This window comes from Clytia hemisphaerica, unplaced genomic scaffold (genome assembly GCF_902728285.1).
Source record: "Clytia hemisphaerica strain Z4C2 unplaced genomic scaffold, Clytia hemisphaerica genome assembly, whole genome shotgun sequence".
Lineage (NCBI taxonomy): Eukaryota > Metazoa > Cnidaria > Hydrozoa > Leptothecata > Clytiidae > Clytia > Clytia hemisphaerica.
The window spans coordinates 3,726-56,174 of NW_027104462.1; the positions used below are offsets into that span (position 1 = coordinate 3,726).

The 52,449-nt window shown below is 35.0% G+C and overlaps 4 protein-coding genes and 1 pseudogene across 5 annotated transcripts in view; 3 read left to right on the forward strand and 2 right to left on the reverse strand.

The window, feature by feature from the left end:
* Nucleotides 1-1,047: 1,047 nt before the first annotated feature.
* LOC136821101 (phosducin-like protein 3) lies at nt 1,048-6,505 on the forward strand. The gene is made up of 5 exons (XM_067077327.1): nt 1,048-1,266; nt 1,686-1,759; nt 2,427-2,570; nt 4,125-4,333; nt 5,065-6,505. The coding sequence occupies exons 1-5, from the start codon at nt 1,111-1,113 to the stop codon at nt 5,217-5,219; spliced, it is 738 nt and encodes a 245-aa protein (XP_066933428.1). The 5' UTR covers nt 1,048-1,110; the 3' UTR covers nt 5,220-6,505.
* Nucleotides 6,506-9,657: 3,152 nt separating this feature from the next.
* On the forward strand, nt 9,658-27,229 carry LOC136821102 (MFS-type transporter SLC18B1-like). 2 transcript variants are annotated; one of them, XM_067077328.1, is made up of 16 exons: nt 9,658-9,990; nt 12,840-12,935; nt 17,386-17,459; nt 18,512-18,707; nt 19,529-19,597; nt 20,374-20,470; nt 20,945-21,025; nt 22,385-22,461; nt 23,186-23,284; nt 23,568-23,668; nt 24,263-24,361; nt 24,779-24,853; nt 25,235-25,301; nt 25,835-25,861; nt 26,396-26,451; nt 27,106-27,229. In XM_067077328.1, the coding sequence occupies exons 1-16, from the start codon at nt 9,688-9,690 to the stop codon at nt 27,176-27,178; spliced, it is 1,590 nt and encodes a 529-aa protein (XP_066933429.1). In that variant the 5' UTR covers nt 9,658-9,687; the 3' UTR covers nt 27,179-27,229. The 2 variants fall into 2 exon arrangements, with proteins under 2 accessions (XP_066933429.1, XP_066933430.1); XM_067077329.1 differs by lacking the exons at nt 9,658-9,990; nt 12,840-12,935 and adding an exon at nt 16,069-16,657.
* Nucleotides 27,230-35,270: 8,041 nt separating this feature from the next.
* On the forward strand, nt 35,271-38,587 carry LOC136821100 (marginal zone B- and B1-cell-specific protein-like). Its single transcript, XM_067077326.1, has 4 exons — nt 35,271-35,600; nt 36,612-36,715; nt 37,465-37,569; nt 37,980-38,587. Exons 1-4 carry the CDS (start codon nt 35,361-35,363, stop codon nt 38,152-38,154), a joined length of 624 nt encoding a protein of 207 aa, XP_066933427.1. The 5' UTR covers nt 35,271-35,360; the 3' UTR covers nt 38,155-38,587.
* Nucleotides 38,588-41,572: 2,985 nt separating this feature from the next.
* LOC136821114 (melanocortin receptor 5-like) lies at nt 41,573-43,037 on the reverse strand (annotated as a pseudogene).
* Nucleotides 43,038-48,765: 5,728 nt separating this feature from the next.
* Nucleotides 48,766-52,449, reverse strand: part of LOC136821108 (Golgi-associated plant pathogenesis-related protein 1-like) — a 5,621-nt gene continuing 1,937 nt past the window's right edge. The window contains exons 4-7 of the mRNA XM_067077334.1: nt 52,192-52,273; nt 51,355-51,430; nt 50,227-50,416; nt 48,766-49,049 (exon numbers count right to left, since the gene is read on the reverse strand). Of these exons, the coding sequence (XP_066933435.1) occupies nt 48,805-49,049; nt 50,227-50,416; nt 51,355-51,430; nt 52,192-52,273 (593 nt within the window). The 3' untranslated portion in view covers nt 48,766-48,804. The remainder of the gene's footprint in view (nt 49,050-50,226; nt 50,417-51,354; nt 51,431-52,191; nt 52,274-52,449) is intronic.

The window sequence follows — 52,449 nt, forward strand, 5'->3', positions numbered from 1 at the left end:
GTAATGCCCAAATGTTTTTTATCTGCTTTTAAATACTTAGGTTTAGCTAAACTATCTAACAGAGAAATCAGTTTTTCCTATTCAATTTTTTCCCCTACTGTACAAAATTTGCATGTTTTGAAAATTTGGTGTGTGCGTACCACCCAGGTACCACCGTCCTGGTGGAATTTTTTAATAGCATCTAAACAGAATCTGGCATGTATTTAGAAAAATTTTAAAGGGTTTTTAATACTGTGGGTACTGTGGGTTCCGTCTCCCCCGTAGATCTTTTTATTGAGAAGTTGATCTTCAACGCAAACCAAAGGGCCAGGGGGCCGTCGACAAACGATTTCCTTTTTCTTAACGGCTTCTGGTCGTAAGGGGCGGGAGGGGGTCACTGCAGTGCTATTAAAAAAGTTTTAAAAAAATGGAAAGTCTCACTTGCAAATTTTATCAGTCCAAAAATAGGGAGGTCGAATTCGCGCATATTTTCGGCGCGAAAAAAAGAAAAAAAGGAAAAAGAGTCTTCGAGTGACTTTATTGACCCACAACTTACCCAATACTTTGAGTTTTGCATCCAAACTTTTTTCCAAATAGTAGAGAATTTATCAGAGATGCTAGGGAATAAAAAAAATCACTTTGATATCTTTTTTCTATCGAAAGTTACATTCATTTCCCCATCAGGTGTCACCATCTTGAGAAAGAAAATGTCACGGCACCATGGCATGAACCCCCCCCCCCCCCAGCCCGCAGGGGGGGGCTACAACCAAAATCTTCCTAAAAAAAGGCTGGGGGCTGGATTTTTTTTCAATTTCAGGGGGTACCTATGATCTCTGGGGGTATCTAACTTTTGTGTAGTAAGGTCTGGGGGCTTGGGAACTATATTTTATCTTGCTTTTATCTAACTATCATTATTCTTTTTAATTGTAAAAATATACAATTTTTTTCATTTCTTGACATATACTCAAGTCACAGGGGGTACCAATCACAGGGGGTACCTACTAACGTCTGTTGTTTGGGTTACCTAAAATTCAGGGGATACCTATTTTCTTAGGGGGTACCTAAACTGGTCCATGCCATGATAATTTTGTTGGTAGTAAATAGGCTAAAAAATAAGTTAAAAAATAGAAAATGCAGGACCCAAGTGCTGATACTGAGTGGAATGATGCTTTACGAAGACATGGTATTATACCAGAGAAAAAGAAGGAAGCAGAAATAACTGAAGATGAAATCATCAAAATGGTAGATGCAGCTGTGAAAGCTAAAACAGGAGAAAAAGATGTGAATGTAAGTAAATAGACATTTCCTTTCGATTCTTTTTTATATTTTTTTGATGATAGTTTTTACAAGAAATGGAAAAAAACTTTAGAATTGCCTGACCCAACTATGAAAATGAATAGGTTCAACTATCAAAACTTTTTAAAGTTTATTGAATCTCCTAGTCCTAAACTATGAGATTTCTGGGCCTACCTGACGGAATTTTCTTGAATTTTCTCCTTATTTTTTCCTACTTTCTTGTTTATTTTTCTGTTGATTAGCCAGGTATGTCCTTAAAAGTATCACTTATTACATAATCGCTCAACTCTGACAGGCTCTAATAAACACGATTAGCAACAAACCATTACTTTTCTTAGCTAGAAATTGACTTCCTTTATGTTTTAAATTTCCAAACTTATTTACTTTTATATTCTTTTCATTGATTGCAGGAGATGACTTTGGATGAATTAAACGAAAAAGAGGATGAAGACTGGGACGATGACGGTCTCATTGAACAAATTAGGTGAGAGAATGACCTTTATTTACCCTAGACAACGCTTCTTGACCCTGGTGAAACAAAATCTTTGATCAAAGTTTTCTAAAAGTGGTACCCTATTAGTAGCACTACTCAATGTGGGTGAAAGAACTTTGAAACAAAAAATTTCAGTGAATTATAAATGGACACACATCGTCGAGTAGTGCTGACATTAGGGTAACACATTCAAAATACTTGATCAGAGATGGCTGATATAGCTTGGTCCAAAAGATATATAAAGGTCCAGAAAGGTCAGTTGGTGTGAACGAAATGTCTTAAAAATCAGTTCTATTTGTTGACTTACAATAATTCTTTTAGACAACGAATTATCAAGAAAAGTTATTTTTCAATCCATCAACAAACAAAACTAAAAATTTTAAATTGAGTACATAACTCAGAGTTTCATGTTTCCACGAAAAAGATAACTTTTCTTGATAAGTATATGGCTCTGGTTACCCATCGAGCACTCTGACATCATCGCTTCGTCTAACCTTGATTAGACAACGAAACACTTATTTATACCTGTTTAAACTATTGTCTACAGTATAATGTCTTCTTCCCTTTTTGCTGAGGGTGACTGGAGATTGTCTAAATATAGAAATAAAACACACCAACACAACATTGGTTATGATATCATTTTGGATTTGTTTTACAGGCAACAAAGATTAGCAGAGATGAAAGTATTGCAAGCTAAATCGAAATTTGGTGATGTTCGTGAAATTTCAGCTGTTGATTATGTTGATGAGGTCAATAAAGCTGGAGACGATGTTTGGGTTGTATTGCATTTATATAAATCTGGGTATCCTTTTCAAATGTAGATGCTTTTTTATGAGAACCATGCAATGATCTCTAACTACTTTATTGGGTCAGGCTACCCGTATCTTAGGAAGAGTGTCCAGGTTTAAAGCTGACTAGTCCATCATCTCGTTTTCAATTCTGGCTGTTAAAGGTTTTGTTTTTAAAAATAAGAGTAATATCGTTTGCTTACTCATCAATTTTAATTCACAAGCTTTTTCACATTGACACGGATGTGGAGGAAGATTGATCAGAAAGAGGAAAACAAAAACATTTTTTGCTTATATCAGCATAATATAACAATAAGAAGACACTGTCCTGATATGAAATATGTGTCTGATAAGAAACGGAAACACTTAAAAAGTTAACAGCGTGGTTCGAAAGTTTTAAAATTCGAACGTTCGAAAGTCTAAGGTAAAATAGAAAACAACATAGTGGACTAGCCGACTTCAAACTGGACATACTTCCACAGGGCTCGAAATAACGGTCGGACATCGGACATTGTCCGACCCAATTGCTGAAATGTCCGACCCAAATCGATTCTAGTCGGACATCATGTCCGACCCAATTACTTTCGGTGCCTTCAAAAAATTTGTCAGATGCGTTGTGAAATTTCCAAAAGAAATTATAATTTACATAGAATTAGTAACTTCTTTATTTACACACAAAAACTCTCAAAGTTGCGATCATTAGTGTTAGATATTAATTTTGTGTGATGCTTTTTCTCAACAAATGAAAGCATTCTTCAAGTAAAAATCATGGGCTTCTGACCATTAATTGGCATTTGTTTAGCTTCTTCGTGATCAATGTAAAATTCTATCAGAAGCTTGTATTATACTTGAAATATACCCACATAAAAATCAATCGGACATGTCCGACCCATTTTACTTTAAAAGCCTTAGGACATGTCCGACCCAAATCAATTTTTGATCGGACAATGTGTCCGACCACCTAAATATCGTTATTTCGAGCCCTGCTTCCAAATCTGTGAGCAGTTAGCAGTTCTAGTGTGTGAAAGAATGTGATATCTGTGAAAAGAGCGATTGCAAGTTTTGGCTTGTCTTTGGCCAAACTTTTTTGACAAGTTTTTCAAAATAAAGTTAATACTCAGGCTTCGAAAGGAGGCTTCTTAAAATCAATATCTTGTTAGTTATCAATAGTGAGATAACGCTCCTGGAAATTGCTTTCTTGTTCACTTTGTCAAATTTAGACAAAAAGCCCAGATTTCGGGACCCTGTAACTAGCCATCCGGTTGGAATTTTTCAAAAAAATTTTGACATGTTGCAACAATCATGGTTTTGACCAAAGTATTTGAGAATTAAGCAGTTCTGAGAATATCACTTCCTGACCCTACCCATTCTTGTCTATTTTTCTCAGAAAATGGCTCTTAAGGGCAACAAATTCATTATAAGATTTTTCTCATATAAATTCTGCCCCTCTGTTTTCCAGACGCACTTTTCCAAAACACTGTTGATTAAATTTGCTACGCAGTGTATCAACTGTCATATATTTGTGTTAATATTCTTCTTAACTTTTTATTGCATTAACATTCGAAAAGAATTCCATTATGCGATGTAATTAATCACCATATCCAAGCACTAGCAAGAAAATTTCCGACCACCAAATTCTTGAAAAGTGTATCAACAACATGTATTCCGAACTATCCAGACAAGAATTTGCCAACCATCTTCATTTATTACGAAGGAGACATGAAAGGACAATTAGCTGGTCCATTGACTTTTGGTGGAATGAGCTTGACTCAAAACGGTGAGCATAGTTTTGTTCTAAGGATTTTTAATAAGAATAACTTTTCGTAATGTTCTTTAAAGAGCTCGTATGAACCTATCCTCATTACTTGAAGGTTAAAATCGAATTTTCCTATGACTTGAAATCTGATTCTCAGATTGATCTTAATTTGGTCCTTCTTAAGATTTGGCTTGATTTCAGTCAGCACCATGTACTTATGAAATTGTTCTTATAAAAAAACGACGTTTCGATAAAATAGTTAAAAATAGTCATACCAAAAGATTATTTCTTCTCTTAGTAACACTGATAACTTAAAGCTATGCTTTATTTAAGGGAATAATAGTAAATATAACCCTATTTTTACTACTTTGACCCTAAGATTTTTCCAAAACTTTAAGCTATTTCAAGCTGAACTTTTTTTTCTTAAATTTTCCTTATTTAATTTGCCGTTTTTCAGCCTCGGTGTCCTAATAAAAAGAATACTGTACAGTATTCAAGATATACACTACTAGAGAGCCTTCCAAGAATTTTCAAAAAATTCCACACAATACGTCACTTTTTTTATTCTTTAAGTGACGTATTGGGTGGAAAATTTTAAAAGTTCTCGAGAGACTCTCCAGTGGTACATATCACGAATGCGTTATTTTAGATCCTGAATGTCAATAGTAAGTTATTTCTTTATCTCTAAATATTTCGCTCAAATTTTTTCAAATTTTCTTGAACACTTTGTGATTCTATTTATTTCACTGTAGATCTTGAATGGAAACTATCGAAACTCGGTGCCGTCAAATCAACCATGAAATCAGATCCACGTGGAACGAATGTTGATGACAGTTCGGGATTCTCTATGCTATCTCGTTCATCGCGCACGCGCAAAGAATCCGTGTCTAGTGATGATGATTATTAGAGATTCTTGATATACATGACCTAATCTTTTATACGGAAACACCCGAAAAACACCGGACGTTTGCCTCCAGTTTTGAATTTAAACAATGAACTGGTGGCAAACTTCCGGTGTTTTTCGGGTGTCCCGTATAAAAGATAAAGTCATGAATATCAAGAATTGAAAGAACATTTTTTTGTCAATACATACAACGATGTGATGAGTTTCCATTATATTTATACACTTGAGGACAACAAATGTCAATCTGGAAATCGGAAATCGAGACGAGATTATTAAATCGATCGCTGTTTTATTGGCTGTGTTGTCAAACATTACTGGGTTCAAAGAAGTTTATAACACCTAATTGACACTGATTTTGATTTCATAAAATGAATCATTGCGGGGGATAGGGTTTGCAAATGATGGAAAGTTTGTGCTGCCTCAGTTTTTACAAACCTTTTAACTTTAATGTGCACTTTGGAGAGTTCTTTCATAAATCATCTAGCTAGGCTGTTCTAGTACAGCCAGGTGCAGTACATGATAAAACTCATTTTTCCCAAAAGTACCCCCCTCTCCCTTCAGTGCGTATATGAATATCACCCTTGTAGGTTTGAAATCTGCGTGTAAATGGTTGGAGGAATTGTTATAGATTCGGTTCGGATATTTTAAATCAGCGATCGTCAATTATTTTTTATTTTATGATTAATTTACATTTAGATAGTTTTTATTCCAAATTTATGCGAAATCATTTTTATTATATTTATACCATTCGATTTTTCAACTCGTCATACAGTGCTGAGGCCAAATTTATGAAACTGTAGTCTAGTTTAAAGAAAACACAGTCAATGTCGATCTTTCGGCACCAATGATTGAACTATTTGAATTTGAGACGTTCACGCGCTACGGTTCCGTTTCTCTCCGAAACGAAACGAAGCCATTCTATTGGTTAAATTCAATATTTACGTCACTTCTAACCTATGGAATAGCTTCGTTTCGTTTCGGAGCGAAAACGAACGGTTACGTGCGAACATGGTCTGAGCTCATCGTTAAAAAGCGTTCTCCAAATTTTTCAAAAATAACGTGATAATCAACTGATTATGTTTAAGGTGGCAATTCTGAACATTCTACTGAAAATTGTGAATCAGTTGGAACCTAGTCACGGTGATGAAGTTTCGTTATCACCTGTTAGTTATACCCAACATAATTTATAATTGGATTAACTTTGTATAGTTTTTTGCCTAAGTTTTTTCAAGCATTTCTATAATTCCTTTTTCTCCATGTCAAAATATATATTTTCACTATACCATAAATACGTTTAAATGCATACTGATTTCTTGAGTCTTTGAGACGTGCTAATATGAAATTTTACGTTGAATTTATTTTTGAGAATTTTGCTAAGATACCGTTATGAATTACGTCACCAGCAACGCTAACCTAATTCAAAATATTTCTATGATGAAAATTTTATTGCCAGATTAAGGTAACACTTGAACAATCAAGAAATTTTATCGCCTTAGCTCAATGGTTTCAAAACGAGGCAGTTGTAACACTCGAACTGATTTATGAAAAGGCTTATGTTTCATCTACTCGCAAGCAAGATTATTAATATAATTTCATCTTAGTAAATGCCTTTTGTTAGGTCATTATAAGGTCCTTTGCGGTCAATTAATCTCTAAGTAATGAATCTTTGTTACTCAGTTACCGGCAAACAAACCAATAAAAATCTTTGACGTGACCACGTGACTTTTAGTTGAAAGGACTTCACTAAAACACTAAAACCACACACACGGTATAGTTTTTTCAAACAACTTTCATTTTTGACGATAGTTTCTCATTTACAGTCTTTTCAGATTACTTTGAAAGTCATAAATCCATTTTTTGTAATTTCGTTATATTTGTAGTTAAGCGAGCAGCTTCTTGAAAGTTTCGGTTTACTCTTGGAATTGGTTTACATATATTTCGTGGAACCCTAGGAATGAAATGTTCAAAACAATTTAATACAATACACGGGTTGCAAAATTATATCAATGCAGTCAAAACATGTGATTACTCGAAAAAGTTCACGTGATTTTATTTCCATGTTTCTTGCTTTACAACTTACAGCTGATAACTTTGTTAGTGTCAATAAATTCGAACCAATCAGAAATAAGTGCCATGCAACGAGCACATAAAAATTTTGAGTAAAATTGTGATTTGTCTTCAGGACTTTAATTTTGCAACCTGTGTATTAGCCTCTTCTAAACGAGTGAAACTTTTAGTCCATTTTATATTTGCTATATATTCGAAACAATAAAACTTCAAATGGTTTTTGCCAATAAATAGTTTTTGCGACCGCAGTAGGAGGCGACCCGAAGGCTTTTCTCTGGATAGTCTTTGTTTATTAGTATTTATAGATTCCAGACTTAGAACAGTGACTTCCCTCAAAGATTTTCACGAAATCGTTTTTCGAATTATGAATCACAGATCTTTTAGAGATCTTGTGACAAAATCTGTTCTAAGATCATAACAAATTTCGTGGAAATCCCCTTTGTCACGGTCAGACTTTTTGCTGACATAAACGATAAGATTAGTGTTTGTATGTTAAAGGATATAGAAGCTATGTGAAGGTCAAGTTACATTTTTTATAAGAGCATAAGGCTTAGTATTAGCTAAAACTTCAAGAAAAGAATACTAGTCTCTACACTGACCAGATATCTACGGCTAATTTCAAAATTCATACATTTGTACTACGAAACGATAAACATGAGAAACACTCTGGTACAGAGAAAAAGAATACCAGCCTTGCAGAATTTTTGAAACGAGTTAGAAATTACTGATCTTAAAATACTTCAAGCTAACAAGTGTGAGAAGTAAGGAAGAAAGACTCAGCTTCGCTTCGTCGAATATCATCAAGCTCGACTGAATAATTTTCTATATCCGATTTTTCTTTTCGAATATCTGCTTAATATAAGGCTTCGATGGCCAAAATATTAAGAGAGCATGTTAAGAATATTTTAGGCTTAAAGCTAAAAGCTTGAAAATTTTTGGATGTTCTTATAAAACATATAAACAGTTCAAAACGTTCAGTCACACATCGACACAAACTTCTTACTAACGAAAACAAAGTACCCCTTTTCACTTTATATCATTTTCTTAGATTTAGAAATCTTTCAGTCTTTTCAGTCTTTCAGCAGTATAGAAAATAGTATTAGCAGGAAATGGTCATTTTTATGTGTTTAGACTTGAATTTTCTTGTTGTTGTTGTTGTTTTTTTTTTGTTTATGTTTATGTTGCTCATGTACGAAATACTGTTTTTAATCAAATTTGCTTTTAGCATGATGAGAGTTGGACGTTTTGTTTTGTTTTTGGTATTTCTTTTTTACAAAAATGTGAGAGAAAGAACTTCAGATTAAAGGTTTTGCATAAGTGTACCAATTTCATATCAGACACATATTTCTTATCGCAGGACAGTGTCTGTCTATTGTTATATTATGCTGATCATTTCTGACCAATCTTGCTCAGATGTGGAAAAGCTTGTGAATTAAAATGGATGACTGAGCAAACGATATCACCCACCCTTATTTAAAAACAAAAACTCTGGAGACTGATCACAAAAGTTATGCTGAAAAATAAAGAAGGAAAAAATGAACTTTTTAAGTGCTAGAAACTTCATTCTTGGTACAGAGGTACTTCGAAGCTTCCTGATTTCAGATATACACATAATTACACATATCATATACACGATATTTCACATAAGATTATTGTTTTGAAAGTTATAGGTCCTAGGGCCAGGGCAAACCAGTCCAACATTTCATCCAACATGATTTTCCAATGTTGGATGAAATGTTTGATGGAAAAACTTGCGTTGGATGAAGCGAAAATAAAGGCTGGGGCAAACCGATCCAACTTTTTATCCGACATGACTTGGAACAAAGTGAAAATTCAAAAAATAAAGAAAAAAAGTACCACCGAACCAATCCAACACGAAAAATTACACAATTCAACGAGAGAGCTTCTTTGATCTCACCGCTAATGTTAGATGAAATGTTTGATGGCGATCAAAAATCATCCAACACCGTCCAACACGATGTTTTTCTTCTTTTTTTGAATTTTCATTTTTTTTCAAAAATTTGAACTGACGCAAACCGGTCCAACATTTCATCCAACATCAGAAAAAAGGCATGTTGGATTGGTTTGCCCTGGCCTTTAAAAGGTTGTCCGTTGAAGTAAAAAACTGTAGTTGACTTGGTCTGATTAAAGGTTTTGTGTTTAAATAAGAGTGATATCGTTTGCTTACTCATCAATTTTAATTCGCAAGCATTTGCATATTGGATTAACACGGATGTGGAGCAAGATTGGTCAGAAAGAGGAAAAGAAAAACCATTTTTCGCTTATACCAGCACGGGAACATTTATGTAAAAATAAAACCGTTAAGTGAAGCTGATAATTAAAAATCAAACCAAGTTCAATCTTTTTTTAAGATCTTAAATTTTAGAATTACTGTCAACAAATCATGTACCGGCCTGCAAGTGCCACATTTCCCGTGCCAGCGTCTCCAATTTTCTTCGCTACACCACAACGTTCCAAATCGGCTCTTTCACGCCGACAACGAGATGGTCTTTCAACGCCACTTCTATCCAATGTAGAAGAACAAAACAGAGATTTGATTGAAGATGAAATCGTTGAAACAGAATCAGGAGAAAGTCAAAAATTGATTCGAAATAAAAAAGAATTGCTGATTTTGATTGCCCTTTGTTTATCATACTTCAACGCTTTTTGTGCTTTTTCGATGATCGCACCCATTTTCCCTTATGAGGTAACAGCTCTTAATTTTTAATGACGTCATCTTTTTGTGTTTTTTTATGAATTATTGCCCCCGCAAGGAGCGTAGCGACTGAGGAGGCACTCATAGCTTCACGCAATATATTGGACTGGAATCTCGATTCTTTGCGAATTGTTTTTGTTTTTGCGTCGTAATCGGCTTTCCGGCCAATTAAGTGTTCCGCAAAAATATGGCGGTAATTTATACAGCGGTAAATGTTATACATATTTTCATATTACGTTATATGCTATTACCATTATTGCGTATTACATTTTATTAGTTTTGATTTAGCATTGAAAAGCTGAAGCGGGTGTTATAAATGCAAATTATAGAAAAAGCATAGTGATTACACCATAACACGAATTACAATATTACTTGTGCAAATCAAAACAAACAAAATGGCAGACTGGTTATGATGTTGAGCTGATTCAGTGATTGGAAAAAGTGTTTTGTATGTCAAATTTTGTTTCTTGTCTTTGAAACTGAATACTAAATACTGTAATTTAGTCAGAAGTTCATTTCAGCAATGATTTCAATTCTTTTTCTGGAATCTTTAAAGAAGTTTGCTCAAGTTTTCAAATGTACATTTGATATTTTTGTTCAAACTGTAATTTATCTTTGTCTGTTATTTTATTATATTAATAACTAGCTTTATTGTTTATAGAGCTTCTTAAGCTTTAAAGACCATCATATGCTCGTAACTCGAGAAAGTCCTTCTTAACTTGGTAAAACAAGATACCGGCAAAGTACAAAAAAGTTGAATCCAAAAGTGGTTGAATGTGTTGAATGTCAATCAATGTTTTTTTTTTGGTCTTCAAAATAGATTTACCTCACTTAGAGTGTTTTCACTGTTTGTTCAGTGTGGTAAATCTATTTTAAAAACCTGAAAAAAAGTTTGCTTACATTCGTTTAACTTTGCATGCGCACGTTCCACTTTTTCATGCAGTTGTGATAGCCTAAATAACTTACGCTCTAGGGGTTTGGTGAAATAGCTCCAATTCTAGCTTACCGAGTTAAGGCATTTAACGGTGGTTAGACTAGGCACACAGACAGTCATACAGGAACACCATAAAGTGAGAGTATATATATAGCTAAAAACTCAAAAAGTCTAGTTTCCTGAAGGCCCGTCTCTTCATTGTCTGCGCTGCAATAATATCTTAATGGCTTCAATCCTTTCAGCTTGGACAAAAGATTGCATCATGAAAAAGTACTATGCACTTTAAAAAAAAATTAGGCACATTTCAACTTTTCGACTGTACGTCTGAATGAACCACAATGACAAATGACGTTTCTTTATTTTTCTTTTGACTGCAATCACAGCGTACGCAAGTGGAGCCCGGGCCTTAACTAGGATTGGTCTATTTCAGATGGCGCAGAAATTTTTGATAAATTTTATACGCAGTATCATCTTATCATCTTACTATTGTTTATTAGGCAAAGTAGCAATAGAGAATTGTTGAAATATATAAAAGCCAATGAAAAATAAACAAGCTATTTCTGATTGGTTTCCTTGTTGATTTATTCACCGCTATATATTTTGCCTACAATCTAAGATGTCTGCAGCATTATCGGAAAAGGTCTATTTAGTGAATGATCATTACATATATTGTTGTAAGAAAAAACAAACAAACAAGGAGATGTGACAGGATGTGAAAGTCAGTAACATAATGATACCATGGTTTTCGAAATATGTTTTTGAGAAGCTTTTCCAGCTTTTCCTTGAATTCTATTAAATTGTCAAGCTGCATGAAGGCATGAATTCTTCAAGTATTTTGTTAATGGAATATCATTTTTTTCAATCAATCAATAAATAATTAAATTAATCAATTATTCCTGATAATTTTTTATGCTTTAATTTTGAAAGCATTAAAAGCTTTATAAGTGCATGACATGACCTTTCTGTGGGGGCATTTAGTGAAAGCTATGACTAGTAAAGTAAATCAGTGATAATCTTGAGACTACTTTTGATCGAAAAAAAAAATTTATATTCGTTTTGTCTTCTGAAAATGGTTCTTCGAGAAGTTTTCTTTATTTTTCATCTTCATTTTCCGATTGTTTTGAATCTTTATCAAATATGATAATATTTCACTCTTGAATATCTTTTCAACAAGCACAAACTCAACATTCAATTCTGATTCTATCAAACGTTATATCTTATCGGCCAAAACTTAATCTGCCCTAAGTGACTAAATTTTTGCTTGGTGGCTAAAATTAGGGCCGATTAAAATTTAGGCCAACTAAAAATTTGCGCCAAATTAAAAGTTTATAATTAAGCTTTCTTTATTTTCCAGTATTTTAAGCGTTTTCCTATTTTCCATCGGCTTGTAAATTTAGAAATGGTCCAAATACTTAGTCGGCCCTTAGTGACTAAATTTAGACGAGATGATTAAAATTAGGGCCGACTAATAATTAAGGCCGACTAAGGATTATTTGAGATAGACTTTATTTCTAGTTTAGGAATGTTTTACTTTTATCATGAATATGATATCTTAAATCAGTGGAGCTAGTCTGGTCTTTTCTTCATATCTTGGGATCTCAATAACAATTCTGTGACATTGACTTTCTCCTAATCCGATCTTCGAGGGATCAAGATTCGAATTACGTAGGGTATTTCATGCAGCTCTCCAGAAAGACTTGAATAAGAGAAATTTGACTATATACACTCAACTCTCCCTAACTCGAGCTTCTATTACTCAAATATTTCTGTAATTCGAGCTATTCTTCTGTCCACGTCAAAGAGATGTCTTTGTAAAATGCTTTCTATAATTCGAATCTCTCCGTAAATCGAACTAATAAGATTTCTAGTTCGAATTAGCGAAAGTCAACTGTATTTCTTTTCACAGGCGAAGAAATTTGAGATGAGCACAACACTAAGTGGGTTGGTGTTCTCAATTTATCCACTGGTGGTTTTTCTTATGTCACCTATTGTTGGGAAATACGTAAGAATCGTTTCATTGTTTGGATTAAAAAAAAAATCATACTCTTTCAAAAAACTTTGCTCGCTGGAAAGGTTAATCTCATCAATTTTGTCACCAACACACTTTGTTCAACTCTCATACCGTGAAAACCACAGTTTAGCTATCTCTGAGATTTTAACCTGTGGCGAAGGACTATAAAAATTCCTCGGCACATGTCTCACAAATCACCGACAAATTACCATACAAATAATCAATGATGAAGAACACAGTATCCTCGTGTTGTGATTAAGAAAATTATATCCTAACATTTATCTAATTTTCACAATTCTTCTGGGACTTTTGAATATCTGCTGTGAATAACGAGGTACGCGATTGTGATTCTACGACGCTCGGGGGTTGAATTAACACATACTACTTTTTCAAGTTTCGCTGCACTTCTTTGATAAAGTGAATAAGAGATCTTCAAGTGAATGCCGTGCATCCGGCTATAGTGCACAAAGCAGTGGGTTCAATCCCTGGCTGGGTCATACTAAAGACTTCGTACATAGTACAAAAATGGTACTTGATTACCCTCAGCTTGATGATCAGTAATTAAGAGAAGGATCAAGGGTAAGTGAAGGAATCAAGGGAGAAAAAGTGGCGCCCTCTCTTACCATCGCTTAATAAGCGATATTTCCTTTGTGCAGAGATTTGCCCATTGAGTTTCAAGCCCGAAGGGCTAGAGTTCAATCTCTAACCTTTCTCAGGCAAGAAAAATTGAAGCCTTAAAATATGCGCCGTATTTTTGCGAAGCGAATATACATGAGCGAAGCAGTTTTGCTATCGTGTATATGTACCTTTAAATCTCACCTACGCTGGGGAGTGCAAATGAAAAATTACTATATATATCCAATCTTTCAAACGCAGAAATAATTGAGAAAGCCGTCCGCCCTCCTTAGATCAAACCTAGAATCGCGGCGGAGAGACCTGGAATTACGGATGGTTAAATTCGTTTTTTTCAAAAAGTGTCGCCTCTTGCGTTTAGATATACCAATTCTTAAAAGCTACGGAGATAATACACGGACTTATTAGTACTAGATAAGCCTTGTTTTTACCTCCCTAAGGTTTAAATTAGGAAATCTAAAGAAGAGATCGGAAAATCAGCGCGGGCTTGAAGCGTTCAAGAAGCGTTCCAAACCACAAATGGCGCTCATTTTTCAAGAAGTCATTGCATTGACTCGAGCAAAGAATTTCGAACTTTGTTGTTTTGAAAATTCGAATGTTGTTTTCGACTTTGTTGTTGAAAAGTGGTGTTTTGAAAAGAGGTGGTGTTGATTGTTGAAAAGAAAGGAAGAAAGCAGCTGAACTTGCGGAATGAGAAGAAAGAAGATGGAATTTTTATTCTTTCATCGACAGGCAAGGCTCAACAGAGTTGTTGCTTCATTGCAAGAAGAGGATCTAAGCTGAAAAAATGAACTGTAGGAAAACCATTCCTTTTGGTTTAGATTGAATCTTGGTAGTATGTTGAAGTGAGAGCATCACTGGACTTTTTATGTATGTTTTGAAATGTTGGGAACAAAAATATTTTGCGATTTTGGATATGGCTAATCACCTGGAAGAATTTATTCCTCCCCTTATTGCTTATTCAGTGGAAGGAGAACTGTTTGATTGACGTTGTTTTTGAAATTTTGGCTTGACCGACCCTCAATGATGTGGGCTCTTTGTTTGTTTGTTTTTTATGAATACGCATCGGTGGTCAGAGATATAAGTAGAACATTGACATGTGATTGTATTATAAAGGATTTTATTGTTGATAAAACAAAACTTGACATTATTTTTATGATATGCATTTTAACTGTTTTAAATTCCTGTGCTACAGCCGAGAAAAAAAGTCACAGATTTTTTACTTTTTATGTGAAGAGTTTGCTCATGTTTGTCAACTACTCAAGAGTAAAAGACTGCCGAGTACTTGCCTCCAGCAAACTTAAGAACTTTGAAACTTTGAAAAAATCATTGCCAGTAAAATTTAGAGGTTTTACCGGTTTTACTTAGTAGAATCGATGAAGAATTCTTTCTAAATCTCAGTTTATTTATATGTTTTTTTTCTTTATTTTCATCTCAGGATTTTACAGCGCTAATAGTTTTGATAAAATTTTAGAACTTTTTTAAATTTTTCAGAATTTATGATGCAATGATACAATAACGAAAACTTATATTTTTAGATATATTTAGGATTCTTCTCTTTTTTTAAATGTAAATATTTACCTTCAGAGACTTATTATATTTACTGAAATATACCAAATTATTGGTGACAAAAGAGAACAAGAAAGAAAAAATATATTCCTAATTAATATGGTTATTGAATTTTGAAATTGCATAAGTCAACTTATTTCTATTAAATTCTAGTCTTGAAATCCTCTGTATTTCACTCTTTTTTTATTCTCTGGGCTCTTTGCAAGGAAGACCTTTTGAAGAGGCTAGAGGAGTGTTTTCGAGTATTTTCCCTCCGGGGACGAAATTTTTGCCAATTTTTCTAGCCCATCTGTGACACAGGGGTGTTTGTGTTAGTTCTTTCGTTAAGGGGTGTATCAAAAAATTGCAATTCGGAAAAAAGTTTTCGAATGTTATTTTTATTCGAACGTTCGAAATTTAAAATTAGAAAGATTCGAAAGTTCGATTCTGAACGCAAGGAATTTGAAACCGGAAGTAAAACGAGTCTAAAACAAAAGCTAAGAAGAAATAAAAAAACTCAAGGCTTAGAGCGGACAAACGATTACATGTTTTTTTATAAGCGTATAAAAATCCGAAAACAGGCTCAGAGATGCTTAGGTCGAAAGCCTAATAAGGCTGAAAAATACTTATATCTTAATACTTAATACTGCTTATATATAGCCTGGCTTATATACTGCTATACTACTATAATACTGCTTATATCCATACTACAAAGTAGCTTTTACTTTTTTCGTAGGCTATGCTTAATTTTTCCCCATATTTGCGCCTAGATATGCTTACAAGTGCAATGCTTATAAAAATTTATTATGAATCTGTTTTAACTCGCAATTTCTAGTGCGTGACCCTATAAATATTTTGCTTGCAACTTGCGAATCGAGTGACTTGCCTGGATCGCTTCGCAATTCTTATACATATACACTAGTTTATGACAGATTGAATCTAGCAATTCCTTTGTTTTCGAGTGATATATTTTTCAAAATGAAGCGGTAAATTTTAGTTTCAATCTGTCGATTGTGTAAAAACCAGGCGGGTCGCTCAAGGCCGTGCAACTTTGGTAGGATTTGTTGGCTTCAAATCCTACCAAGGAGATTGACCTCTAGCCCTTCGGGCTTGAAACTCAATGGATTTGCCGCCTTTAGCCGATATACGGCTAAAGACATTTTTAGCTGGCGAGTGTCTACAAATATAACATTACGTAATGTTTAAATTTTCTGCGAGGCACCAAATCATAGATTGGAAAATATATTTGGATTTCGAAAAAAAAGTAGGCGGAAGGAAGTTTGCTTGTTTCTTCCTCCTCTCTTGTTTAATGTGGAGATTTTGTAAAAGATGAGAAGTTAGATTTATTGAATTTAAGTGCCCTGATGTATCTTCTGTGTGCACCAATAAAATTTTGCTTCATAAAACTACATTTTGATGCTTGAATTTGGACTTGTACTGTATATTTTTTTTACCACGCTGGATTCGTTGATCACTTTGGCTCCAGATAATTGTTTTGTCCGTTCTACAAATATGTTGCAGATTATTTCAAGGTATTCTAGTTATGTATATACAGTACATTTTGGGGGTCATATTGAATATTTCTGACATTACTTCTTTATGTGATTCTACAAAAGGGAGTGTTGTTGTTCCTTCAACAAGGGCCTTTAAATATTAAAACAAAGAAATAACTTTTCTTCAGTTTTGGCATTTCACTTTTTAATACTGTGTGGCCTTTGTATCTTTTCAGGTACTTAGCTCCAATTCTTTGAAGAGATTGGGGTGTTTCTGGTTGTTTTCTTTCACTTTTGTGTTCATATTTGTATTTTTTGAGCTTCGACCGAAGAGCTGATAGAAAAGTTTTGATAAATTTACAGACCAGATATCTTATAAAAGCAAAAGTCTAAAATAAATCTACAGACTGTACATAATGCGCGCATCAGATTGCTTTTTATCTTTTTTCTGTTTTGTTTTTCTGGTCTGGGATTCGAATTTCGAATGTAAACATTCCATTGAAAACGTTCGAAACGATCGTTTTTGCGCGCACATCAATGTCAATCAAATTATTAGCTCGCCAAGATTTCCTTTGCGAACCGGAAAGCGGTTGGTAGATCATTAAGCAGACCTATACTACATGCGGTTTTGTAGAGGTCTGCGATTCAGACTAACCATCGGGTGGATAGCTATCGAAAGAGGAGCCTTCGGGTCGCCTCCGACTGTGGTTCCAGACTTACTTACTACTTACTTATGTTAGAAAAATTCATATATTTTTGTATTTTAGATGCCGAAAGTCGGTGTAAAGTTTTCTCTGATAGCTGGTGGCTTTTTAAGTGGTGGAAGTAATATTCTATTTGGGTAAGAAATTTAAAATTTTGACTTGTGAGCTGAACATATCTTCAAAGATAAATAAACTGCGGGAGACCTAATAAGAACGTGGGTTTGAAAATACTTCGAAAATTAATAATCGGGCACAATAGAGATTTATGTTTACCAAGGAGATGAATGTTTTAACTTTTCAGTTATCTTTTTTAATTCACGATATATTCATGACGTAAAATATTTTCTACGGAAACACCACAGCTTTATGCCAGTAGTGGCAAATTTAAACTACAGACAAGAAGCCGGAGTGGCGTGAAGGTCCAGCTGACGTTGCAATAACCGAATGTCGTTCGTACCAGGTTCCTTAAGTGACGAAAAAAAATCCTTCCTTCCCATCCTCCACTCTGAGCTTCTATTCTTTGATACTTTCTTTGTATTGCTAAGTTTTGAAAGTTTTTGATGCATTTCCCGAAATTTCGAAACTTTTGCCGCTGATGGGATTCGAAACAATTATATACAAAGATTAGAACGCCAGGCGCCATAACCACTCGGCCATCGAGTCACACATGCATTAAGGAGTTCAAAGTTGTTTATAAACATAGTATTTACTCCAAACTCTACCCGGGGGCTAAAACCCTAACCAGGGGTTAACTCCCATCCCCAACCCTAGCCCTAACCCTACCTGAACAACCCTTTAATCTAACCGGGAAATTTGACTCTACTACCAATTCAATCCAAAACATAGGTCAAACATCGCGCGGGTAGGCGGGCAAAAATTCTAGATCGGCGGTTGGTTTAGCCTGGACTTGTTAATTTATTGCTCGCACAGGCCCCGACAAAGAAAAAATCTTTTCAATCAGTTGCTTTTTAAAGGTCCATTCTGCTGCGCGCTGGACCAATGATTCTTGCTTATTCGATCTTCTATTATTCGAATCTTTCTATAATTCGAACAGATTTATACCCCCGTTCGAACTCGTATAAGACAGAGTCAACTGTACATACAGAAAAAGTTGCCACTACAGTAAAAAACTGGGATTGTTTCCGTAAAAACAACATTACGTCATCGTTACATCAACATTATTACATAGCTTTTTAGATTACCTCTACGCATCGGACGGAGAAGACGAGAATGGGAATCCAAAAGTCAAGCAAAGCAGTTACCTACAATTTGTTATCTTTTGTTTTGCGCTTAGAACGTTCATGGCCATTGGAACGGCTTTTAATGAAACGGCTGCCGTGTCAATAATGACGGTTACTTTCAAGCACGCTCTATCAACTGCCCAGGTATCTTAGTTTTATTTTACAGTTGGCGCTCTCTAATTCGATGTTCTACTATTCGATAAGCTCCAATATTCGATAAAAATCCAACTCCCTTTGAAGATCGAGTTAGAGAGCGTCAACTGTACAACAATGAACAATTGGGTAGAACAAAACAATATACTTTTGAATAGTTCTCGGATTTGTGAACTCTTCGAGTATTGGGTTTATGGTTATTGGTCTATGTAAACTATCGCAGCTATGTGTGAAAATCTTTTTATTAGAAGGTTTTTATGTCTCATGCCTAAATAGCGCTTCGTCGTGCAAACGTCATGATTAGTACTTCTCTCATTTGACCGAAATTCAATCCCACAATCCTTTTCGTCTTCATTCAAAAGTCGTGAAAGTTATTACTTTTTCTTTGTAAATGAGTGTAATTTGCGTGCAAGCGTAATAAACGCAAAGGGTGATGGGATTGAATTTCAGTCAAACATAAAAATCAATGTCTATTTTTAGATTCGCGACGGTATGCTATTTATTGTATTCGCGCTCTCACCATTATATACCTTAAGTGTCAGTTTTGGATCTCTTACAATCGCTGTCGAATACAAGTATACTCGTAATAGAGGGGGTTGAAATACCGGTATAGTACTCCAAATGTTACTAACTCTTGATGCAGAAATTTTCACCTCTTTTTGATTGTATTTTTAATTTACGTGGTGAATAAGCGTCGATTGGAATGAAAATTTGAAGGAATTCTAAGCAAAACTGAGGCCACAGGAGCCTCAAACATTCGATAAAATTTCAATACTGCACTTGTGGCTTTTATGCTGTCTGTTTTTCTATAGGGTTCAATTGCATTGTTCACTGGACTAGGATTAATGGCTGGCCCAGCTATTGGCAGTGCACTTTATCAGGTAATTATGGGTTTCTTGGTATTCATGACGTATTATATTCATGTTTTTTGTTTTCAAATTTTGCCACTGGTTTTATTGTAATTCAACATTAGTCGTAAATACTCGGTCTTTTTAAGTCGATACCGTATAAAACAGATCGACGTTAGTTATTGCTTTGACTCATGGTTTCTCTACCAACTATGAGCCAAATTTCTACTTTCTACAGATAATACAGATAATCAGACTTTCCATTTCAGTGTTTTCTATTACAGGTCACAGAGCTAATAGAAAAACCCTTCAAAGGCCTTCAAAAGGTTATAGCTAGCCAGAATAATGCCACAAAAACTACAAATACACCTACAAAGTTCGTTGCGAGAATTCTGACCATTTTTTTGTTTTAATTTTGGCGAAGGGAACTTTCAATTCTCTCGTGAATATCTGTCGGAATCTCCAGAAATTTCGGACATGAATAAGACATTTTCTCTGAAAATTAAGTGAAAAACACACTTGTGTCTTAGACTCGGTGGAAACCCTACCCACTTTACTGGAAAATTTGGTCCAAATTTCATCCCCGGTGGGAAAAGTACCCTATAATTCCAGCACAACTGGAAAATTGACTTTTATCTCATCCATATTCAAAATTCGATGGAAAAAGATTTTATTCCAATTGGAGTTTTGACCTGGGAACAATAAAATTTCTATCCTGATTGGGATTTCGATAAAAATTTCAAGTTCCACCGGGGCTGTGAGACAGATGTATGCTAAAATAGTATCTTCACTTTTTCTCTATTCCATAGCTTGGTAACAACAATTTCCTTCTACCCTTCGTTGTGATTGGTTCATTAGTTTGGCTGGTTATTCTGATGATTGCTTTCATATTACCCCCTGAAAATGGTGAGTTTTCCTAATTTTTAGGGGAGTCAAAATTTTTCCTTTGTAATTTTAGTTTACAAAGTATAGCAATGTTCCCTCCCGGTTATTATCATAATGGCTTTATGGCAACTCCTGAACTTGGGCACAGGATGTACGGTTACACATTTTATGGATTGCATTGTGGAGTCACAAGAGTGCTCAAACTGCGAGCAATGCATAATGCAAATAGTGAGCGTCTTAAATGAAGACTTTCCACCCAATCCAAGAGTGCTCATACTACAAAAGCAGTGAGCCAATATACAAGTTTGAATAGTTCAAGATATCGCAGATTATTTTAACCTACAAGGTTACAATACCGTAAGGATAACAGTTTAGCTTTCTCTAAAATTTAGCCTGAAAAATTGCAAGAGGCCAATTAGTTCCATTAGTTGAAAAGTAGAAAAGGGTTGTGTCTTGCTACCAAGATAAGTCCTGTAATATTTCTTTTAATTTCAGTATTTCACGATAATTCTGAAGGGAACACAGAGCAAAGCAATTTTTGGAAAGTATTTCTTGTACCAGGAATATTTATGATGTGTAAGTATGATAACCCCCGGGACCCGGGGGATGGTGGGTACTAGGGTTGGCGGATGAGGGGTATATGCGGACGGGACCTCCGAACTGACCTTTAAGAGACTGATTTTTGCTGAAAAGGTGACTCTTACAGAGACTTTTTTACAAATGTTTCTTTCTCGAAAAATACAATCCTAAAAATTGTGAATTTTCCGACCCTCGGAGAGACTAATTCAAAACTCTCTGATTTTTCCGACCCTTTAGTGAGACTTTGAAAGGTGAAAAAAACCGACCCTTACCGTCCGCATGTACCCAGCACCTATTTTTGCCTAATTACCCCCCCCCCCCCCCCCCGCAGACGATAGCCCTATACTTACTACATTTGGCCATCTCTTAATCGACCTTCAGGGGACCAAGAAGTTTCTCCGTATTATAGAAAGACTTAGATCTACGGAGAAAATTTTAAACGACATCTTGTAAACGAGAGGCGCAATGTTTGAGTTGAGCTCGAATTACAGGAAAATAGAATCATAGAGGTTCGAATTAGAGAGAGTTGACTGTATGTTTTTAATTCGCTAATTGTCCAACGGAAAGAACTCAAAATTTCTTAGGCGAAAATTTTTCCTAAGACAGTTTTTAGATCTTTTAACCCTATTCAACCTAGGCTTTTAGGGGCGGTTCAGAACTAGGGGGGGGGGGGCTTTTCTTGTACCACCCCTTAACTTTTGATCTAGTGGATCTTTTTGGATGAAATTTGGCACACAAGATCCTTGTCACATAATTTAACTTTTGACAAATAAATTTTTTGATGACGTCACTTATCATGCCCAAAGTGAGCAAAAACCGAAATTTTCCATTGTTCTTATAAATAGCTATTGTATTCTAACAAAGGCTTCCAAGACTAATCCGAGTTTAAAAATGCTTATTTTATCCTAAATATTCAATAAATTACGGTTTAAACGATATATTTGACATTAAAAATAAATTTGTATTGGAAAAGTGTCAATTTTTGAAACACCTTACTGTCAGAAATGTCATCATGCTCAAGGTGTGAAAATATTTAGGTGTCAAATTTTTTTTTATTTTGAAGCAAAATAAAAGTTAGGAATTTACAGAAAATTTCACAGCAAAAGTTCTATTATTTCAGGAGCTATTACCAATAGTTTGAATAGTTTTGTTCGAACAGAAAGAGCCCCCCCCCTAGGTCGAATAGGGTTAAGTGATATTTTGCTGAAACACAAAAAATTTAAAATTAAATGTCATCAAAACACAGTTTTTGATAGCGATTTTCAATAATGACGCCCGCAAAAATGATTTCATTCACATAAATTTACAATGTTGGATACAACTTTTTATTATTATTTGTTCATCTTCCACTTTCAGCCACAGTAACTTTAATAGCAGGGATGGTGATATCTTTCCTGGACCCTACATTGACACCGTTTGTTCAAAAATTAGACGTAAGTTTTTGTTTACACCCCTGTGTCTGACTCTGTTATAACATTACGTACGCCCTTGTCTCACAGCCTCGGAACTACTTCCCACAGGACGAAGCACTGCTTCTGTAACATAGGGGTGTAACATTGGTGCTTCGAAATAGCTACAAAATGTTGTATAATTGTCCAGAATACTATATACTTTTTTGCACTTTTTACCTTCCCACATATACTTCATTTTCGGTCATACCCAATAGGGACATCAACATATGCGCTGGAAAAGTTCAAACATTAAGCAGATGTACGACTTCTAGATAATCGTTCAATGTTTTCCCCAAGTAAAAATCTTCCCCAAATATCTACATCTTTCAATCATTGATCTCCGGGGATTTGCGAGGTGACGGGTATGTTTTAAGAGTCGATTTGAGACGATAGACTGAATTTCGAAATTTTTTGCTCTTTTTGATGTTTCTACAACCCAGTGAGAGCCTATTTTCCCAATTTTCAGCCAAAATTTTCAAACTGTAATCCAAATTACGAAAATTCATGACCTTTTGAAGGAGTCGATTGTCGGTATATCGTTGTTTTTTACCCTTTTTTGGCTATCTATTATAGAAAGAAGGGTCTCAAACTTGGAATTTCTAAGCTGTCGAAATTTTTTGCTCTTTTTTGATGTTTAGCTGTCCAGTGTAGTCGACTCGTTTGATTACTTGGTAATTCTTTACCTGACAATTGATTTCTGTTTTAGCCCGAATTGAAACCATTCTTCGTTGGGTTAATTTTCTTATGTGCACCAATGACTTACGCTATATCAACACCTTTCCTTGGTCGCTTGTTAGATAAAAAGGTACAATTTCTTTTAAGAATACAATAGCAGGGGTTTATATGAGAATGGTCTTTTTTGCCAGTTCCTTTACTTTACCAGCCAGTACCAGCAGCTTTAGATCTTTTCATAAATATTTCAATTGCAACAACTACCTCGCTTTGAAACGAAATTTCTTCAGCTCTCAAGAATCATAACATTTTCCTGTTGCCGAGCCAATTGTAGAAAGATTCGATTTATAAAAGTTCGGATTAGAGAGAGTTGATGTATATGCTCCCCATTCATGCGTTTATCGTTTTTTTTCTAGATCATCAAAGGGCGAAATGCTTCGATCATTGGTTGTTTTCTTGGATTCATTTGTTATTTATTCATGGCTCCTTCTCCTTTGTTTGCCTTCATTAAAACATCGTAAGTCGTACCTTAGATTTATAAAGCCTGAAGGGCTAGATGTCGTGTTTTGGCTGAAAAGTGTGCCAAGGTTAGGTAGGAAATCCTACCTATGTCACGTGATAGAATTTCAGTGCTTGACCAATCAGAAGTTTCGCGGGTTTTCGAAAACAAAAGCAGCAATATTTTTTACAATATTCACTTTTTTTTGCTTGGAAGAGCTTAAAGCACGACATCTAGCCCTTCGGGGCTTACAGGAATCTGTGAGTCGTACCCCACTCATGTTCTTCCAATCTGGCGCACAACATTATTCTAACGTGTTCAAAAATCCAGCGTAGATCCTGATGACGTCGTCGGCTGCCCAATGTGATTTACATTTTGAAACGAGGTTCACGAAGGGCCTTAAAAATGTATTTTGCTGAGTCAGCAAGATATTTTAGCTGAGTCGACAAAACTAAATACTATCTCGTAATCTTGTCATCTTCATCACGAAGCCCTAAAAAAAAACAAATAATTTTCAGTATGTTTCAAGGCCCGTCTCATGAGCCTGGCTTTATGGAAATTTGATTTTTCTGTCATTCTTTCACTAAATTTCATTAAATTCTTCATACTTAGACACCTATGGTTGACAGTGACTTCATTACTTTGTCTTGGATTCTTGTGTTTGACCGCCATGTTTGTCCCAGTACTTGCTGATATGCAAATCACTGCAAGGTAATGAGTAATCATTAAATGTTTTTAGGCCACAGGGCCACATTGGGAATATGTACTTATTTGGTGTGACGTCCTAAAGAGAACTTCTAGATCTAAACAATTCGAAAAAGATAAAAAAATTATTCTAAAATTATGAAAAAAATCAAGAACTCAAAAATGAAATCCAGAAAGAAAGAAAATCAATTTTGACTTTCAAGCAAGAAAATATACAGTCAACTCTCTCTTATTCGAACTTTTATTTTTCGAATCTTTCTGTAACTCGAACCAAAACATTGTTCTGTTCAACTGGAGGGTTAAATAAAAAAGCCCGCGTAATTCGAATCTTTTTGTAATTCGAAGATAATTCTTGGTCCCCTGAAGGTTCAACAGGATTCAGCTGTCTATCAGATTTAAAATAATTACAATCACTTTTTTTAGAAAGGCAGGATTACCAATGAACTTGTCAACTGATGCCATACTATCTGGTATTTATACATCAATGTTTTATATCGGGTAAGTTCGTTAAATATGGTATTTCTCTGCGAGCGCAGCTCAATTCACGATATTCATGACGTAATGTTTTATACGGAAGAAACTAGCCCAGGAGTTTGCAATTAATTTTATTGTTTAAATATAAAATTCTGCGGGTTAGACCCGGTCTTTTTTAGCTGCACGTCCGTATAAAACTTTACGTCGTGAATTTCATAAACTGAAAACAATTCAGTGCACAGGCATACTTACAGCTATATGCAAAAGTCATTACTTCCGAAAACTACTCCCGCAATCTATTTTCGGTAAAGTTGCTATGACCGTTTAGATAGAAAATTTTTCCCGAAACAAAGATGTTATTTTTGCCTTTTTTCAAAGCAAAATGTATTTATTTTGTTTTTACAGGAGTATTGTTGGACCAGCATTAGGTGCATTTTTGACGCAACACTTAGGATTCCCAAAAGCTTCAACGGTTAGTAAAATCACACTCATTTTACGATTGATGACCATTGGAGTTGATTATTTAAAGCTTTCCCCGGAGGTTTGATATTTCATTAGTTGATATTTTAAAATCATCTGTCCTGAATAAAACGTGAAACAAGGTGAGTATGGTTCAGCAATGTTATCTTAGAAGATTGAAAACACACTGTTCTCTGATCCTGTCTAAACACATCCTGCTCACACCATAGATTTATAAAGCCCGAAGGGCTAGATGTCGTGCTTTGGTTGAAAAAGTGTGTCGTAGTTAGGTGGGAAATCCTATCTTTGTCACGTGACATTACAATTGTATTTCAGCGTTTGATCAATAAGAAGCTTCTCAGGTTTTCGAAAACAATATAGCAGCTTTTTTTTGCTTGGAAGAGCTTAAAGTACGACATCTAGCCCTAGAAATATGTGGCTTAAACCCATCTTATTCAAACTCATACCTGATTTAAAGTTGGTCCTGATTCAATTGAGATTTCGTAATTATTGATTAATTTTTTTATCTTTTTTTCGATATTTCAGATATTCGCTTTCTTGTTACTTCTGGAAGTAAGTTCGATATAACTATTCGTGTTCCACTTACCTACTAAAAATTGTAAATGGTCAAGTGTCTATGAGGCAGGGATGTCTTTATGTTTTTTAGTGGAAGGAGCTGTTTCAATATACCTTCCCTCGCAGTGAAACTTCATGTTTTTGTTATTTCTATCAACGGTTTTTTTAAATCATCATTTTTTTTGCAGCTTTGTTTATTGCATCACATATATTTGGTCACATAAGTTTTCATGGGCTATAACTAATTCGCGTCCTCCCTAAAGTGTTTAAATAAAAACATTGTAGTTTTGAATGAATTCAATATGATTTAGTTCTATCATTGCAAACTCATACCAAGTCCCTTATTTCACTTTTTAATGAATCTAATAGCGCCTACAATTATCAGTAAAATCAATAATGGGTACAGGAGGCTCTGGAGATGGTATCAACACAAAACCCCTCTCCCTACAGTAACAGCATAAAGCAAAATATGGTCAATTTTTGGATGGTTATTGAAAATTGTCAAACGATTTTCATTTTTATTTTCAATAGGGTGTATGCTTACTTTCGTTTACTCTATGGGAAAATAAATATGGCAATGGTGCTAGGTAAGCGACAAAGACAACACTTAGTATTCTTTTGATGCAATCAAACATATTTTAATGTAGCTTTGAATTTATTGTTTCCTGGAAATTTTCATCTGTTTTTATATTCCTTAATTGAGCGCCAAGATGCTCCTGGAAAAACAGTATCTGCATACTCTGTTGAAGATCGAATAAGAGAGAGAGTCAACTCGACTTCTATTTCTCGAGTGTCTCCTTAATTCATAGGGATTATATTGTTGCCACCACCTTGCCATTCGACATGGATAGAGCAAAAAAAGCTAGAATCTGCGAAAGTGTATCAGTTGATTAAATGAATTAATGCAATTAGCTACGTTTGATTTTACTCGATTGACTTGCTTGATTACCAATCCAAATTCGATTGACTTTCTCTGGTACCGTATGATGGTTAAAATTCTTTCATTTCGGGAAAAACTTTCCTTTTGATCTGTTGTTATATGCGGTTAGTCTCAGGTCCGTTCTGGGTTGTCAATACATTTATACAAGCAAAAGATATTGTATCCAAAATGTCTTTAATAACAGCAGAATGATCCCTGAAATATGCCGGGAATGCCCCCCCCCCCCGGAATAAGAAAGGTTAGCCACCCTACGGTGTTATTTTAGGAATGCAAAATAATTCATATTGTCGCTTTTTGTCAGAGAGAATAAAGAAGAAGAGGACGATGATGACAGAGAACAATGGCGAGAATACCGTGAGCCGAACGGTTGTTAAAAATGAAAGCATGTGACTGCCAAAAGAAGATAAACTATCCATGGAAAGTCATACTCATTCTCTCAGTTCAATTTTTTATGATTCTGATACTCGGGGTACCTAAGGCACTCCCCAATGGTCGCATGAGGTTCCGCCCCTTAACTTAAATGTTTTTTAGGTTTTTTCGAAGCATTTTGATATAGAAAATAGGATGGGGCATGGTCAGATGGTCTCACTTGCTGAAAAGTTGAAAATTTTTGAGAAAAAACTAATTTTTTAGTAAATTTTCATGATTTTGATGACGTCACAAAAATAAGAATTTGAATAACTTCTAGTAGGTGAAAGCCTTTGACTTCAAATTTTCACCAAATTTGTAAATCAATAAAAGGAAGCGATTCAAGAAAAAAAAATTAAGATTTTTTGCTGACGTCAGCATATTTCAGCAAAAACGGATTTTTGCGAATTTTGCTGACGTCAGCAAAAATTGAAAGATTTTTTTTTGTAGATCGCTTCCTTTCGTCGATTTACACCATTGGTGAAAATTTGAAATCAAAAGCTTTCTCCAACTTAAAGTTATTCAAGATTTTCTTTTTATGACGTCATCAAAATGGGGCAAAAATGAGGTTTTCTTGAAATTTTTCAAATATGGAGCAAGTGGGACCATCTGACCATGCCCCATTTCATTTTCTATATCAAAATGCTTCGAAAAAATCTAAAAAACATTTACGTTAAGGGGCGGAACCTCATGCGACCATTGGGGAGTGCCTTAGGTACCCCGAGTATTCACGAACCACTCATATCATGATACTCATTAGCAAAATTATATTAATTTGTGGATGGCTCTGGGGTACGAGATTGCTAGCCATGCATACAAAGCACCAGCTAATAATTTTGAAATCGTCAGATTTTTTTTATGACGTATTATTTTGAGAAGTTCCCCTCTGAAGAGGGGGAGCTCGAAGCACAATCAGGGCCGAAATGTATTGGAAATTTTGGTTAATTTCTTGTTTTCAGCAATTTAAAGTTCGAGCGAAAAAGTCACTTTTGGGCAGCAAATTGATAAATTTATTCTAATATTTCAATTTGGGAGGGGTTTAAACTTCCAGGCTATACTTCCTCAGATCCTAAAGTCCTAAGTCTTAAGTCTAGCGTTAAAACTCTAATCATCCAACCTAATTAAGAGCACTTCCAAATCGCGTTTGTGGTTGTAAAATTTCGTGGGAATTTCCCTTTTTTCTTAGATATTATGACTTTGATCGCAGCCTACCAGGGTATTCTCTGGCGTCCATAAGAAACGTGAAACGAGACTCGGAATATGTTGAAATCTTGACATAATATCTACCAAGTTGTTTCAGCTCAGCGTGCGTTTTTAATTAAAAAATTGACTGTTGTATTGAAAAGAATTCTTGTTTTAGGGACCCTACTTTTAGAAAGATTTTATCTTCAAATTCAATTAAGATTTTTTTCGTTGTTAAATGCTCAAATTTTAGATTTTTTATAATTTAGTTCTTGTATGTAATATTATATATCAATATAATTTATAGAAAAAAGTTTTCAAGTTGGACTAACCTAATAATTAACAGTTTGTGGAGTATTTTCTGGCCCCGTATATGCTCTCGAGTACCTAATAGCCGGGGGGGAGGGGGTTGGAAAAAATCTCAAAACTTAATAAGCGGGGGGGGGGGAATAAAAATGTCTTGGGTGGAAATTTTTTGAAAAGAAGGCTAATACAGCAGAATTAGGACAAAAGAGGGAACTTTCAAATACATTTCCCCAAAAATTAATAAGCAGGGGGGGGTTGGAATAAGAATGTCCTGGGTGGAAAATTTTCGAAAAATTAATTAGCGGGGGGGGGGCAGCTATTACGTACCCGAGAGTATGTACCATACCCGGGGGGTACTACCCTTGTCGACCGACGGGGGAGCTCCACTGAGGTTCGAAAATTGGACCCTACGTGGGACTCGAAATTTGCGAAAAAAGTGACCCTGAATGGGACTGAAATTCCAATATTTTCTCAAATTTTCTACTTTTTCCCCAAATTTTCCAAAAATAGGCACCCTACGAGGGACTGATTTTTCTATTTTGGTGTTTTTGCGACCCTACCTGGGACTCGTGGAGGTTAAAAAAGGTACCCTGACCAGCGGAGCATCCCCGTAACCCATCTTACCCTAGTACCCCCTCCGGGGTACCATATGCTACTCTGTACATCTAATAATCTCACGTTTATCGTTTCGTTGTACACTCTGTGCACATTGTCTATTTGATAAAAAATTCACGTACGGAAACTTCTGCGAGGAAGCATGATTTATAAATAGCAGCATCTCTCATCGTTTCCCCTCTCTCTCCCGCAATCCATCGTTCGGTTTGAAAAATCTCAAATCAGAAAAGACAATGACACTAGAGCCGCTACGGCAATGAATTTTGAAATTAGACATACAATCCGTGCCATAATCCGGGGGGGGGGTACTAGGGTTGCGAGCTGACGGGGGGGGGGTACCGCCCGACTTTCGAACTTTGGACCTTTACCGGGACTAAAAAAGAGAAGACCAAGGAAAGTTTTGTGAATTTTACGACCCTTAGCGGGACTAATTTGACAAATTTTGACCAAAGTTCGATCTTTCAGGGGGTAAAAAGTATCCTATTTTTCCGACCCTTAGTGGGACTGAAATTTGATTTTCTGATTTTTCCGATCCTTAGCGGGACTTTGGAAGTCCAAAAAAGGTACCCTTAAGGGCGGCACATACCGTACCCTCCATTTGCCTAAGTACCCCCCCCCCCCCCTTCGGGGCCATAATATATTGGCACTTTTTGGCTAATTTACCATTTTTCGAAAATTGAAGTTCGAGCGAGAATGTCAATTTCAGGCCTTCAACTTGATTTCATCGATTATTTCGATCTGGGAGGGATTTATTGGTTTCCAGGCTATATTTCAAGCCTAGCTTTTGGATCCTCAGATCCTAAGGTCCTAAGTCTAGCGTTAAAACTCAGAATCAAAACTCTACCCTTCCAACCTACTTTAGAGCACTTACAAATCGATTGTGGTTTCAAAAAACCCCGGTGAATTTCCCTTTTGTGCCAAGTATTTTGTCACTGATTGTAAGTGAAAAAGGCCAGCTTCACTACCCAACACAGTTTTTATTGACGCCCTGTACATCCCGTATCCCACCTCGAGAAGAACGTGCAGCTAATAGTACAATATGCGATGTATTGTTATCACAGCGACCCTTAGTAAAGTACAGGGTGTCTGGAACAACAAATATTGTGTCACTTAGTAGCAAAAAAGTTTGTGTGCGTCCCGGGGGGGATACTACCCTTTTCGACCGACGGGGGTACTCTGCTGGGGTTCGAAAAATGGACCCTACGTGGGACTCGAAATTTGCGAAAAAAGTGACCCTGAATGGGACTGAAATTCCAAAATTTTCTCAAATTTTCTACTTTTTCCCCAAATTTTCCAAAAATAGGCACCCTACGAGGGACTGATTTTTCTATTTTGGTGTTTTGCGACCCTACCTGGGACTCGTTGAGGTTAAAAAAGGTACCCTGACCAGCGGAGAATCCCCGTAACCCATCTTGCCCTAGTACCCCCCCCCCCCCCGGGGTGTGCGTATTATGGCCAAAATATAAGATAGTACAAAAGTTAGTTTTAACGTATAAATTAATCAATCAATGGCCCTTTTATTAATCCCTTATTATTCCCTTGTTACCAAAAAATGCTCAAAGATATAAAGCAAAAGAGGAGAACTCAACAAAAAAAATAAATTTGTAAAAATACACACTAAAGCACCTTTTTGTGTTTCGACTCGATACTTTTTTAGTTCTGTATCCTCTGGCTCTCCTGGATTATATCACCTGTTCTGCCTTTTGGGAAAAAATGGGACTCCTGGAAAATGTTTATCCGTTCTCTAGAAATATTATGCTCCAGGAAAAATGTAATAGCTATTCTCTAAGAAAGTTAAAATGCTGCTAGAAAATGAGACCTTTTAAGAAAATATGAAGCTCCCTGGAAAAATAATCTGGCATCTGGTTGTGTTTTTCACAATTTAGCTACTGGAACTTTTTCAGCAGATTGTCCGCTGGATAATTGTATGTATGTGTTTTTCCTTAAAATGTGCTCCTGGATTTTAAGAGCAGATGTCTTTAAGGCGACCCCTGGATTTAACCTGGGTGTTTTGAGGAAAGTCTCACCTAGATTTATCCATAGAATTTACTCTCCTGGAAAAAAAGAACAGTTATTTCAAAAAATTCTGCCGGCGGCTGCTTTTGAACTAACCATGCCTAAAACGATGTGATAAAAGTAGATTGCAGGCCTCCATGCTTCCTTTATGAAATTCTCCTTAGAAGATTAGCAGAAGCTTTTTAGCAGTTGACATACTACATATTTTTTTCGGCTTTCTCGCTGCTCGTCGGTGGTCGCCTGCCTGCGCTCGCCCTCTTCCACCCGATGTAAACGGGGTATCCGGTTTTTAAACGACCGTAAGCCTTTCCCGGTCTGTTGTTTTCACGTCAATGGTCTCACGCACTGAGAACCTTTGTCATGCTTACTTCTGCAAGACGTAAATATGGCTGTTAGACCATAGTATTTGTTTGTGAAAAGAGTTCTTCATCACTTTCGATTTCTTCCAAATCAAGAAACTGGAAACTGGGAGCTGCTGAAGCTACAAAATGTTGTATGTATCATCCTTCCTTACTTGTTTCGATTTGACATACTTGTTCTTAGCTTAAGGTGAAGGCTTCTTCACAAAAGCAAAAGACATATATCTATTTTTCGGATCCGGCATGCGGGAATAGTGTGGGTGTGGTTTGGGTGTGGTTACGTATTATCAGATTGGCTAGGAATTGGGTTATATTATTATTAGTTAGGGTTAGGGTTGGAGCTTGAAAAAAGCACTCCTTCGCAATCTTCTCTTTTTTAATATAGTCTGGTCTATTGTTTGTACCCAACTGCCTGCTCTAACTTGGTGGGGGGACGATTGGTCGAAACATATGGGACTAGTTGATACCGTTAGCCATTCCAGGGTCAAATTGATACTATTCTGGTGGCAATCAAACCTAGTTCATCTTGTAGAGCTTCAAAAAAGAAAAAAAATGAGGGGTCATACACCTCCTAATGATAAGCGGTTCCGGAGATATTGAGATTTTGGTTCCGCTAAAATAGCACCTTTTTAGACATTTGAGGTTGACAATTTAGCCCAGAAATGGCATAAAAAATGGCACTGAAATATGCTGCGAAAATTGAAAATTCAAGCTTTTGTATTGAGTCAAGATATTCCAGATATCTTCATTTTGACTGCAGACTTTTATCAAATTCTTTTTGTAATGGCTTGCTAACACTTCAAGGAAGAAATGAAAAGACATTTTTTTGAAAAAGAAGACATTGCACTGCAAAAAACAATAAAAACGTTATAAAGCGGAAGTTAAAATTGCTGAACCTACCTATCTTTGTAATCAAAGCGCTGCGGAGGAAAAATTCCCCATGGCATATAAAATAAATAACTGTTTTAGGCTAAAAAAGGGTCAAAATTTTCAGTGGTATCACTCTCTATAATTCTAGTCCTCATTTTTAGGCTGAAAATGCTTGCCAAAGTATGAAAAGTAAAAAATAATAACTTCAATGAAAGAATTAATTTCAGAGAGTAGCACCATTGGATTTCTCAGGTATTTTCTGATAAATATGGAAAGTTTCACTGTCTGAACATTTTTTCCTCCGCAGCGCTTTGAAATCAAAGATGAGTTGTGAAATTTTTTGTGTCCCGCAGATCTAATTTTTCTAAAAATGGCCTTAGTTGAAACAAATTTTTAGACAAAAGTGTAGAATATTACACCTGCATATTATATATGGTTGGAAAGCTAAAAGAAAGCTCTAAATTACTCAAAAATAATTAATTTTATAGCTCAACTACACAAAGAACAATTGCTTTTCAAAGTTTGACCTAAAATTGAAGATTTTGATAAGTGTCAAATAAAAAACAAGCAAACCCGGAATGGCTAATACCGTGAGAGGTCCTAAATCCGACACCACTGCCTAATAGACCTTTTTTTAAAGAGGCAGCCATGTTGAATAATTATGTAGTCCAGCGCATAATAAAAACAATGATAATACAGCCATACACAGTCGGGCACATCCTGGCAAATGAACGGGGTATTTTTCACTTGCGACCATTGGCAAATGAACGGGGTTGAAAGCGAAAGTGGCGTAATACTAATAGCGAAGTATTAATACCCAGAATACCCAGTTTAATAGACCTTTTTTCAAAGAGGACGTCCTGTTGAATTATTATGTAGTCCAGCCATAAAAACAATGATAGAGCCATGCATAATTACTGTATCATGCATATTGTAATGATTATGCATGGTTTTATCATTGTTTTTCTGCTGGACTACATAATTATTCAACAGGGTGGCCTCTTTAAAAAAAGGTCTATTGAACCGGGATGGAAATATTTTGCTTCATTTCAAAGAACTGCATAGATGAAATTTTTTTTCCATGAATCAATTTTGTCTTCGAAGATTGAAGAAACTTTTAACAAAAAAATAAAGTTCCCAGTTTTCTTCCTTTTTTCCCTTTTTCAGTTTGAACTTCATTTTTATTCATTTTCACGCTTTTAGCCTGAGACCTCCTATCTCATTTACACTGGGTGACAAATACCCCATGCAAATGCTCACCCCGTTCATTTGCCAGGATGTGCCTGACTGATACATAATTACTGTATCATGTATATTTTAAAAAATTATGCATATGGCTATATCATTGTTCGGTAAAATGGTGGCGGAATTGCCGTCCCATGTTTTGTCAGATAAAGTCCCAAGTTAGAGCAGTTGACGACGTACAATAATATAAATAGCCGTCAGAAACACTTTCCTGGCATGATGAATCCGTGGCGCAGTGGATAAGGGATTGGATTTCCAATCGATGGAACTTTGCATTTGGTGGGTTTGAATCTCGCAGGTGCCGATCTTTTGGTAAGTCATTCAGTCAGTTAGAAAACATAGAAAATAACTCACATATACCCAGGATAGGAGAAGTCAGAAAAACTACAAACAAGAGACTAGAAAGTACGAAATAAGTCCAGATATGTCTTTCCTCTTTATGAAGAAGCCACAACCTCAGCTTAATTTAATGAAAATTTGATGAAAATTTGATTTTTGAAAATTGCCTCTCAAATGAACCAGTATATAAGATGACCTTTTTTTCTCATAAATATACGTCACATGAACATCACTTGCCTCGTTTTGAAATTATTGCTTAGGTGGAACTCCCAAGGCCTGGTTGCTCAAAAGTGGATTAGGCGGGACCAATCTAATTTGTTGTTCTACGGACAGATCGTTAGCAAAATATAGGTTGGTCGGTTGTTCAGTAAAATAAGAATAAATTTTTCATTCATCAGGGTTGGTAAAGTACCGAAAATGATTTCCAAAAAATAGCTGGTTCAAAAATTCAATAAGATCATAATTCAATAAATCGTAAATTAATAATTTACTTGATTTTCTAAATTTTTCAATTTCTTGTCAAGAATTAATTTTCAGCTTTATTCAAATATGATTCTTACAAATGTTTAGTGTGTAAAATATATTGTAGTGGAAATTCAATATTATAATTTTTTTGATTTTAGCAAAAGTAGGGTCGGTCGGGCCCGTAGAACAACAAATTAAATTGGTCTCGCCTTAGGGGCTGATTAACTTAATTTTCAATTAAATCTTGATTAGCGGCAATCAACGCAGAGTCGTCAGTTATGCGAAAAAAAATTAGGCTTAAATTTTGGATTTATAAATCCCGATTAAATTGGCCAAATTTTAATCAGAAAATCAGAAAATTGCGGGAATTTTGTGGAAGAAAACCAGAACATTTATATGAAATACAACCCTGTTCGTGGACCTGCAAAAGGGTTGAGCACTTTAGCTACAATACGGTAAACTTGGTCTAATGTCGACATCCCTCTTCAAATTTTGACACCCTTTCTGTATTTAGAGCCAAAAATAATAGAAAAGTCAAAACCATTTTTCTTTGCTTAGTGGTCGCAGAGAGCAAAAATCCTTTTTCAATCAGAAATGAAAAATTCCAACTTTCATATTATTCTATCAAACATTATGTGTACAATTGTATATAATTTTTTATATATATATATTTTTTTTTGGAACAATATTGTCTGTTTTTTGTACCTTAAAGACCTAGATAATAGTAAAAACTCAATCATAACAAACAAACATGGTCAAGATTGTTGTTATACTGTTTGCATTATTGTGTTCTCATTGCATATGGGCTGCTGATGGAGATGATCAGGAAACTGTGGATCGGATACCAGCTAACAATGATCACTTGCCACCCAATGTAGATCCATCATCAAGGATTTCATTTGAATCACCAAAGATGTCAGATGAAGAGCAATTTTCAGCACACTTGCCAGACTCTTTTAAATGTGACGCATGTACAGCTATTGCTTTTCAGGTGATTTTTTTTTTAAATCTTGTGATACAATTTTGTATTGGATTGGTTTCATTTTTTATGATTTTGCTTCAGAACTTTTCCATCCGCTTTCCGCTTCTAAAAAACTGATGAATGCATGCACGCATATATTTTAATCATTACATACTCTCGGGTACTTAATAGCCCCGTCTCCCCGCTAATTAATTTTTCCACCCAGGACATTCTTATTCCAACCCCCCTGCTTATTAATTTTTGGGAAAATATTTTTGAAAGTTCCCTCTTTTGTCCTAATTCAGCTGTAACAGCCTCCTTTTCAAAAATTTTCCACCAAGGACATTTCTATTTGAACCCCCCTCACTTATTAAGTTTTGAGATTTTTTCCAACCCCGTCGCTTATTCGAATCCCCCCGGCTATTAGGTACCCAAGAGTAAATGGAAGTGAGTCTTGTGATTCTAAAAAGAAATTAGATTTGAGCGTATTCTTAAAAGAGGAGCGTTTTTTTTAAATTGATGGCCAAAGCAGTCTAAAATTTAAAACATTTCTGAGGCTCAACATGATTCTAAAAATATCCTAAAATTTTACAAATTTGAACAGATTTTGACTTCTGACTTTCAGAATTAGAAGAACTATAATTTTTTTACATTTTAGCATGGAATTCTGCTTTAAAAAAAAGGGTAGTAATATTTAAATATATTTGTTCTTTAATAAATCACCTTAATGAAGAGAGGGGTTGTAAAAGTTGTATTGTTTTCAGCATGTTAAACCACAGATATATAAAACACTAGATAGAGCTACTCTGTATTTTCCAAGCAATGGCAGGTGAAGCAAAATAATCCGCCATCTTTGCTGAAAGTAGACCACAGTAGAAACCTTGGTTTTTGACACTCAAATGACTTCAAAATTTGAAGCACCACATAGGCTAAATTGTGACGTCACTTCGTTCAAGATGGCGAATTACTTTGCTTCAATTAGTATCTAGTGATTTATTTAAGATATTTGTGATTTCAACTCAATCAAACATTAATTTTTAGATGGACAAACAGCTAACTCATGCAGAAAAAAGTGACAAGCCGATGAAAGAATCTGAATATCTGGATGTCTTTGACAAAGTCTGTGGACATGAAACCTATAAGAGGTAAATCTTTAATATTGTATGGTGGCTACTTCGAGATGATAAACAATTTTTACAACTAGAATATGCAATATTGCAAAATTATTTAGAATTTAGGAATGGAAACCTTTTCTTTTACTAAAATTCTGGTGCTCGGAATTATCTTAACAAAGTATGATTGATTGATACTTTTAAATCATTCGTTAGGGTGAAAAAGGCTTGTAAATCGTAGCTTTAAATCCTAAATGGTAGTTAAAGGGATAATCAGATGGTTTGTGATATTTGGCTTGTGTAATCTTTCTACTGTCCTGAGCAAAACCTCAAAATGTTTTTACCTAAATATTTTCCAAAGTCGAGATATTTTAAATTACAAGTTTTTGACTTTTTGTAAGAAAACAATAGAATTTCAACGTAAGAACTGTTTGAGAACCCATTTTCGGAAATTTCAAATTGTGATATTTCTTTAGAAAATAGTTCGAACAAAAATACTTGGCGATTTTACTCAAAACCACAGAGGGTTTCTTCAGGCAAAATATCTCAAACCATCTGATTATCCCTTTAACACTTATTGAATGTACTTATAAAGTTTTTTTATTTATATTTTTCTCCTAGAAAATATATTTTCTCCTAGATCTCATTCCACTGATGATTGGTGCCTGAGCTCCATGAAACTATGAGTTTGAAACATAGATATTGTGTCAACTCTTCATTATAAATTATTCATTTATTGAATGGACTTACAACGGATTTTTTTATTCATTTTTTTCTGCTAGTTACGGATTGAAATCATTGAACGGTGTCAATCGAATCTCAGGAGAAGGTCTGGAAGCGAATGAACATCCAGGAATGATGTATGGTGGTGGCAAATGGCCTACAAGGTAAATCTATGTTTGACAGGCAATTTTCAATAAGAACAACAGGCTGAAATTCGGCAAAACTTATCAAACATCTAAGAACAATTTGACTCCCGAAGTTCAAATTATTACTAAATAATTAAATACTGATTTTAAATATTTTAACCTGAGAATTTCAAAAAAAAAGAAGAAAAATCGAGGCAAAACTAAAATCTTACCTTTCTTAATTGTTGTCATATACTTCACAATTCTTAAGCTTTGATAAAGAACGAGACAGACATAAAAGTTCTGATTTGAAGGAAGAAAGTTTGTTGAAAATGGTAATGAATTTTTGGGTCGGTAGGTTTTTAGGTAGGTAGTCTAGCCTAAGAGTAAAAAAGGTTAAAAAACAAAAATGCACTCGAAATTTTAGTTTTTGTTTCATTTCTTTGCAGACTATCATCGAAATGTTTCGAGTTGATCGGTGAACACGGTGAAGACGAGATTTATGACGCCTTTCGAAGTACTGATGATTTCCATACGTTTCTTTGCAAAGAACTCACTACTGACTGCAAGAAAATGAAGAAGAAGAATAAGAAAAAGAAGAAGGGAAAGAAGAGTGAATTGTAAGATTTTTAGAAGTTTTGTTTTTCCTTTTGTTTTTATTATTCTAATATTATTATTCGGTTTTTCTTATATTTGTTATTACTTTTTTTTCTATTAGTCTATTAATTTTATTAGTTAGTTTTGACGCTCTCTAATTCGCCGTCGTGACAACAGGATTAAACTTCCAAACCTTTTTCTACTTTTTGATAAGCCGATTCGATGAAAATATTCCCCTTGAAATTCGAATTACAGAGCGTCAACTGTATTTTTAGTGTTTTTTTATGTTCTTAGGGGTAGGGAAACAATGTTTTCTCGCAAAGTACACTGTCTACTAGTTTGCTCTAATGAAGTCCCTCGTGCTGAGAATTAGGCTACGTCATACCTTTCTTCGTTTCGAATGTAAATCTCATACTTTTCGTAATGTCTAAAAGCTTGATTGTATATCAGCTCCTAGTTGGTTCAGGGGGGGGGTCAACATTTATAATACCAACCCATAGCCCAAAAAACTGACTTTTGACCTTTTCAGCTAAGTTAACACCACCACCCCAAAATTGGTATCGATACCAACTTGAAAATCATAATTTTCAGAAAAAGGGGGGACCCACCCCCTTATTTTGGTATGGATACCAGCTTGAAAATCATAATTTTCAGAAAAAGGGGGGATCCACCCCCTTAATTTGGTATCGATACCAACATGACTTTTTGAATTTGACAAAATATCATGGGACCCACCCCGTAATTTAGTACCAATACCAATCTAACAAATTTGAGTTTAAAGCTGTTTAAAGGGGACCCATCCCCTCCCACACAAACAAGGGTACTAAGAAAAACTTCAAAAAAACTCATTTTTGAAATACTCTTTCTTCAACACAACACAAAAAATGTCATATGCCAAAATAGAAAATGACTGAAAACTGACAATATAATAAAAACAAACCCAATGAAGCTAGCAAAATCAATTGAATCAATATTATCTGAATATAATTGATGTGAAAAAACTAGGAGAAGCTATTATTAGTACATAATTTTAGAACAGAATAGATTCACTCATTACCAAATGCTATCACAGAAAAAATGTTTTTGCTTCAGGCTTGATCAAAAATAAAACTTGAAAATATCGAAAAAGTCCAAAATAAACAAACTTCAAAGTCGTTTATACTTATTACTCATTTACAGTCATTATACTCAAAAGCTAAAACAAATCCAATTGAAACCTGTTTAGACTGATATGTACCCCAATGTATTTTCTAGCTAAAATTAGGAAAGTTTTGCTGTCATTTTGATATGGATACCAACTTTCTGAATCATATTATTTAAAAAAAGGAGTAATTATCCCCTATTTTGGTATTAATACCAACTGAGGATAACTCTTTTTTTCTAAACAAGGGGGACCCACCCCCATCAATACCAACTTGACTTTTCAGACTTTTAAAGAAAAAAAAGACACCACCACCCGGCTATGGGTCTGGTATCTGGATGTTGACCCCCCCCCCTGGTTGGTTGAGCACTGTTCGAAGCTTGCAGACTCATTTTCTGTTATTAAAAGCTTTATGGAGCCGTCTATTTCAAAAATGAATGAAAATTGGCAAGAAAATTATTCTGTTTTTTTTTCATGAAAATTACACTTACTACTTGGCAAAAGTTTTTTTGAATGAGACTTTCCATTTTGGCTTGAAGATTGACAAAATAGCTTTGTGTCCAAAGTTAAGGCTGATATCCACTTTCGCGCGAAATGGGCGACAGTTTTCTTCTCAACCTTTTTTTCCTAAAGAAAAAATTACGTCATGAAAAAGAAAAAAAAAAGTTGAAGGAAGTTCAACTTTTTTCAACCGTTTCATCAATTTTGACCAAAGGAATTGCTTCATTTTTCAACCGACCAATGACCTTACAAAAACGTTAAAAAGTTTTCGCTCATTTCGCGCAAAAGTGGAGACCGGCGGGCCCTTCTCAACGTGAGACAAATAAAATTAGTGGTAATTTCAATTTTGCATTTTTAAGCTTTTTATCTTGCCAGAATGATATTGTTGCCTTTTAACAACGTTTGAAATATTTTCTCCAACTTGGAACCAGCTTTTGGGTAAAACTTTTTTTTTCATAGGTAACATTATCGTAGTAATATTTATTTCATATTTCAAATTAGGTTATTTATCAAAAATTTTTTAAAAACAGACCTTCAGGGTTTACACTCTAGAACGGAAATAGTAGAAAATTAATACGCGGTTTTTTTAAATAAGAACATCCAAAATTTTTGAAGCCTGTGGATGCTCTAAACTTTTTGAGTTTTAAGCCTAAAAATACGTCCTTAAACAAGTTCTTATTTTTACTATTTTGTAAGTATTTGTGTCTATTTTCCTAAGAAAATAGATGTTTTAGGGTCAGCAAAGCCTTAAAACGTTTTTAACTTGTTTAACATTCTGGCCATCGAAGTTTGTTCTTATAAAAAACGTGTAGTCTTGCTTTTGCTGGTTAATATCTTTTAAAATGTTTTATGTCAAGATTTCATACATTTCAAATTTCATATAGACCAGCAAAAGCTCAGCAAAAACTCAGCAATTTCCAAAAATAGAATTCCAATTTTTCAAGCACTAGGCTGTACGCATCACGTCTGATATGTTTTGATTATATATCAAAATCAAGTCTGGGGATGCGCGCAGCCTACTCAAGTATGTGATCAGAGAGACTATTTTCGGGCCGTAAGTTTCAAATCCAAATAATATACAAACATATGAAAATAACCAGGGTCATCTCCAGAAAAATGGAATTTTTTAAAAGTATTTTTCTGGAAGGTTTCTTATATTCTTTCTTCGTATTACAATTTCTTAAAAATATTTTAAAACATGTAACTGAGTTATACATAGATAGGTTTCAATTTTTTCAATTGTATTTTCAAAATTTTAACATAGGGCTCATTTTTTGTCATTTGTATTTTCAAAAATTATTTCGGTTGTTAATTATTCTTGAAATTTCTAAATAAAGTTTTATGATGTGTTCCCATTAATAATCTTATCAAATGTTTTGTTAAATACCTTTTCAACGGATATGATAATTAACGAGTAATTTGGGAAGTCGTTAAGTCATTATTTTCCACATCAAAATCAAATTTAAGTTAGATAACTTACCGTAACTTAGTCTACTGTCGACATCCCTCATCTAATTCCGACACCCTTTTTTAGAGCTGATAGAGCTGAAAATAATAAAGAAGCTAACTATTAAATTAATAGAAAGGTTGAAACTGTTTTTCTTGGCTTAGTGGTCACAGAGGAAAAAACCTTTTTCAATCTGTGATTCCAACTTTCATATTATTCCTATCTTTAAAAAAGTTTGTCAGAATTAGATGAGGGATGTCGATATTAGACCAACTTACGGTATTTTTCAACGACATTAACTGTATTTTTTCCAGCTATTATTTAGAAATTTAAATTTTCTACAACTTTTCCTGAAAAACTGCTACTTTTAACTTTTGAAAGCTCACTTTGATAAAAAAAATACAGACAGTGTCAAATTTATGGTCCAAAATTCTTTATCAAAATATAAACAATGGGTGTTGACCATCTATTCAAAATTTTATTGTTTTTAGATATATATAAAAACTCATGTAGACAAACTTGTGACGGTGGGTTGGCATTCTGGAATCGTAATCAATCCATTTCTAGTCGTGGAGTTTGTTTTTAGTGTCGAGCTGGTAGTCGCTTCAGTCGTTGAAGACCCAGGACCGACGCGCCTAGTCCTTCGAGGTCCACCTTGAAGCACTCGATCCCCACGTCGGCGATTTCGAAAATTAAGTATAATCTTAATAGAGGTGTTAAAGTTTTTTAATCGTACCATGTAGATGAATGGATTGACGCATGAATTGAACGATATAAGTATAGATTGGAGATCCCGTAAAACGTGTCTGGAACGCAATCCAATATTTTCCAAAAATATAACATAAAAGTCATCGCAACACCAGGGAGATATAACAATATGAAAAAGACAATCACTAGAAGATACGTACGTGTTAACCGTTTCTCTTGCACTAAACGACGGCGTTGAAAATCCGATGATGCGGATGACGGTAATTGTGCCGTCATCACTCTCGACTGCCGTCGAAAAAGTTTGTTCATTTGTATAATGATAATTACCAAGACAACAAAACTGGTCAAAATGGCGACACATGCAAATACGAAATAATACTCGACTGCACCAACTTTGAAGTAGATAAACGGAAACGCGATAGAGATAGTCCAAATAATAGCAGTAATGAAAATACATCTTTTCCAGCTAAAATATAATCGGTATTTGATCGCCCTGGATATAGCAATATATCTATCAATCGTCAGTGTTATTAAACTGATCAAACTGGCCATTCCAGATATAAAATAAGACATTCGTAAAATATTATTGACAATCGGTTCCAACATGACTTTATATTCCAAGTAATGTGTATATACACATAAAGGCATGCTGATACTTCCCATAATAAAATCAGCAACAGCAAGATTGATTAAAAAATAATTGAACGGATTCCGAAGTTTTTTCAACGGATCTGCGATAACGGCGACGATAATAAGGCCGTTTCCGATAGTTGCCACAACCGCGATGACGAAACAACAAATTCCGGTTGTAATCGAAAGTACCGGTGGGGCCCATGAGTCGGCACCGCAAGTTGGGTTTCCGACATTTCTCGACATTTTATCCAAACTTGTTCTTTTTTTGTATGAAAATATCTGGTTGGAATTTTCTGTATTGAACCTCAAGTGGTATGGTTTATTCAGTCATTCCCAAGTTTTGGTATTGGTTTAGCTTAATGTTTTTTATAGCAATGATTCCAATGATTTAATCGATGTCTTCTTTTTCTGGGTGAATAAGGAAAGAAAAGAATTGTGATTACATTTACGTGTAGACTAGTGCAAAGATCACGCCCACTCGATGACAAGACGTCAAAATAACTTTCAGAAATAACGTCCATATAAAATTAACTTTGATAAACAATTTTCAGGATGTGTATCTGACAGGGTCGACTTTTGGTTATTTTGAACAATTTTTAGGGTGGAAATTAGAAAATCTTTGAATTTTTCGTCTACTTTTAGCCACTTTTCAGTGTGAAAATTGGAAAATTGAAAAATCGTCAAAACAATGTACTGATGTTGAGTTTGATGCAAATAACTGAGGACTACCTATATGTCATTATAGTCTCCTACCTTGAAAGAGCTTGAGGCTTCTCTATCCGTGTACTAAAATCGATCATAGATCAAAAGAGTATCACAAAACATATCGAATTAGGTCTGTGTTTCGATACCATGTGATTTATACAAAATGAAATTTCAAGTTAACAAACATTTATCTTTATCCAATCAGAATTTATTTACTTGGTATTTTTGAGATAATCACACGGAGCAACGATGTAAAAATAATAGATAACCAACTTGCCTCGATTCTCAAAAAACATCCGTGTTACGATTGTAAAAATATTAATGACATTTTGCATCGTAAAAAGTGCAATTAAATAAAAACTTGCTCCATTGCAACCTTCTATTGGACAGAATCGATCACGTGATGTATATTTTTCCAAAATTTGGGTTAGAAAAAGTGTATCTTCCTATAGGCAGCCTCACAGAAGGAAATTTTTTAATTAGATATTATTGTTCTATAAACATTCATCTGTTTATTTTGTATCAGGCAACCATCGTGCACTTTTCATTCGTGAGATATCGCACTTCAAATCACGCATATATTTTTCAGATAACATCATTTTATGAGCGTTTATTTATCCAGATGAAGATTAAGTGGTATCAGGCCGATCCGTAGTCAATTTGTCTAAAGATTGGTACCTTTATCTTTTGAAAAAAATTCCAAAATTTATTTACTTTATGAAATTTGGACCAGTGATAAAGTACATTGAGATGTTTCAAAAAGTTTAGAAAGTATTTCCCAAAATTAATGACGTCAGCAAAATTGCAAGAATTCGAATTTTTGCGATAAAATGCTGACATCAGCAAATTTTAAAATTTTTTGAAAAATATTCTCCTCCTCTTGACGATTTCTATCATTGGTCCAAATTTCATAAAGTTTTAATTTATATTTCTCGAGATATTCAACTTTTTGTATTTATGACGTCATCAATTATGACGTCATAATCAGGTTTTCCTAAGATATCTCTAATTATACTGAGAAAGAATTTTAGTTACACCGAATACGGTATTCTACATCCAAATACGCTTCCAAAAATGTATAGTTTGTTATGGTTTAGGGACTGGAACTGGGGCGGAAAAATTATTGCATTTTTGGGACATGCATTAAGTTACCCGAGATTGTTGGATTGTTTCGGGGGTACTCTTAGGTGCCAAATAAACGGGGGGGGGGGGTTGGAAAATTTTCGAGATCTTAATAAACGGGGGAGACCTAATTGCCGGGGAGGTTGGAAATTTTACTTCTGAAAACCCAAAATAAGGTAAATATAGGCTAAAATCAGGCTATTTAGAGCAAAATAAGGGTCCTTCTCTTTGACAGCTGAAAATATTCTTTAAAATTAATAAACGGGGGGGTCCTAATAAGGTCCGCGGTGGTTGGAAAATTTTCGAAAAATTAACAAGCGGGGGGGGGCCCGTCTATTTGGCACCTAAGAGTATATTACAATAGAAATCTCTTAGGAATTCCTCGAGGGAATTCTATTGTAATACCCCCGAAACAATCCCACAATGCATGGCTGTTTTAGAAAAATCAAAAACTCCGATAAGGTCTATTTTTCCCTGTTTAACATCACTTCAAAACGCCCTTTTAAAAACAACACAACAACAAGCAGCCAACTTTTCATGATTAATCTATTTTCAAAAACACACACAAAAATACCATATGGATACCGCAATATTTCATAGTGCCAATAAACTATAACTCAAACTTTTTTTTAATTAGAATTTTCTCATTATCTAAATCACATTTTCATTTTGCGTTAATGAGCTCTGTAAAACAATAGCCAAAAGGTATAATTATCATTATATGTGACGAATATCGCATCTGGTTAAAAAGAAAGTCATTTGTATACATTTGAATTGATTAATTTCTTCCTCTAGTCTGCTATTTTTTCATTCCGTACATGTTAAAGTTTCATAACTTTACCAAAACACAATAATCGGTCCAGTTTTCATGGATATCTTATACAGTGCGGCCCGAAAAAAATGGACAAATTTTTGTATAAAAGTAAAATCGTCATAATTCATGCAAAATTTTATGACTTGTATACATTAAAGGAAGACATATTGGCGGTAAGAAAATTTTGGTGGATTTGGATTCGGCCAAAATCCGCCAAATTAAGTTCCCCCGCTAAAATTTCTATTTTCCGCCGTCCGCCGAATACACTCTTCTCGAGATGCATAAATTTATTGTTGTCCTCGTTTTCAAACAGATTTCATTGCTATAAAATTACATATTCACAGTGATAATTGTGTTGTTTACACCTCATGAGACATTTTGAATTTCAGGTACTTTTGTTTTAGAGTTAATGTTTGCCTTTTGGGAATTTAAATTGGTTTAAATGTATAATTTCATAGCAATGAAATGTGCTTGAAAACGAGGACAACAATAAATTTATGCATCTCGAGAAGAGTGTATTTAATTTATATAACGTACCGCCAAATTTCGTCCTATTTTAGGCTCCATAATTGGGTTTTTGAGATCTTGGATGGTCGTCATGTTTACTTTTTTCAGCGTTGATTGCGCACTGAATAGAATCTGGATTCGTCGGCACAGCGTCGATGTATGATTTCGACCTGTGATTTTCACGGTAGAGAAATATTGATGTTGAAACATCGCGAAAAGGTTAACATAATGGCAAAAATTGCTATCTTCCTGAAAATAATAAAACGACATATGGCACGTCATAAATTTGTGTCTAAAATAAAAAGTAGCATATAACAGATGCACGAATATGAGATCGGCTAATAAAGTTCTTCCCAGCCGGTACACATAACGTTGTTTCAACGTTTATCTAATGTTCTTAACGTCCATATAACGTTAGATGAACATTGAAACAACGTTGTGTTCTTTGATTCTTCGATAATAAATGATATTGAAATATACACGAAAAATTTTCTTCACTGTCGTAACAGACTGTGTTTCAGAGAAAGCTAAACTGAAACTTCTTTACATTCTTTCACATTGCAAAATTTTCTTGGCACTAAAAGCAATTGATAATGACAACCCAGACGGCACACAACGTCAAATCAACATCCATGTGACATTCAAAACGTCCAAATAACGTTATTTGAACGTTAAAACAACGTATGCTAGCTGGGAATTACAAAATCAAAGGCGTCAGTATTTCATTTTCTGATGATAGAAATAATATTTGTTTAAAGATTAGAAAAGGGAGGAGGATACCAACTAGAACATACGGTTGATGATTTATAGCCTCTTTTTTAATAAAATTAGATTTCTGGGTTTTTAATGTTTTTTAAGCTAAGACTAAAGAAGACGAACCTTCTTTGATAAGACGGTATATCAGTTTGTGTACCGATTAGCTGAAAGATAACGAGAATAACGTAATATAAAGAAAGAACCAGAACCATTTTTCGAATCCATAATGGTGTTGGAAGTAACGTACGAATATATTTTTCTCCTGGTGATGGTGATATTAGTGAGGTTAAGTAAATCGGTAACATCACGACGAGGAACGAAAATTTAACAGGCTAGTGAGTTTCAACCAATCAAATTTCGTATTTTCACTAGCCTTATACATTTTTCGTCCGTCGTCGTGATTATCCCTGTATGCTTAACCTCAGTATTGGGAACGATACTAAACCTATTAGTGATTATAACTCTTCTCTTTATGATAACGAAAGGCGATCATAATTTGCGTAATGTTATTTTAATGAGCTTGGCTGTATCCGACATTCTTCCAGCTTTGTTCGGTTTTTCACTCGAGTTAACATCAACAGATGATATTCTGTTCTGGAAAATAGCGGCATTTGTTGTGACGTCATCCTCGCTGAGCTCTATTATGCATATGGTGCTATTAATGATCGAGCGCGCATACGCCATTAAGTATCCATATCGAGCGCACGTTGTGCTAAAAAGGAAAAGTGTCATGGCTTGCTTTGTCGATCTAGCTTGGATATATGGTACTGTTCTCGGCGTTTGTCCCTTGCTAGGATGGGGGAACTACACACATGAGGGCGTCTCTACAAAACGCTGTAGCATTGACATTAATATGAATACATGGAGCGTCACAACATACAACTATTCGTTATTGTTACTAGGCTATGTCATACCGATAGCCGCAAGTGTGACATGTTACGTCGTCATCAAGAAAGAATATGGAAAACTATCAGAGAAAGCGGTGCGCTACCAAGGAAAAAGTTCCCTCATGACGCAACATACTATGGACATTCAAAGATCGTTCACACGTATGTTTCTAATCATGTTGCTAGCATTCCTTATTTCATGGAGGCCATATGCACTATGCATAATTTACAGACTTTGCCGTGGAGCAGTCTCACCCTTTATATTAAACATTTCAGCATACTTCGGGAAAAGTTCAATTATCTTCAATCCAATCATATATACTTTGATTTATAAGAATTTTAATAAAGCCTTGAGGCGTGTTCTTTCTTTCCACTCTTGTCAAGAGACCAGACGAAGAAAACCAAGTAATATTATCAACTAGAATGGAATAAATTAGATACACGTTTTTTTTTTTATTAGAACACCTAAAATTTGGCTGAGCCTGGATGTGCTTATTCTTTTTAGCTATTTTCAGCCTAAAATGTTCTTAAATGCGTTCTTAATTTTTCAGACTACTCTAAATCGACAATATGATACAAAATAAAGAGGACTTAAATTTAGCAAAATTTGGACAATATTTGACTCTCGACTTTTGAAGATCCACCCCTAAATTCGGTTAAAACTGCTTAAAAAGAGGAAAAAATTGTAGTTTCTTGTCATTTTTTTCCAAACTGAGGCTGGGCATGTTCTTAAGATGTTCTTAATTTTTCGACGAATTTCAGCCTATATGTTCTTATAAACTAGGTTCTAATAAAAAAAAAAACGTGTACTAGATACATACAGATATGATAATAAAAACAGTTTAAATACCAACACTAAATTTGTTTTAAATTCAACTATTTCATACTATCTCTCAAACAATCAATTATTTTTTCAGTTTCCCCATGCAACAGTTCAACCTAATAAGACTGGACAAATTGCGCGCGGTAAAACAGCCTAAAAAAGTTATTTTCATACGAAAGCATATCTTTTATCACAAACTTCTGGTGGAGCCCCCATCCCACTGGAAAGTTTGAACAAAATTTCGTCCCCGGATATCCGGGGTATTTTATTACCGGGTGATAATTATCTCGACCGATCTTCAATAAGACAATTTGAAGACATCTTGCAGCAAGAATTAAGAAATATCGAAAAAGCAATTATTTTACGTCTAATGATGTCAGGGAAAAAAGACCAAGGATTTTTCGAATTGCATAGGACGAAGTGTTTTTTTCAACAGGAGATTTACACTCTATATCATGAATTACATGTTTAAAAAAGGGCATGCAGACGTGTATCAGACTATAAGAAAGATGAATCACAGCAAGATCCTAGCTATTGGTAAATATGAAAAAATTTACTATCAAATTATTTTCAGAAAATTCAGATTTTTCAGTTTTCAAAATACAATACTTTCTCTTATTAAAATATTTTTGTTTAACAAAAGGTACATGCTTTGTAACAGTCTTGCATGAAGTAATTCTTATGTGTACCATTACATAAGTAATTACGCCCACATCTTAACACATAATTACAATAGTCATCACCACGGGCGTTTGAACAACTGGAGGGTGGTGTTGCAGGGCGTTGGGTGGTTTGTGGAAGTGGTCCACCTGTTGGGATAGGTCCAGTTCCACTTCCACCAGTCAATTTCTCGAGTTCTGGAAGTGTTGGCGTTTGAGCTAGATATAAAAATAAGATGATATTTAATTTGATTGCTACGATGTTGTTTGAAACTACGGGAGAATATTATCTGCACATAATTTTTAATTGCACCTAGTTTTCAGTAAGATATTTTACGTTGGTAGCCGATCGAGTAATTTATACTTTTAGATAGTTTTTCAATTAGTTTCGCCGGGTCAACGGCCAAGTTTGCTAAAATCTGAACGGAACATTGAGGGAGGGAGCCAGGATCCCCTTTTTTGAAGCATTGAATTCTTTTGACCATAATCAGTACCGTGAAAAGCACTAGCCTGGGAATCCATACTATGATTTCTTCTTTGATAAACTGATGGCGAAATATATAGCATGGTATGGGCTGAGAGTTTGAATTTCTCAGATCCTAATAACGGTTGAAAACATAGCCAATCAAATTTTGTTATTCTTTTACTGGTCACACTTTCTTAGAGAAAGCGCAAGTTTCGAAATTTGGTTTTTATTTTAGTAAGTGAAGACAGCGCTAAATTCGAATTTCCTACTGTAAAAAATGTGAGTCCAATATTGGACTCACAGCTCGAACCCGTCTTGTGTACATCAAATTATAAAAAAACACACGACGGTTCTCCTGTCTAGAAAAGCACAGGCCAAAATCATATATTGACCTGTGCCGACCAATCGAGATTCTATTCAGCGCGCAATCAACGCAGAGAAAAGTAACCATGACGACCATCCAAGATCTTGGATTAAGTTCAAAGTTGATAGTTATATTCCCGTCGTTGAAAACACAACTCAACAATGTCATCAATGCTTTTTAAAAAGAGTCAGTGATAGAGAATCATAATATAAAGTCTGTCTATTATTTCAGAGGTTAATATATTCTTTGAAAACTTAACCCCTGATACTCAGGGTACATAATAAGCCATTTTTCCTCGATATCTCTGGAGAAAAACTGAAACCTTTAATACACAGGTTGCAAAATGAACGTCTGAAGACAAATCACGCTTTTACTCGAAATTTTTATGTACTTGTTACATGACATTTATTTCTGATTGGTTCGAATTTATTGACACTAATAAAGTTCTCAGCTGGAAGTTGTAAAGCAAGTAACATGGGAATAAAATCACGTAAAGTAATCACATGTTTTGACTGCATTGATATAATTTTGCAACCCGTGTATTTAGTCAAAGCAGATTTATTTACCTCCAATATTTCTCTTTTGAACATTAGCACCATAAACTCTAATTCTTGCTTGACTTGAGCTTTCACCCCAGTTTCGGCGAATGGAATTTCCCCTTGGTGAGTATCTGGAGACAATGTAGGTTTCAATACGGCCACTTTTACGGACCTCCTTGATTCCACAACCAAGGCTCTTGGTCTCTTTCCAGATTAACTTTATAAGAAAGATTGAATTACAAATTATTTATTGGTGGAAAGAATAACCAGAAGCGTCATGGTTTTATAAACAAAAATATTATATATATCCCAGCTGACACACAACGTTTTTTCGACGTTTATCTAACGTTCATAACGTCCATTTAACGTTAGATGAACGTTAAAATAACGTTGTGTGCCAGCTGGGATATATTCGACCTTCACTACAAGTCTACAAGAGGTCATCATCAGAGTGTAAAAATCTAGGTAATCTATCATTGATCTAAGGTCGAATAGTTTTTAAATAAAAACATGCAATTCTGGTTATTCTTTTCGAGGGGCAAATCACTCGAAAAATGATGTACGAGATTTAGGATTTGTTTTTGATTTATAAAATTGTGTACGAGATTTATTTTAGTGATTTGCCCCTCGATTCTTTTCTCCATTAAATTACTGACCCAAGGAAATATCTTGAAATATTTATTATTTTTACTACATAAAGTCATGAAAAATCATTCATTACTTTCCTGGTCAAGAATTAGAAGTACTAAATGACGTTACCACTTAATTACCACACCACATAATCTTTCTGGATTGATATAAACCCCTATTTTCGTAAAACTTGTTTTTTTTTTAACGTGCAGCCTGTTGGTCAATATCTATTAGTAATGTTGTCGAAATTCACAGCCTGACATATAGAATGATAGGTAAGAAGGTCTTTTAGAACGAAGTGATACCTGAGCACCATTATAACCTATTTCAAGATCAAAACGAACCAGGGGTAATCAGGAGTGTAGGAGAGGTTTTCATTTTTGGTTAAAAAAAGGTTTTCATAAGGAATCATCTCTTCAAAATCAAATGTTTTCTTCTAATGGTGGGTTTCCAGCTTTAGATACTTAACCATGCCAAGTCATAAAGAAAGTAGAGTTATGCTCATCTGGAGTAAGGAGGTGATACCTGTGTAAAATGTCCGACAGCTCTTCCATTAGTTGACTGATGAGATGAAAAACTATAATCCTTGATTTCTTCATACCTGTTATTGAATGAGATTTTAATTTTATTTAATTTCTAAAACCTCGAGTCACCACTCAAGGGCGAAGTCAGTTTTAAGAAGTGCTGTATTTCAAAAAAGAATTGAAGATTGCCAATAAAAATACATATTTTAATTCATGATATTATGATCAAGTGTTTTATTCGAAAGCATCCGAATAGGCCAGGAGATTGCCACTAGATCTATTCTTTAAATTGAAAATTAGAGGCATCCCGGGGCGGGGGCACTCGATTTCGAAACGACGGTATGTGCCGCGCAAAATCTGCTTTTCAAAATCGCACCCTTACAGTGCAGTTCAATATGGCTGAAAAGGTACCCTTTCATTGCATTTTCTCATGATTTACCCAACCCTTATAGTGCACAATATTTTTCAGCTGTAAATCTGCGTGATAAAATAAGCTTGGGAAGTTATCTGTTTCAAAGAAAAACTGAGAAAATTAGTCTTGTCAGCTGTAATTATCAGACAAGAGAAACTTTTTCAAACAAACCTTTCTTTTTATCATTTATTTTGAATTTGTTTTAAAATTCGACCCTTACAGTGCAATCTCTCACAGAAACACACCCTTACAGTGCATTTTGGTATGCTGAAAAACCTCACCCTTAAGCGCACATGACGTAGGCCAGATTATATCAGTGCCCCCCCCCGGAAGTGGCATACACCCTAAATTTTTAGAAGAATGTATACAGTATTTCATCTTCTTAGTTATACCAGTAAATCAGAGGAATAATTTAAAACATCATACCACGCGAGAGTAGCTTTGGCACTGCTGTCACCTTTGGTTGAACTTCTCCATGATTGGCTCCAATATAAATTCTCTCCAACACCTTAAAAAAGGTATTTATTTCTCCGAGGCTTTATAACGTTTCTGATGGGCACTGAAGAAGAGGCCCCAGATGACCCAAAATTTCGCACATTCACAAAATCTTTTTAGAAATACAAGCCTAAATTTTCAGAAAATTGGGAAATTTTCGCAGCCATACCAAAATTGGGCTTTTCCAGA

Coding starts and splice junctions, on each gene's coding strand:
- LOC136821101 (XM_067077327.1), top strand. CDS start 1,111: ATGCAGGACCCAAGTGCTGATACTGAGTGGAATGATGCTTTACGAAGA. Junction 1,760..2,426: donor GGTCTCATTGAACAAATTAG/GTGAGAGAATGA, acceptor TTTGTTTTACAG/GCAACAAAGATTAGCAGAGA. Junction 4,334..5,064: donor AATGAGCTTGACTCAAAACG/GTGAGCATAGTT, acceptor ATTTCACTGTAG/ATCTTGAATGGAAACTATCG.
- LOC136821102 (XM_067077328.1), top strand. CDS start 9,688: ATGTACCGGCCTGCAAGTGCCACATTTCCCGTGCCAGCGTCTCCAATT. Junction 24,362..24,778: donor GATATGCAAATCACTGCAAG/GTAATGAGTAAT, acceptor CACTTTTTTTAG/AAAGGCAGGATTACCAATGA. Junction 24,854..25,234: donor ACATCAATGTTTTATATCGG/GTAAGTTCGTTA, acceptor TTGTTTTTACAG/GAGTATTGTTGGACCAGCAT.
- LOC136821100 (XM_067077326.1), top strand. CDS start 35,361: ATGGTCAAGATTGTTGTTATACTGTTTGCATTATTGTGTTCTCATTGC. Junction 35,601..36,611: donor GTACAGCTATTGCTTTTCAG/GTGATTTTTTTT, acceptor ATTAATTTTTAG/ATGGACAAACAGCTAACTCA. Junction 37,570..37,979: donor GGTGGCAAATGGCCTACAAG/GTAAATCTATGT, acceptor ATTTCTTTGCAG/ACTATCATCGAAATGTTTCG.